Consider the following 72,089-nt stretch of genomic DNA (forward strand, 5'->3'; position numbering starts at 1 on the left):
AATGTACCTTTATTTTTTTTTCTAGGGAGCCAATGGAGGCAGGAGGCATCAGTATCTGATAAGAATAACACCCCTCTACATAAACGTACGTATACACAAGTACACATGATATCATCTGTATGTTATAAACACAGAATCAGAGTCAAAAGTGTGAAAGACCCAAATACACGAAAAAATAATATCCTGAGATTCTTTGTGGCCTCACAGGCAAATGGAGACAAAAATACCACTGTTACACATCATCCTGATATGTAAATTACTTTATATAAATGAGAAATATATCAAAACAATGACTGATTTAAAATTGAAATGATCGAATAAAAGCTACTGATCATCTCTTCTGTAACTTAATCAGTAGCTTACTGTAAAACCATTCATTCTGGTGGAAGACTTATTTTTCATTGATTTTGTGGGTATTCTAAATCTATAAATTTATGTCAAAGAACTTTTAAATCAGAAGACATGTAAGTAAATTCATCAAGCTCTATCAATTCACGAAAATTGAGTGTCCAGGAAAAAGTAATTTTTTGAAAACACATGATTGTACAGTAATCCAAGAGGAGATATGAAAGAGTTTGTTAGAAGCTTCTAATGCATTTGACTCCCATGACCTCAAAATGCTTCAAAATAATTTATTTGGATAAATATGGTTGTTCATAATCCCAGCCTGCATGATTATATCAGAGCCTGCAGCTCCTTGATTAAGACAGAGAACATAGAAGTCATTTAAAAGGAAGCTTGGGACAGAAGGACAACAGATAGAAACTGCACTGTGGCAGAAACTGACTTGTTTTGTTTCCTGACCAAATAACTTCTAGGAACAACAGTATGTATTTATATTTTGGTTTGAAGTGTATCGAAATTAAAGGATCATCGAATACATCCTTTAAGTTACCCTCCGAACAAAAATATATATGCAGTATACTCTTATTTTTCCCAGGGTCCCCACCAGCCCCCATGCAGTTCTGGGTTAGAGTTATTATCATATGGAGGATAAACACAAGGTACAGATGTCACATTCAGCTGCTGCAGCTTTGTCAGCATCTTCATCACTAGGTCTGGATAGTATGGTGACAGGTCATTTCTTTCCACAGGGTCCTTAGCAATATTGAACAGCCAAAGGTTCTTCGTTGGATCATCAGTGTCAACGTCAATGTTGAAGTTATTGCTTGCAGTAGGTACAGGGACCCAGCTCCCATTGCCTAGAGTGTATAACAGTTTATTCACCTCTAATGACATCTTTTTATATTCTTTTTGTTTCAGTTATCAACTCAAATTGTAAACAGTATATGGGTGGTCGGGTGGCACAGTGGTAACACACTCGCCTTTCACCTACTCGTTGTGAAATAAATGAAGTTTATAGTTTATAATTACATATTTACAGACCTCTACAAAATATATATAATGTACATATATATACTGACCTCTACAAAATATAGTATACAATGTACATATACTCTGACCTCTACAAAATATACAGTATACAATGTACATATACTGTAGTCTGAACTCTGAACTCTACAAAATATACAGTATACAATGTACATATACTGTAGTCTGAACTCTGACCTCTACAAAATATACAGTATACAATGTACATATACTGTAGTCTAAACTCTGAACTCTACAAAATATACAGTATACAACATACATATTACTAAATTTGAGAAAATGAAAGTGTGTTGTGAGAGAAACTCAACATTCAGGAAAAAATATTGATGCTGCTGTTTATACTTTGAAAAATCCCATCAAATTGAGTAACAACTTAATGAATATATACCTACCATATGAAAAAAATGATTAAATATGTGTTTCACAAGAAAATGCAGCATACAGGAGTACCCTGGACATGTAGCTTTCATGAGATTTGAGAAAAACCCTGAGAGAAACTTATCTATAAATGACATACCTGGACTACCTGTAACCACCTTCCAGTCTCTCCATCTGAGAGCAGCCCTGTAACGATTGTCAAAGGGGCTATTCTCCAATCTGTTCCCCACAGGCTTTGTTAAGGGATCAATATTGTGCAGCAGTGTTTCTCTGGGGCTCTTAGCTCCTTCACTGTCAAGAGAAATAAAGGTTTAAATAAGGTTCACTCAAAAAGGACCCTTTGAGGTATGCAAGTGCAAGATTTTCATATATGCTGCCCTTTGCAACTAATATAGATGTCTTTTCTTAAACTCAACGCTGCACACTCAGTATCATGTATCAATCATGGTCTCTCTGTATACTCATTCAATGGAAAATTTGCTTTTTTCATCTTCAAAGAAAACTGCTATTTATGCCTTAGCTCTGTTCACTATTTAGGTATATACATAAAGTACGTTGTACATAAAAGCATATATCATTCATCTCCGGGCCACCTTTCACATTAATCGTATTGGCAAAAGGGTCAAAGTCACAGTAGTTACAGAAAAAGGAAAACATTTCAATTATCTAACAATAGGATAACTCGAAACTCAATCACTATTCATTCTACAATAAGCTCAAGGAGCCAAAATAGTACATTTCTGGGTGGGCTTATTGCAGGACAATAATTTTATTCAACATACAGCAATATAAATATATGGATTAACTAAAAGTTGTAACAATCAAACATAAAAGATAAATACAGAACTTACACAAATGTAGCTATTTGACTTGAAAATACTTTTGATTAAGATTTGTTTTAAAAGAAGCTTCTTACAAGTGAAATTCCTTGTGAGGATCTACTGATGTGGTAGACATATGTTCGCATGTGTCGTGTAGATTTCTATTAGCAGTAGATTTGATTCTGTCCCTGTTAATTTGTACCACCTGTGTTATTCAATTATACTTTTTCTGCACACCTGATTGTTTTCCATTGATCAAACCCATCGAGAGGTTTGGTACCGTTTAGGGAGCCCCCTGCCAGTCCTACCAATGTTGGGTACCAGTCTGTCACATGTATGAGTTCAGAGGAAACTTTTCCTTTTTTCTGTAGAGCTTTCCCGTGTACAAATCCTACACCATGCATTCCTCCCTCCCAAAGGGATCTCTTCCAGCCTCTAAGGGGCCAGTTGTTGCCCCCATCTAATATCTCTCCACCATTGTCTAAAATTACAGTTTGATTTTCATAATAACTGTGGTAAAATACAGAGTAATATGAACGTGGCATATGACAACTGAATTTTTTGACAAAACTATCTTCTGCAATGTTTGCAACTGAAGGTGAAATGAGTTTAGTTTAGCTATGATATGCAAACATTACATTACCCATTACACAAAATCAATATTTTTCTAATGGATATGTGTTTCAAACTAGAAGATTGTCATTCATGATTGCAAAGCTTCTGAATCAGTGTGATCTGTACCTGTGGAGAAGACCATAATGGTATCATCCCACATCCCTTTGGCCTGAAAAGCTGCTGTGATGTTTCCAATGGCTTCATCCATGGCTGACACCATTCCTGTAAAATGTATTGAAAGCTATTACAGTGAACAACATGTTACAGTGAACAAAGTATTACAGTGAACAAAATGTTACAGTGAATAAAGTATTACAGTGAACAACATGTTACAGTGAACAAAGTATTACAGTGAACAACATATTACAGTGAACAAAGTATTACAGTGAACAAAATGTTACAGTGAACAAAGTATTACAGTGAAAAAAGTACTATAGTAAAAAATGTGTTACAGTAAACAGAGTCCTACAGTAAACACTGTGTTACAGAGAACAAAGAATTATTGGAAACAAAGTTTTTAGTAAAAATATCTTCAACAAAAATTTTAATCAATATCACATCTTACAAAATGTACTTTAATAAAGTTCATACAGCTGTAGATTAATACATCAAAAATGTATATTGTTATCACCTGTTCTGTCAACAGCAATGTCAAATCTATAAATCTTGCTTTCATAACAGTATTTGTAATAGGCCAAGGTAAATCACCCCTGAGTCAATGTACTGGGGTGGGCTTATTACAGGACAATGATGTACTACACATGTTTGCCTTTCTACTGACATTACTTCCAACTTAAATTTGAACTTATCACCAAACTTACAAATGAGCTTATTGATGAATGTATATCACTGTCATCATTAATCATAAGATTTACTACCTGAAGAGAATCAGTGTTTGAATAAGCAGAGAAATGCATCTACAGATTTATGGGCACCAAAATATTCATACCTAGAAAGTAAAGACGTTTGTGCGGGAAATACAGAACACTTTGGGTTTAGTGTTAAAATGCTTCCAGCAGTCATAGTAGAGACAAAGATGAAAGGTACACTATTGGACTGACAGAGAAAAAAGGTACACTATTGGAGAAATAGAGAAGAAAGGTAAAGTATTGGAGAAATAGAGAAGAAAGGAACACTATTGGAGAAATAGAGAAGAAAGGAACACTATTGGAGAAATAGAGAAGAAAGGTACACTATTGGAGAAATAGAGAAGAAAGGTACACTATTGGATCGACAGAGAAGAAAGGTACACTGTTGGAGAAATAAAGAAGAAAGGTACACTATTGGATCGGCAGAGAAGAAAGGTACACTATTGGATCGACAGAGAAGAAAGGTACACTATTGGAGAGACAAAGAAGAAAGGTACACAATTGGAGAAATAGAGAAGAAAGGAACACTATTGGGGAGACAAAGAAGAAAAGTACACAAGAGATCTTATTTGCTATAGGTTAGGAGGCATATATCAACCAAATATATAATCATTTGTCTGAAAGATTATGGGAGCCAGCTGAATATCTTAGAAAGAGTTTCAAGTAAACTCATGATTACAGTAAGGCAAAATAGAGACGTTATGACCTCAGTGAGAAAAAAAGGTGCAATTAAACATATTTATATAAGGTTTATGCTTGGCACTGTAATGATAAAACTGATATACTTGTTTTGTAATAAACCCAGCTACCTGGGTATATTAACGTTCAGTTCATTGTGACAATATGTACATAACATGAATTCAATTATACTCAAAGACTGCACAATCATGTCTATTTGATATGTATAATAAGATATATGTCTGAATGTTCCAAGTTGAAGCGAACTCAAGTAACCAGTCGAAACCCGAAGATAATGACCAAATTCTTTAAATGGACAAAATCACTTTTAAGATATAAAGATTGCTTTTAGTATTATGATAACTTCAGATGATCTCACCTGCATATATCCGCCTGTTGTGGTTTTTGATATGAGCATATTGTTCTGTATACCTGGATGGTACTTGTAATGGGGAGTGGACAGCTTGAAGTGCCAGGTAAAGAAACATGGGCTAAAAATAAAAAGTTGAGAATTCTCAAAAAGGGCTACATAGTATAGTCACATTTAGAACAGTGTAATACTTTTATGGAGCAATGAATATTGAGAAAAAAAAAACTCATCTTGTAGGAATAAAATAGCATGAAAAGGAAAGTTGTATGTAATTTATACTTGATCAATTTGGCTGCATCACCTATAATGACAAAATCCTACATTAAAATATAAAAAAATACATATATATATATATATACTTAACACTGTTGATCTACAGAAACTAAAGGTAACATTCCTGTATATACATCCTGATAATTTGATGTAATTGGTCTTATCTATATTGGTGACATCAAATGTATTGCTGACAATGTATTTATTCTTCGTATGAAAGCATATAAGGTAATCCAGTGGCAGATAAGCAAAAACTAAATTATGTTTTACTGTACAAGTAGTAACCTTGTCCTTCAATATGTGATGACAAATACTAGTAACCTTGACCTTCAATATGTTGTGACAAAGATTTTCCTTTCAGAGTGTTTATGAAGTGATTGTTAGTAGTTAGTAATTGAATGTCAGAAAACATTAAAAATGTACACCACTAAGTGTCCAAGACATAAACATCTAAACAGAAGGTAGAACTACATGTACAGATCGAATTAGAGCCAGGCCCAAGTTTTCTAAATCTTCTTCAACTTTATATTAAGCATTACATAAGTTAAGGAAATGTCCTTTAATTCAAGTTTTTCCTTAACTGAAGTAATGCTTTTCTTCCATTGTTAAGATTTCCTTCAGTTAAGGAACATACATGAAAGTGGGGCCTTTTGTTTAGCAGTATAAACGTTGAACTTACCTTGGAGGAGTTATACTGATTGATCATGTCTATCACATGATTATTATACATCTCAGTTGAATATTCATCTGGAGTTGGTTCAACAATTTTGAAGTTGTCTCGTAAGTCTTTTCCACAAAAATTTTTTCCATAACATAATGTTTTAGTGTAATAGTCTTCACTACCTGCCAGATAACCTGTTTAAGAAATCACACACTATATATAAATTGAATGAAGGCTAAATAATCACATCAGATTATTGTGTCTGGTGATAAAGATTTTTGGTTTAATGAGGTAACAAAAACTGCATGAATTAAAGCAACTCTGAGCCAATCTCTTTTGGTAAAATTTTGGTATAAATTTAAAGGATTGAAAAAAGTTGGTCTATCTTTATACAAAAAACCTCATTCATTATAAATCAAGATCATCAATGACCTCATTTCGTTAAAGGTGAGACAATCAAGATCATCGATGACTTCCTTTCATCATTACAGGTACATGTAAAAGTTGTCAGTACACTGTCTGTTGATAGTGACCTAATTACACTGTAGTTGTCTACACACTGTCTGTTGGTGGTGACCTAATTATACTGTAGCTGTCTACACACTGTCTGTTGGTGGTGACCTCATTACATTATACTTGTCAGTACACTGTGTGTTGGTGGTGACCTAATTACACTGTAGTTGTCTACACACTGTCTGTTGGTGGTGACCTAATTACATTGTAGTTGTCTACATACTGTCTGTTGGTGGTGACCTAATTACACTGTAGTTGTCTACATACTGTCTGTTGATGGTGACCTTATTACATTATAGTTGTCTACACATTGTCTGTTGGTGGTGACCTAATTACATTGTAGATGAGACAATCAAGACCATTGATGACCTCATTATATCATATATGAAGATATCTACCCTGACATATCCATTGATGCCTCTTTAAAATTCAAAACTTTTGGATTAAAGGAAAATTTCAATCTCATCAATCTTCGAAATTGTAAAGAAGCATTTGGGACTTTTTCATTATTATATTGCAAAAGTATCTTATAACAAAAAAATAGAAATAGTTGAATTAATTTTTTAGAAGACATGTATTTTTTCCATTTGCTTATGGTTAAAAAAATCAAATATATAAAATCTAAGTATACCATAGAATGTGTCAAAGCCTCTGTTATTTGGGAGGTACTCCTCCTTGTAGAAGCCAAGGTGCCATTTTCCTACAGCATGTGTAGAGTATCCAGCCTCTTTCAATTTGTCTGAGAGGATGGGACTGTCCCTCGGCAATGCATTGGGCTGGGGAGCCCAGATTAAGCTATGTTGCAGTCCAGTGTGGATCTGTGAAGCAAATTCAACAAATCTGATTTATTGATAGGTTTCTGACAAATTATGCTGAAATTTTCATGCATTTGTTTTGTTAAACTATGTGAAATATCTGAAGACTGATATTGTACTTATAAAACTCTGTTCCGTGAATTATGATAAAGCATTTACAAGAGATAAATGAAATAAAAAGTTTGTTCCCTTGGAAATGCTTTGTGCAATATCAGAGACGTATATAACACAGAGATTCGCAGTGTTATATACGTCTCTGCCAAAATGCAGTATATTCTACGATTTGTTACATACATCTATGATGCATGTAAAAATAGCTGAATTTCAAAAATTTTAAAAGCAGGAGACATATCTATAGATAATCTGGCATACAAATGAACATATAAGATTGAGATTAAAGCTAAATGGACATGTAAGTTCGGTACCTGTAAAATGTACATTATCAGTGTACATTTACATGCCCATTAATATTGTTTTTTACCTGGTACCTCCCAGACATAAGTTGACTCCTTGTAGGTGTACAGATCGGCTGTACATAGTAATTCTCCAGTCTGACACCTTCTGCTGACAACTTGTCCAGGTTTGGTGTTTTGATTTCCGATCCATGATACCCGATGTCATTGTATCCGTAATCGTCGGCAAGTACAAATAAAATGTGTGGCTGTTTTGCATTAACAATTTTTACTGAACATAACAGAAGAAACGCTGTTAACGACAAGAAAGACGGTTTCGTCATCGTTAATGGTATTACACCGTGATACCTTATTCATAAGATTCACCACAGTCAGATTTAGCGCTAGCAATATTAATGTAAACAAACCAAATCGAAACCTCGTGATCAAGCCGGAAGTTCTGGTGGTAATTGAAAAGTTACTTTTATGACATCGACTAGAAAACAACACATTGTTCTGAAAATAAATATTTATTTATTCTGACACTAAAATTTGAGTATGTTGAGTTAAGATAATGAATGAGCATATGTAATTTATTTTTCTGGGTTTTAAAACTGTGCTTGAAATGAGAAAATATACCATATTCCGGATAAGAATTTGGGTGATACTAATTACAGCCCAGTGCCTCACGGTACCCAGTGTCGCACGGTACTGCAGCACCGCCCGGGAATTATATTAATCGCGTGGGCTTTTGATTTCAGATTCGAAACGTTCAAACTGTCTCATATGTAAATATATTGCCTATACGGTATTTCATTCAAAAAAGGTGAAAACCTATTTTCCCGATTTACAGCTATTTGAAACAAGGTGATATCCCAACAACGAGCTATGATTGTGTTATTTGCGATATCAGCTGCGCTCGCGATTTATTTTTAATTTTGTATCGTTAAATCTGTATTATATGCAATGAAATGAATGTCGTTATTAAGAAATAATGCAAAACATATTAAAAGATGATTAAAAAATGATTACCGTTGCAACACTGCGCTCGCATCCTGTTAGTTTGTAAAACCGGGACTTCCCGGGATTTTATTTATATCCACATATAGTTAGTTCTGTATCATTTTTTATTTATGTGAATAAAATGAATATCATAAACCAAAAATAATTAACATAATTATAAAAATAAAACGAATTATTACCATTTGAAATAATCGATATCGCGACAAAGCGCTTGCGTCTTGTTATTCGCAATATCGGGACCGCCAGGGCTTTTATTTTTATTCACGTACATTCGCAGGAGGGTAAATAAAGACAATACAGATTTAGTAATAGATGAATAAAGATAAAAGCCCGATGGTCCTAGTATTGCAAAATAACAAGATGCGAGCGAATTGTTGCGATATCGATGATTTACAATCATTGTTGGGTATTTTCTCATCATTTCTGGATAAAGATATCAATTTTATTCATATATGCGTATTCAAGGTGGATTTATTTATATATGAGAATAGAAATAAAAGCCGTGGTGGTCTCGGTATTGCAAATAACAAGATTTATAGCAAATTGTTTCGACTGCCTATTCTTGTACCCATATCTCGGACAATTTCCCATAGTTTTGCACTATACGTTGACTATTGTGTTGACGTCGTTAATATTTTGCGTATAAGACAATCTCGACTTTACAGAGGTGCAAATAACAGCCTAGCAGTCAATATATGGTTCACGAACGGGTTCGGACAGCCAGAGAATTCCAGGCAGTGCTGGACTGTAATTAGTACAACAAAATTTTTCCGCTTTAAATATTAGACAACGACTTTGGACTTCCGGCTAGATAATCTGCACCGAAAACCAGAAAATGAAGGGTAATTTTTTTTAAAATCAGGTGTTTACACAGAGTAGACCACCCGATATTAACGTGTAATGTTTTCGTTATATATTCAATATATTGTTATTCTTTTAAAAGTCCCATGCAAATGTCGTTACTAACAGAATGGGATTTGCTGTTGTTTGGTGATAATCCTTTTTGGGACTCCCCTTTTGGGATCCCTCCTTGCAATTGGGACTCATTTATATCAGATGTTTGACAGTGTCTGTTGGAGGGGCATTTTGACAGTTCTCCAGGATTATACGAAAAACGTGAATAATCCTTTAATACAAATTTAGAGTTAGATACAGTAGAGTCAAACAATGAATTAAACTAATATATAAAACAAATTTAGAACAACGTATTGTACATGATTATAATATCAACTGTGCTACAGATCGAATAAATTGATATGTAGCATGCAGATCACGGCAAATCTCGAGCTCGGAGGACTAAATGTCCACCAGCAGTGTCGTTAACCATCTACTGTACATGTACATGTTCTCCAGCACAGTTCTAACACACTGAGTATCATGACAATATAGTACATATAAAAGACCAGTGTTTGCATGTAAAGAAGGAGATATAATTGTGAATTATTTGGAAAGAGTTGTGCTTGTTCAACATTTTACTTCATCAGTGCATTTTAGCCCGTCAGTCAGAACAATTTTGTGCAAGTTGTCGGACATTGTTGTAAAGTGTGTAATGCAAAAAGATTTGTTAATAACACTGCTGGTGCTGAAAGAGTCCCATTACACTCCTTCCTCCCTGGACACTCATTAGGTACTCCTGTCTGCTTTAGTTCTATGGACGAAGGGTCTTAAGTCAGTTTCACAGAGCAGTACTTTAAAAGAGGTGATGTGTATGTCTGGTCTATATTGTCAGATAAAGATTTTTATTGATTTGTGTTTTGTTGTGAATTATTTTGAACATCATGACCAGAAAGACATCCTTTAATCTGTCAAGAGACGGGCAGCCAGTGGAGATCAAGCATCAAATTATTTATATATTAGTCGAAATTATTCTTATGTTACATCAACTTATATGTATCGGCTTGGAGTTGATGGACTCCAAGCCCATGTAGAAAAGTCAAAGGAATGTAAGAATGATTCAGATTATATATGACTAACACTGGAGGTATGATGTTTCCTGTTGGATACAAACCAGACTGTCGTACATTTAACCATGTTGAACTTATATATGTTTTCACGTAGGTTTTGTCTTATGCCCAAAGTCATTTATTTTCCACCTGTTCCTGTAATGTATTCTTAGTCAGCCTCTTAAGATCATGTAAAGTGAGAATGTGATTCCAAGGCAAACTCAGGCTAGGGATGCCAATTCAAAGTACCTGGTATCTTGTAACATACATAATTGTAACACATGAGACACAGACATAAAGATATAAATGGATTATATGTATGTGAGAGGATGAATGTGCACATTAAATTTACCATACTATTTATATTGTTCTGTCTTGTTTGAAATTGCCGACTTATATGCTTACAATCTATTTTCAAATAAATATTTTACTATGATTTCAGATCAAACGAGACGAGGTGATTGAAGATTGCTTCTGTACATATTTGTATGTTCTGAAAACTTAGTGTGGAAGATTGATTTAACACTTAAAACCAATCAGAATGGCAATGATGGACGATGCTGGCTTCCTTATTACTCACATTAGGAATTGCTTCATCACCAGTGATGACACAGGGATGTGTGAAATTGTCTTAGAGACAGATGAAAATGACAACAACGAAAGAAAACAGACCAGCAAGTAGGTTGCATTGCCATGGTTTCAAGATATAAAAATCAACATTTTACTGTAGATATGTCTGCATAGCATCAGCTGGCATTTACTATCTTGATAAAGATCTAGATACGCCTTGGAACTAGGATGATTCATGATATTGATGTACTTGAAAATAAAGGTCAAGTTTGGAACACAATTTATAAGACAAAAGAACATTTTATCCAGCTTGTTTCATGATGTTGATATATGTTACTAGATCTGACCCATCAAGTGCTGACGATAGTGGGATGGAATCCTCAGATATGGAACTGTCTTCTGGGTCGTATGACATCATGCCTGACATGGGTTATCCTGGTATGTACTGGTAATTTGACCTCTCCTCTACTACTTTGACTGATCATATATATGTAGTGTCTCGCGGTATATATGTATTTACTCATTGACAATTAGTCTGGTTGTAGATGTATGCATTCCTGTCAGACTGCATTAACAGCAGTAACTAATAGATGGTATGAAGAGATGGATAAATGCCATCTAGTTGGTGTAATGTACACTGATTTTAGAAAGGCTTTTGACCTTGTTGACCACAATATTCTACTACATTGTTCAATGAGATTTTTCACGTCCTATCTAACACTTTGATTATTATTATGTTCACTTGTTTTACAACATCTACCCTACTTAGATAAGTTCTGTAATATGACTGATGACATACCAATGTTTAGCGTTCCATGGTATGTTACAACCTTCTATGATTTGGCTGACTTTAATGTTTTTTTTTGTATGATTTTTTTTTCTCATAAGCATCATTTCCAAAATTTTGATAGGTCCTGTTACAAAGAGATAAGGTGGGTTCTCAAAGGAAAAGCATGAGTCCAGAACTCAAATGTTTAAGTTACTAAAATCACTGATAATTTATACAGTATCACCTACAAATGTATATCCAGGCATGCTTATGTCATCAATGCCTTACTTCTATGGTGCACCCATAATAACATACACTACTATGTGATGGAGACATATGACTACAGCAGTTCTGTCAACCTCCACATTTGAGGAGAATCACTTGGTATTGATGTCATCAAAAGAAATGGATTGTCTTTAGAATGATGATTTTGTTTTCTTTTTTCAATTAAATTAGAGGATTTTATTTGAATTTAGGTCACAGATTAAGATCCAACACAGCTCAGAGACTGGAACGCATGAAGAAAGAAAAACGGAGCCAACGTAAAGTAAAGAACATTCCCTGGAGAGATGCAGCTCTCAACTATAATGGTATGTAATTGATGTATTTTTTCCTAATTGTCTGGTCAGAAAATCATATTCCACCTGAACCTAAATGTCCTTTTAACTCATTCTAATTAATGTGGTTTATCCTCAGTGGAAGATCGTGGTCATCTGTTTGAGAAGAAGTCCTTGTCTGAGAATGCTGAGTCTCCAATGTCTGTACCAAAACAATCCAAACTCACAGAGCAGTTAGGAATGTCGTCCAGTGACTTGGACAACCCCTTTCTAGATTACCTCAAGTTTGATGGACGAGTAAGCCTTATTCAGCATTGCTGAGTTTTATTTCATATTCCATTATCAAAATATCAGATATAAAGTTGTTTTTTTGTAAAGTTCAGTGATGACATTAACTTTTATCATGGAATAAGACTGAGTTCTGATGTCATATTTCTTAATTCTACTTAATCTAACTATATTTGAAAAGGCTAGTGCAGGTGTCCACTCCAGAAAGATAGATATTTTTTTGACGATGGCCGGCCCTGCTGACCGTCCCTACCCAATGCCTGTAGTGTGTGTGGTCATGACCAAGATACAGGAGCTAATAGGTCTCATATGCTGGCAGTATACAAATGAAGGCAAAGAACCAAAGCTCAAGTAAGTCTCTCACACCATACAAATTAATCATTTATCATTTTCTAGTTTTGTTAGTTCCCTTCCCCTCTTCTTACAGGTATGTATACTTCAATTCTTTATTTTCCATGGCCAAAAAAAATTAAGCTGTTTTTAGTTTGTACCAAGAGTTGGATGTCACCAGTATGTTAGCTGGGAGATAGCTTCTTGTAATTTATGAACTAAATTGATAAACGTCATCAAAATTTGGAGCTGGAGAGGGATTGAAATAAGTTTTTATTTTCTAATTTATTAGTAGTTTTTCGTTAAGTAAGGAGATTGATTATAATTTTCTTTGTCATTGGAATATAAAATGAAGAATGATAGTGAATACAAACTTTCTACCACCAAAAGGTAATCCCTTGACATTTTCAATTACATTTAGAATTTTTTCAATCACTTCATTTATACTGGGTAAGTATTCCATGACGTGCACTTAAATACTTTAAATACTGTTGACATAACACTTTACTGTTGTTGTTCTTAGCTTTTCAACAACTGATTTAATTCAATTTCCATTGTAACTGCATGAAACTGTTAGGTTATTCTCTATAGATTTCCGGCCTCTGCTATAACATGTGAATTGATTGACTTTTGTACAGTGAGAACATTGAGATGTATTCCCTCCATATAGCTGAGGATGATGGGGAGGTCGACATGGACTTTCCTAGTCTTGATCCAAGAGAGCCTGTATCAAAATTTGGTTTTGCAAAGCTGGCATTAGTGGAAAAAAACATACCTACTCAGACTTTGTCCAAGGCTTCTCTAGTAGTCACAGTGTAAGTTAAACATCGATATTAGGTTAACCATTTAAAATCAGTTGTAACAAAATATATCTCATATTAACAAAATTTTAACTCCCGTCACAATCATATAATTATGTATACATTTCAAACTTGGAAGAAAAAGTTTGGTTTTATTTCTAGAGGAACCTTAAACTGATACATGTATATGCTTCAGAAACGATCTTTTAAGGATATTCAAATCTTACAGTGTACATGTATTTTAACAATTCTAACTCCATGTCATAATTTTTGTTATACGTGTGTTGATATCATCAGTTTCAGTCTTATAAAATGTTTTCTGTTAAACTTGGTTTATACTGAAATAACTTGTTTGATCTTCAGAACAATTTTATCAGAGTTCCTACTTCTACGATTCTTTACTGATTGTAAACTCAATGGTACATATTATCGTTTTGTTAAATAGTGTTATAATTTGTCACCTTGCTTTTTCTATCGTCAAAAATAGTTATAAGAATAGAGAAGTTGCATTTGTAATGTTTTTTTGTCACTCTGATGCCATAAACTACCTTACTATTTGAGAATTTTGATTGGTTTTATTGCATGAATTAAATGTATATCTTACTTTGTATAGTAAGTCATTTTTTTGAAAATGTGTAGCTATGTGCCACATCGAGGATTCAACAAGTTCCAGATGGAAGGCATGGATATTCCAATGAAAGATATCCTTCAGAGAGTCCTGAAGAGGAGGAAGGTGAAAATCAGGCCAGGTACTGTGTCAACTTGCACTGTAATGTACTGTAATATAATTGTCTATGTAACTCCTAAATAGTCTGCAAAACAATAATGGCTGATGTGATCAGCATGATTTGCTTAACTTAACAAGTAATTAACAGGTTAAACAGATTTTCCTTGATCATTTTAAAAGACTGTAAATCTGTGCAAACATTTCTGGCTGAAATTGCTTGTGCCGGGATGTACATGCTTTAATTTGTAACGTGACTATTCCTAGAGATTGTTTCATTGTCAGTAATGTTTTACTTTACAATATAGGCCAGAGTTACAACCTAGAGAAACAGACAGAGCCAGGAGTAGCTGTGGATTTAGACGCGACATTGGCAAATATGGACACCATGGAATTTTGTCTAGTTAGAAAACACAGTAGGTTGATGTTTTGTAAAAAAAATCTTGAACAATCCATTCCTTTCAGAAATTTCAAGAATCTGTCATTATATATCAATAGCTGCTTAGAATAAAATCTTTCTGAGCATATCTATCTCTCCTTACACAGTACTATTTGGTATATTTATTTCCCTGATTCAGTATTTATGTTGATTGATCTCCCCTGACACAGTATCTATGTGTATATTGATCTCCCCTGACACAGTATCTATGTGTATATTGATCTCCCCTGACACAGTATCTATGTGTATATTGATCTCCCCTAACACAGTATCTATGTGTATATTGATCTCCCCTAACACAGTATCTATGTGTATATTGATCTCCCCTAACACAGTATTTATGTGTATATTGATCTCCCCTAACAGTATTTATGTGTATATTGATTTCCCCTAACACAGCATTTCTTTGTATAATTATCTCCCCTTATACAATATATTTGGATATATCTATCCTCCCTAACACATTATTTCTGGATAGAGTTATTTCCTCTTGCACAATATTTGTATGTATATTGATATCCCTATAACACAGTATTTCAGATGGAATAAAACTTCAAACAAACAATACTTTTAAAATAAAAAAATAGTAATAGTCCATTTTATGATTTCCACCATTGATAAATCCATTATGTATCAAGCATTTGGTAAAAACTTAGCCATTAGAAAAAAGCCTTTTCAGTATGTACAGTTATGTTGTTAAAATTGTTAGTTACAATCTTAGAATTATCTACATAGGTACTCGGGGTGAGGAGGTACACGAGGAGGAAGGAGACATGTCTGCTATGGCTGAATCACTCACTAGTCATCAGTACAAAAGTTACATTGTTAATCTGGTACATAAACTCAGAGCCAACACAGAGGTACAGCTGGGTAAGTATTCACTGTCTCCTAGATCACAAACTCATTACAAGCACACAGGTTCAGCTCAGTAAGAGTTCACATTATTTTGGTTGATAATTACTCGGAGTCATTGCACAAGTATAACTCTGTAAATAATCACTGTTTCCTTTTTCATTACTTCCGAGTCAAACAAGAGGTTTAGCTTGATAATAAGTATTCACTGTTGATGAACTCTGTGTCAACACTGAGGTTTAGCTTTGTATGTATTCACGCTCTCTTGGTTCATAAACTATGGGCCAAAGTAGAGGCCAGTACTCACTCTGGCTTGGTTAAATAACTTTAAACCAACACAGAGGTTTAGCTTGGTGAATATTAACTCATTTCTGGTTCATAAACTCCAAGCCAGCCCATAAGTTCAGTTTGGTTAATAACCACTGTCTGGTTCAAAAACTCTGGACCAAGAGATGTTTAGTTTGTTTAGAAGTCATTGTCTTCAGCGGGGTCGTAAAATCAGAAAATAGAAAATAAGTAATAATATTCCTCTTGCCTTTATATCTTTCGATTCTTAAATTTCATGAAAAAAAGGGGGAGGGAAACACTTTATGTAAAGTCAAATGAAGTATTGAATGAGCTGTAATGATCTTGATAAGTCATATATTGCAGTCTAAATGTTGTAATTTTCTTCATCTATGTGTCCATTAACGCCAATGTAATGGTGGTATTTGACATTGTAGGAGTAAGCGGGGAAAAGGTGGAGATTGATCCTGTTGCCAGTAAAGGTACAGGGCGCATATTCCGACAGAAGGCTGTCACTTACGATGCTGATAGCATTGCCTCCTGTGATATAATAGAAGAAAAAATTACAGGTAAAGTTTTAGTAGCATTTTAAGTGCTTAAATAAAATCCGTTTTTTTGTGAGGATAGTATTTACAACAGATACTACCGACAGTATTGAAACATTTGCTGCAGATTTTTAATTCCTGCATGAAGATTTTGGATTGGTTATACGAATGAAGCTCTTTGAAGCATGGTTTCTTATGTATACAAAATGAATACATGATTTGATAACTAATGATCAGAAAACTAGTAACAATTTTTTTCACATATTTCTGTTATTCAGGAAAGTGTATATTCCGATTGACACATTTGAGTAACCATGACTACAAGCACCATGATTTTGAGGCTGATGCAGAGGTTGCCATGGAAATAGTGTCAAAACTTAAGAACATTTTAGAGCTGCGAATAAGCCCTGCCAGAAAGGAATATGTAGCGGCACAGACACGCAAACTCCTCAAGAAAAGGGATTCTCTCAAATTCACATCATTATCTTAGCAGGGAAACACTAACAGGAAGTGTGAAATCTTCCTGTACAAAGGTTGATAAGGGCAAGTGCAAGTGGTGAACACTTTTTCCTGAATTTTGTCAGTGAAATTTTGTGTTCAAGTGTGCCATACATTATATCTAAAGGATAAAAATGTATTTTGGAATAATTCAATATCTCTGTTACTAGGTATTTCTATGTATTATGAGTGAGGTGATTTCCTGAGAAATGTCCTTAAATGTATTCTCTAAGCGAGATTTTCCATTGCTTTTCAACACCTGATGCAAATACTATTTGACATTTTCACTCAACCAATCAATGATGGTCCTTGGAGTTATCTACAAACTGATCACTAGGTGGCGCTTTGAGTTGACTCTCAGCTGATCACTAGATGCTCCTTGGGTTGTTGCAATTGGATTTCTTTGGAGATGTATTGTAACAGATCACTTCAGAAGTAGCTCAACCTTCTCAGTAAATGAGATATTTGGTCTGTCAATATAAGATGCCTCATTTTAAAGTGATCTCTTAATGAGTGGTGTCTAAACATGTGCAATAATAAACAATACAAAAATGATGTAGTATGTTTCACATTCCAGGGGTCTGTCTGCTAAAAAATATAGTGAATTCCACTTTCAAGTTGACTCTCAAAATGAACTTTGTCTATAAGTTTATCAAGCTATCCAAAGATCTGCTCATATTAGTGCAAGTGGTAGTGGTCTGCCATTTGGTGTTACTACAGTATACAAGGTCTGTCATTTGGTGTTACTACAGTATACAAGGTCTGTCATCAGGTGTTACTATAGTACACAAGGTCTGTCATTAGGTGTTACTATAGTATACAAGGTCTGTCATTAGGTGTTACTATAGTATACAAAGTCTGTCATTAGGTGTTACTTTATTATACAAGGTCTGTCATTAGGTGTTACTACAGTATACAATGTCTGTCATTAGGTGTTACTATAGTATACAAAGTCTGTCATTAGGTGTTACTATAGTATACAAGGACTGTCATTAGGTGTTACTATAGTATACAATGTCTGTCATTAGGTGTTACTATAGTATACAAGGTCTGTCATAAGGTGTTACTATAGTATACAAAGTCTGTCATTAGGTGTTACTATAGTATACAAGGTCTGTCATTAGGTTTTACTATAGTATACAAAGTCTGTCATTAGGTGTTACTATAGTATACAAGGTCTGTCATTGAGTGTTACTATAGTATACAAAGTCTGTCATTGAGTGTTACTATAGTATACAAAGTCTGCCATTAGGTGTTACTACAGTATACAAAGTCTGTCATTAGGTGTTACTACAGTATACAAAGTCTGTCATTAGGTGTTACTATAGTATGCAAGGTCTGTCATTAGGTGTTACTATAATTTACAAAGTCTGCCATTAGGTGTTACTATAGTATACAAGGTCTGTCATTAGGTGTTACTATAGTATACAAAGTCTGTCATTAGGTGTTACTATAGTATACAAGGTCTGTCATTGAGTGTTACTATAGTATACAAAGTCTGTCATTGAGTGTTACTATAGTATACAAAGTCTGCCATTAGGTGTTACTACAGTATACAAGGTCTGTCATTAGGTGTTACTACAGCATACAAAGTCTGTCATTAGGTGTTACTATAGTATGCAAGGTCTGTTATTAGGTGTTACTATAATTTACAAAGTCTGCCATTAGGTGTTACTATAGTATACAAGGTCTGTCATTAGGTGTTACTATAGTATACAAAGTCTGTCATTAGGTGTTACTATAGTATACAAGGTCTGTCATTAAGTGTTACTATAGTATACAAAGTCTGTCATTAGGTGTTACTATAGTATACAAGGTCTGTCATTAGGTGTTACTATAGTATACAAGGTCTGTCATTAAGTGTTACTATAGTATACAAGGTCTGTCATTAAGTGTTACTATAGTATACAAGGTCTGTCATTAGGTGTTACTATAATATACAAAGTCTGTCATTAGGTGTTACTATAGTATACAAGGTCTGTCATTAGGTGTTACTATAGTATACAAGGTCTGTCATTAAGTGTTACTATAGTATACAAAGTCTGTCATTAAGTGTTACTATAGTATACAAGGTCTGTCATTAGGTGTTACTATAATATACAAAGTCTGCCATTAGGTGTTACTATAGTATACAAGGTCAGTCATTAGGTGTTACTGTCGATACAAAGTCTGTCATTAGTTGTTACAATAGTTCACATAGTCTGTCATTGAGTGTTACTATGGATACAAAGTCTGCCATTAGCTGTTACTATAATATAGAAAGTGTAGTATATCTCTGTATACAAAAGTCTGTTAGTATAAATCATTTATCAGCAGACTGATCAACTAATTCATATTTGCCTTTTGAATGACACGCCAAAACATGTTCATTAAGGTGCTATGTATTCTTAAATAATCTGTTTTCATTGTCTGTCAGTGCAGTGTTGCTGGACAACAAAAATCTAGATGTTTCAGTAAGTGCTTTTGTTGATTTGTCAACAGTTGAAATAAATATCTATACAGTTTATGGGATTTGTATGTTTATTAAGTTGTTTCTGAAATATCACTGAGATTAAAGATGAAGTTAAAAAGCAATAGATGTTGTTTTATATATGATGACAGTATCAGCACAAGAATGTCCGGACCTTGCCAGGTTGGTGGTCTCGGGTATGCTGGTAACATTACTTGCTCAGTCCAGGAAGGGAAACTAGAAATGTATCCCCATGGTGTTGTAGCCGTTTTGTTTCAGCTTAACAATATCAGTATTAGAAGGCATCAGATGTTGTCATTCGTTGGAGAATGTAAGAATAAAATGACCCATTAAAGCTGATATGAAGGAGCGTCATTCTATAGCTGTGTGTCATGTATAGTTAATACACAAAGCCTCAAAGGTAATACCAGGTAATTTTCCAATGCATAACATTTGTAGAGCTGTTTTTTCACTGCCAGTACCTAAACAGAACTTCTGTTAAATTCTACCATCATCACATAATATTATGTCAAATCTTCCTAGGTATGTCGGATTTATCAGTATGTCGAAGTTTGCTAGTATTTCTTGACCAGTACTTGATAGCTCGTCATCAAATGTCTTTTGTAATGGTAGAGTCACTTTAATGGTTCCCTAGTTGTTCATCAAAATTGATACCGAAATTTGACTTGATACCGGGCAGCCATCTTGAATTTCACATATATTGTGTCAGAGGCCTATATATAAAAGTTGACGGTAGATAAAACGAGGTAGATCATTCTTCAAATTGACTGATTCACGGGTTAACATAACCAATATAAACAAATCCAAGAAAAATAAAAGAGCATGCTCCTAAATGTAAGAACATGAGCCCCCATAGACTGGATTTTGAACGAAATTGGACGCCCATATACTTAACACAGACTACGAATTTTGTAGGAAGGTGGGTGCCAAGATATCTCTAAAATTTTTTGTTTGTTTATCAATGCGTCATTTACATGTGGAGTGATGAGTAAGGAACAAGCAAAAACATACAAGCTGTTTTTTATATGTATATCCTAAGGCAGGAAACAACTTCACACTAATAACGACACTACAAATAAGACTAGACATTAATTTGGCCTGTATCCATGACATCAACGCATTATAAACCGATTCACTTCATGCATGCTTCGGATAGGCGGTGGATGCTAATCAGGTTTAATTAGGTTAGCAATTTCTGAATAACTGGGTCACTGAGCTGTCTCGCTGAAATCCAGTCCTGTCTAATGACAATGACTTTTTACATGCATCGCTATGATGACATTTCCCTATGGGTTGGTTCCGCTGTGTGAAAAGTTAATGCACGGACTATATGTAAGTCAGTGTAGCAATGAAGTTTTACAATATTTCTGTTTCCTCTATATTATGAGGCATTCAAATATCACAAAGAGTCCTCATGTATTAAATTTCTTAACACGTACAGTATGTATTGGTAAAATCTATAAAGGAGGAATGCCAGGTATTCCGCTAATTAAGTACATGACAAATGATTTGGATTTGTGTGGATGATTTTCCAGTGCTGGTTTAGTCCAAATTTAAAGCGGTTGATAACTTCCTCTGGCAGTGAGTTCCAGGGTTCTATTACTTTGTAACTGAAGTAAGTTTTCAGTTAATACCTTTTGACTGGTCTTTTGAATAATTTCTATAATTGACTTCCTGTTGTTTGAGTAAACGTTTTTAACAGGTTTTCTTGTTCCAATCTGTCAATACATATAAAAAAATGTGTAGATTTCAGCCATATCATTTCTTTCTCTTCCGTACTGTGTTAAATTTCAAGGCATAAGCTGTTCGAAATTCAAAATAGTCGCTTTTGACATTTACAAGTACAACTAGTCTACCGTTGCTGTCGAGGTACATGTGCTAGTCACAATTCATTTCCTGAAGTGTTGCTACACGTGATAGTAGATGTATCGGTACATAATACACATAGTACATATAGTGCAACAAGGCCCATATATATTCCCGGTGATTGTCTGGAATATGCCATAGCAAAAAAACAAGAAAGTATCTACATGTCAACATAATCAGAATATGTATTAAAATTAATAAAAGTAGGGCAAATTACGAACAAAAGAAAGATTTACAAAAAGACATTGAAAAAGTACATTAAGAATAAGACCAGATGTTCCGGAAGAGTAAGTGTCTTTTGCTTCTGGTCAGTCCAAGTAACTAATGTCAAGTTCTCAAATGAGAGCAAGGTACATGTATTTAACAGCGGAATAGGCAGAGTTACGATCATCAAACACGTCCAGCTTCATGTTCGTACAAAGAAATAGAATATTTGTCAATTAGGTCACTGTGACGAACGTATAACTTCCCCTTAACTTTTAACAGCCTGCATCTTTTGAAATCCAGTGTGACGAGTTTTTTCGTCAGTCCACGATTCTTTGCACGGAAATCGTCATAATGAGAGCAGGCCATTGAAAATGGGACCAAGCTGCGACAAGTAAACACCATAGGCTGGGATGCAGGGATGTTGCTATCGAGAAATGGACAATTTACAATAGGGCTATTGAAATTGTTACGCTTATCACACAGCTTAGTGGAAAGCTGTTCATGCTTGTTACGTCTGTATCAAAAGGTCGAGAAATGTAATTATGCGCACGCCTATCCATTTGCTTGGTTTCAGCCAAAAATGTAAATGAAACCGATCAATCGCTTGGCTGATACCCATTTTTATAGAATTACAAAAAAAAAAAAAAAAAAAAATACAAATATATATATATTTATATATACAAATACAAACCTACCACCTTACCAAAGTTATTAATTTGATATTCGTCATAATGCTTGAAACAATTGTATGGTGGGTATCGTCTATGAAGCAGAAGACCCTAACACTTCCGAAACACTGTCTTGTTCTCTGTGTAGTTTTCCATGGATTTCCGTGTAATTTTTTCTTTTGCTGATATTTTCGAAAAGTTTGCCGTTATTTCCTTAATTGGTTTAAATATCACTGTGCTTACGTATGTGCTTTTTGTACAATACTTGAATATGGCGGCGATGGAAAACCTGGCCGCTATGGCTCGATGCTTTTTTAGAATTAACCAGTGAGGTTATGTTTATTAATTTTTTGAAACACCAATATTTCACTGCTGAATAAGATTTGTTGAGAAAAGTCAGATTGATATATTTGCCAATATTACTTTGAAAGTCTTTATTTTTTCAGTAACAACAGTTAAATTTTGTCATGGCCTACTGGTTACAACTATAAATCCATGTAACTTTGAACAACTGTGGCCTGTACTTTCAAGCACACCTGTTTTCTGGGTCAGTAAATCTACATCCTCGACCATTTCAGATACCTCATTTGTCTCGTGTGACACATGCAGGATGTTTTTCGTCTTACGCCAACCATATCAGTACCGGCTGAGTAAAGACATATTGCTACCTCCGGTCTATCTCTGTACCAGGTACTTTGTCTAAGATGTATAATATTTACTGAGCTTTTTTCCGTGTAATTAGATATTAAGAATACAAAGAAACGAAATAAATGTCAGTTATATTTTCTGAATCAGTCTTTATATTTGATCTTATAAGAGTAAATAGTTCGTGAAATGTGAATTCAAAGCAAAATTTAAAGATAAAATTCCGTTGAAACAAGAGCACATTTGTTTATAATGAAGTGTAATGATTTCACTCCTGTGTTGGCGTTAAAAACGATGGACGTCATTTATTTTGCAGACTTCCGAGAGATAACTCCTGTGTAATACTGAGAAGGAGGAAGTTGTATAAATAATTAGTATAGATAATGTAAAACTATTAATTCTCGTCTTGGTTTTAGGTTTGCTCATTCCATCTTGTTGTGTAATTTCTAATTCATTACGTAACGTCATTGTCCATTTTATGACATCATAATCGATTTCTGACTCGCGCAGCCAATGATAAATGCTCCAGGGTACATTAGTGACGTAGACAAAACATTATATGGGCGACATTGCATTAAATAAATGTACAGAGTTACTTGATGACACATTTTCTATAACATGGATATGCAATCACATAGAAATAACTGAACTGATAAGATAATTAAGTTATTTTTATATGTGTGTATGTGTAAGACAGAAAAGACATAGCGCGTTCCGAAAAGTTAGTTATTTGAAAAAAAAAAAAATACAAAAATTGAAACAAACGTATGTAGACAAACAATATACATAATTTTTTATCACAATTGACAATGGTGACCAATACCACCGACCTCTGACCTCGTGCCCTAACACATCAAGGTGGTGGTGGTGTCCCCGCGAGCAGCTCGACCGCACAAATGAGAGTCACAGCCGAGCCTCACACGATGAAATACTTTGTTTACAGAGACAAACATTAATAAACATACATCCTTATATAACGTTTTGATCCACGCCCAGGCTACAAAGGTCCCCATAACCACTGAATTTATCATTGTATATGTATCTATATAAGCTGGGACAACTGAAAACATCTTTCACTTTTTTAGGTCGTGCAAGCTTCAGATCTTTAACATCGTCTAAAGCATGTCGGTGACTTGGATGTTTTTCCTAATTGGGCTCCTGCCGCTTGTCAAGGGATACTGCTTCACTCGTAATGGGCGTATCGATGAGACAGGTAGGATATAGCAAACACATTTTAGAATATTTCTTTATTTGTGGGACAGGAATAAGACAATTCTTTTAAAAGTCGTTAATAACATATGTTTCATTTAAAGAGTTGTAATACATTGTATTGTGGTACAGGACAGGACTGTATTAAATGTTTATCAAGAAAACAATATAAACTGATAAAAAGTAAACAAACTCAGGATAATTTATCGTTATTAAGAGGAAATCACTTGAAATTGTTTAAGTCACAATGTTCAGTAATTGAAAGGCATATAAATGATACTAAGCTCTCAATGTACTTAAATTTGTATCTCGAGTTAATTGCATGTCTGATTTCTGTAACTGATTGCATTTATTGTTTATATCAAATAAATAAATAAATAAATAAATAAATAAATAAAATAGTTTCAAAATAATGTCGGTAATTATTTCACATGGACATTTCTTATTGTTGATGATAAGTTTTTATTTCAGTTTTTTGTTTAATGGAGGTGACAAATGAATATCTATGAATTACTGACACACTGCTATTTGCCGTCTTGTAACTGAATTTTATACGTTAAAAAGGCTATTACAGAAAGCAGGAAGTATAGGCTAGTGTGTCAGATCCATACAAATGTCTCTATCATGAATTTTCGATGAGCACACTTTCGACAAAAGTATTCCATTTCAATTACATCTTACAGAGAATTTTAGTGGAAATCAAGGCCAGCATTAGAAGTCCGAGTAGGTGAAAATATAAGATAAATGTAAGATTTTTCTCGAAGAATATTCACTGTCAATTCTACATTTTCTGAAATTTAATCAAATTGTGAGAGTTATATGACAGGAATCTCAATCTACCGCTCTCCTTATCAACGCAGAAAAAGTGTGATAATTACATGATCGATATCATCGATATCGATATAAATTTTAAAAAATGTATATATGAAAGCGTTTTCAGATTCATGCTCGAGTACATTCTGTTACAATCTGAGGTTTATTTTGTAACAATTGTCATCATACGGAGACGATAATGCCATTCTTCAACATTAACAATATCATGCTCTTGAATACATGTTAGCGTCATGTAAGAGTTATAATCTGTATTCAATGTTCTAAAACACTCATGGGATATTAAGTCAGTCTATGATATACGTAATATTTGTTGGATAATAATGTACCATATATCGAGTAAGAGTAATCAAAACACAAAATTTCAACAAAAAAGATACAAAAATAAAAAAACTAACAAATAATCTAAACATTAATAGTGTTTCCAAGTCAACAATATCTTGACATGTATATATCATACACATTTTAAGTGGTGCTAACTTTTCTGTATCAATTTCACTTTTTATGCCTTTTGGAAAGAATCAAGATTTTCGATTCAAGCTTATGATTAAAATGCCTCATAAGTTTCAAAATTTAAGCCGTTAATTATTATCACTAACGAGTCCTAGAAGGACGAAACAGCTGTAGGATGTAGCATCACTAACGAGTCCTAGAAGGACGAAACAGCTGTAGGATGTAGCACCACTAACGAGTCCTAGAAGGACGAAACAGCTGTAGGATGTAGCACCACTAACGAGTCCTAGAAGGACGAAACAGCTGTAGGATGCAGTTAAGCTCATTGTTTGACTCTAATTTATCTAATTCTGATATTTATAAAATGAAGAAGGTATTATTTTTTTTGTATTTTTTGTACGACTACCGAGATTAAAGGCGGTAGACACTGATGGTGGGCATGTAGCACCCGAGGTTTTCTGTAACCTGCACGCAACTTTTTAAAGCATACACATGTACTTGTCGTTCTTTTAAAATCATCAGGTATACAAAAATAAAGAAAGTTATTGAATTATGGGGCTAGCACACCTTCCCATGTAATTTTTTTTACATTTCTGTCGATCACTTCAGATTTTCCTCAGTCCTTTCCAACATATAGGTCGAAATAAAGTCCACAGTAATCACTGATGAATTTTAGAATAACGAAACAGCCGTGTTTACAAAACTAACTCTTCGTTTGATTCTGCATTCTAATTCTAAATTTGTATTTTAATGTGCCATTCCTCTGTGTGTATTTTGTACAATCACCAGAATAATGAAAGAAGCCCGATGGTACCAAATATATAAACGAGTAAAGGTGATGGTCGTCGTGGGTAAAAGGATGTGTCCCTATAGGGAAAATATAGGATTATTTCACTACGAATGAAGAAAAGTTCTCAACATAGTAGTGGCATATTTGACAAAAAAAAAAGATTCAAAAACAGGTAAAATATCGACATGGTAATAGAATCCCGATTCACAGATCTGTAAAACTAGGGTAAAGTATGGACAAAATTATTTACACAGGCACTAACGCAAAAGAACACGGATAATAAAACCAGTTGGGTAATCGTCAACTGGTTCATCGACGACGCCCACTAAATGAAAATCTAGATCAATCTAAGTAAGTAGTGTCATGTTCCAAAATGAGAACAAGGTAAACAATAACGGAACGATCTAACCTTCATGTCATACAAAGAAGTAGAATAGTTCTCAACGAGTTCACTTAAAAACCATAAAACATCCCCATAATTTTTATCAACATGCATCTTTTGAGCCCTTGTGTTACGAGTTTGTCAGTCAGTTGACGATTTCTCGCACGAAAATCCTGCTAATGGGAAGAGGCCCTTGAATATCGAATCGACTGTGATATGTAAATACCATAGGTTGGAGATGCAGACAAATTGAACCATACGGAAACATACACTCAAACCTATGTAATCTAACACATGGAAGAAAAACAAAATCACAAGACAGATAAAAAAAAAGAAAAAAAAAGCGTTAAATTACAGAAAAAATACCAACATAGTATACTTGCTCTACCGAAAATTCAAACTATACCTTAAAATGTGACTACCTAGGTCACGTAACATGTAACGTCATCTTTCTCATATGTTACCTGAGGACCTGCTGATTCACACTAAATACGTTATACTATTGTAGACTGTTGTACATGTCGACGTAATACGCTCGTGTCACAGTAACTGACGTGAAAATAACAAGCACATCGCGTGGGTGACGAATAGATTGTGTCATCTGAGGCTACGTCAAAGTGGAAGATACTGTGAACATAAATGAAAAAGAATTTACTAAGGCTATTTGAATTTAAGAAAAAAAACCCATAAAAACAGTTTTGTAGTTTAAGCATTTGCACACCTGCTGTTTCTCATTAACGCACAACAGATTTTTTTGCTTTGAAATATGTATGTTCTTGAAAAACTTGAAAGTGCTGTATTTTTCTATCGTCGCTTTAGTAAACTGCATTTTTTTATTATCATCTCAACATTACTTTAATAGTACGAAATTTAACACATTGTTTTAAGGTAAGATAGTATTTTGACCAAACATAAACATTTCATAACCACTTTTAAATATGATATAATGCTATAAGGGTATCAGTATGAATATAATTATGATAATTATCAACTAAGCTGCAGGTGGTCTAAGATTTTTTGTACTTTGTCATCAGATGGCTTTAGTTTTGTTTTAAGATCCACTATATATATATATAGATAGATTAACAACCAAAGTATTTACTATTAGGCAATCGAGAAGGTCCATTTGGTAATCTAGCTCTAGAAATCTCTATGTTATTTACACAAACATATTGTACTAGATGATTGGTTGGCTCCTGACTTTATGACGCTTTTTTAAGATTAATTAATTATGTGTCTCTACACTTTCCAGTGTCCGGGCGACAAATTCCTATTTGTGAGTACAATGGACTAGACATCCTCGATGGCTCCTCGTTCAGGACAGCTGCATGTATGGACTGCAAGTGTACCAATGGTCTCATACAGTGTTGCGGGTATGTTCTCGTAGATTTTATGGCAGAAAATCTAATACCAAAATCCCAATCCTTGTAAATTCCCTTAGGGATGGTTACATTAAAATTGCGTCGCGATTTTGATGACTTTAACGGTGTGAATGGTATATATAGAATTATTTCTCGGTTTCCATTAGCAACATGCATGACAAATTCCATTCATTTCACTTGAAACGGAGGCTATTGTAAGATATTTTTTTTATCTTCGCACAAACAAACGTACTCCTGATGAATTCTTTCACATTGGCAGTTTGACGTCAAAACGTTTTATTACTTGGAACGTCAAAAATTATTTGGAATCATCGAATCATTATGATTCTGCAGACACAATTCCTCCATATGATATTGGAAAGAGTTCTTTATAGTACATATTTAATAGTACTTATACTGTAATATTTGTAATAGGAATGATATTCGAAATACATTTACTCTCAACATTGTATAACCTGTTCTATAGTTTGTTAATATGTCATTATTTTATGTTTACGCACTAAGTAGTATGTATACAAATAACTGACACTGACAGAGTGATAACTTTTGTCTATGTTTCTGCGTTATTAAAGGTTTGGTGTTCAAAACGAGACTACATACGCTCCGCCATTATGCACTGTCATATCTGACGGATGTGAACCACTCTTGGTTCTGAAAAGTAACAACACACTTGACTGCTACACCGGACGTCCTATCAAAGAAATTCAGCGCCCGACCGTTGGCCCTGGCACAACCAATCCACAGTTCCCTGGTTTTAATTATCTGATTCCAAACATATTTCCTCAAGTATTCTACCAAAGGAACCAGCCACAACAGGACAATACTTTAGGTAATCTGTTGCTGTTGGGACGGCTTGCTGATGGTTTGTGATGAAGGTGAGGTTATGATGCACAGATACCTCTTGCAGCGATGCTACTAACCTCAAACAGCGAACGTTTAAGACAAAATTTTATATACGTGTGATATATAATCGATTCATGTATTATGTTTTCCTATTAAAATTGAATGAATATCGATAATATATATCATTGTTGAAATATTTCACAAGACTAATTTGTAGAATGATAAAGATATATATATATCCAATGGAAGTTCTTTATCATAATCAATTTTCGAACTTGTTGTGATATTAGAACAGCTGTTTCCCAACATTTTGGTTTCTCATACCATGATAAAAAGATTATACTACCCCATTCCAACCCCATCGCCAAAAAGTTTAAAACGTCTAGTTATAAATCGTGAGTGAAATTTTACAGATGGTAAGATATCAAAGCCTTGCTTGAATAAGGTACCTCCCTTCCAGGAGAAAAGTGATACCGAGAGAGAGAAAATATACTAGCTTATCTTAATAGGAATCTTTATTCTTAATAAGAATACAAGTTATATTCCATATATATGACAAAATCAGAATAGTTGTTTCGAACTAGCGTATCTTAAAAAGAATACATATTCCATACTAGACTATTGTTATAAGAATACCATAGAAACTTATTCTGCAAAAACAACCGTCAAGAAAATACAAATATTAAAATCATATTCCAAACCCAAATTTAAAAAGATCTAAGGTAAAATTTGAACAAAAGAAGAAAAATTTGCACAGAGACTCATGATAAAAGTACAAGCATACCAAGACCAGGCCTTTCGCTTCACCGACAACACCCGCCATGTAAACCTTTGCCGATCTAAGTAAGTATCATCAAGTTCTCAAATAAGAACAAGGTATTCAACAACGGAATAAGCAGACTAATGAGCATCAAACACGACCAGTTTCATATCGCACCAACAGAATATTTCTCAATGAAATTATTATGACGGCCGTAAAACTTCCATTTGTCATTTTCATCAACCTGCATCTTTTAAAACCGAAAGGTAATAAACTCTTTAGAATTTGTTAAAATCCACATAGGTCCTACTTTTAATTTCACTTCTTAAGTAAATAATGCTACAACTTGACTGTGACCCAAATCTGATACTGCTAAGCAAGGTGGTTGGTAGTTTTGACAAAGGTTTGTTAATAGTGATGTTAATATGAATTCTTATAAAGATTAGGAATCCAGTATAAACGGGGGTGGTACGCATCCTTATCACTTACGGGCAATTTGCAATATAAAAGTTTGTAATACATAATTAATTAGTATTTTTTCTTTTGAAAGGTTCCATAATATATAGGTGGGATTTCCTTGGTTATCAAGCATGCCTATTTGTTTTAGTATACAAGAAATGTAATAATGTTTACAAACAGTGATATTGGATGCACTGTCTTCAGGCACAATAACACATCTGTCATGTGAATATTGCAGATGGATTTAACACCAAGATTGCGAAAAGCCGACTTGTTATGCTTTTAATTTAGATTTCAAGCTGAAAATTCTGATAAGAATGATGGACAGTAAATCCAATGCAGCATGTTCTCGTACCATACATCCTGTGCTGTAGTTTTCAATGTAATCCATAAGTATCTTGAAAATAATATTCCAATTAACGGACGGGGTTTCACGATATTTAGCATTTTTCATAAAAAGCTCTCGTTATTTATTATTTTAGATAATTCTTAATCCTTTATCATGACACTTTTAATAGAATCTTTTCTTACCAAGACATATTCAGTAAGAATTTTTCCTTACCAAAACATACTTAATAACAATCTTTCCTCACCACAGCATACTCAATATGAATCTTTCCTTACTAAGATATACTTAATTAAGTTTTTTCATGGAGGGTCTGCATTTCAGCATTTGCAAGGATTGAACACAGTGAAATTAGTACAGGAAGTCTATTTCACGACTTCACTGAAAAATTCATTATTTCTGCTTCAAGCTTTTTGAAAAAACGCTAAAATTTGAACTACCGAAAAATCTCTTTTACCGTATTTATTATACCTACATTTCCTTTGGAGATCCTTCCCACGAATGATGTTTCTGATTATGTACATGTACTGTAACCGTGAGGCACGAGTGATCAATACGTACACTATTTTGTTGGTGTCATTTGACCATTATATCAATTTATACCTCCTACGTTTAACGTTCACTTTCATAAAGCACAAGTAATACATATTACTTTACACTATAACGTGACATCAAATATAGCAGTAAGTTGCACTTTATACGAGAAACTATGGTTATCTTCACAAGATTATCATTATCAAATTGTAAATTAGAAAATGTAAAGGATAATTCACAAAAAAAGTGTTCATGTATGAGCCTATTATTAATGACTATTTCGTTTACCACAAGGAAGTACCTTTAGTAAACAACAAAAGGAAATCCTAATATTTATTTCACATACAACTCACGAATATGTTTTATTATTTATCACTTTGTCACATTGACAATTGAGTGATGTTATTTCTTTCTTACAAACATGATGATGTTGGTACATGAAACAATTCTTACCGACAATAACAGAGTAAAAATAAAAGGGGCCACAGTTAAAGTTAAACATATTACCAGGGAATTTTTTCTGTGTGAGAGGATTGCTTAGGCACATATCTTCCTATTACGTCTCTGAAATCATTGGCTATATTTAGAAAGATGATCAGGTGTCTCGCGCTGTATTATGCCACATTTTCATGTCCTCCTCCTTTCTTGTACAATGTAAATGACAGGTGTTCGATTCTCCGATCGAATGTGATCACGATCGGGGTCACCTGAATGACCTCGTGGATTTTCTAAGGACTTTTTTCCAAGATTTACGTCACTATCGTGCTTCATTTATGAAGTTTTATTTTTTAACTCTGTCAGGTATATGTCACATCTCGAACTATTGGGCACTTTTCGTTCTATAAGTCAGCGTCGTGGATGATGTAAGAAATATCTATAAATAAATTTAGGTTTACAACATCTTTGGACCCTAAGTATCACTGACGAGTTCTTGACGGATGAAACTGCTCTATGATGCATTTGAGATCATTATTCGGCTCTAATGTATCCATTTCTAAATTGTATTGAAAGGCATTTTCTTGTGGGAAGAAATAATAACAAAAATGGTGAAATAAATTCAAGGCTTTATTCATTAAGAAGTACACAAACAAAGTATATAGAGAAAGTAGAAGTAAGTTCTCACTTATCTATCTTCATATCAGAAAGAACTTGGTTACTTAAAAGCTCATCAATCATGCATAACAGCAAATGGCTTTTCGTAATGTTCATATGGATATGTCCAGTTCATTCAGGACTAAAACCACGGCATGGTATTACATTACTGTTTAACAGTCTACATCCTAAATTAATTTTGTCACAGTTATATTGCATGACCTTGTCTTTGTTAAACCTGTGCAAAATAGTAAACGTTGATTTCTAAAGTTATTTAAATAATCATATTCACATCTCGACACCTCTTTCTATCCTATTCTTTGTACAAGCTATACATTTGAGGTGGTTTTCTAAGCCAGTCCCAGAAGTTTCAATGCTAGTAGTCGATTGAGTTCCATGTCTGTGGACGGTTGTTCAGATTGTTGCTTTTGTTTCGAAACAACTTCTTCTTTAGGATTTGGAAAAGGTTCGTTGGTTCTCCTCATCGTTACTGATCTAGCAAAGGTTTTTTGCGGATCCTGAGAAATCGGCCAAGCCATTGGTGAACCAGAGGACACATGAACTGACCTAGACGATTGCTCTAAAGGAACATTATCGGATTCAGTTGAAATTCGAACTGTCCTTGAGCTTGATGACCGCATTGGGTTTTGTGCGGGCCAAATAGTAGGCAGTCTAGTAACCATGTTTTCGATGATATTTTCCGGCCAGTGACTATTTAGTCTGTTTGCAACCATCATTGGTTGGGTCCTGATTTTTGGTTTTTCGGAATCACTGCTAGATGAATGGAAGACACGACGAACGACCTGGTCCATTCCTTGTGGTCCAATGTTACTTACATGTACCATTCCATACTGGTTAGGCCGTATGGGCTTTTTAGTGAAGCAGTTCAGTTTGTGATCTGCCGCTAGAACAATAATCGGCTCACATCCGTCTGGTACAACATCACATTTCTTTGGTACCTGGAATGTTCCGGCGTAAAATCCAGTTCTGTAAATATATTTCGAACAAAATGGTTGATTGAAGCTGTTACTCAATCTTTCACAACTTTAAATGTGAATTATTTGATCAGATAGTAAAATACCTGATAGTAACAGGTAATCTAACCATTGATAGAAGCATGTAGTCTACCTAGTGACAGTAATGGACATCCTGACATGTATTGCTTCTTTTCAATTATTGATCTATTTGATTTAAAGGAATGCAACTTTCAAACTTGTCGGTCTTGGGACATTAATTCTAAAATTTAAGTTGACAAAAGTAATGTCTCTTTTATATACATATTCAATTGCAGAGTCTCTTTAATAATTCTACGTTTACAATGCAACATACAAAATACCAACACAAAATACAAATAAGCGAAAGACTTTTACAAGGTATACAATAACGAGCATCAAACAAATCTAGCTTCATATCGCATAACCTGTAATTCTCGAAACATTGTATGGTGAGTATTCGTCAGCCGCCGACATTAACTCATAAGGAGTTAATGCGTTTAAAACACTCTACCAGATAACAACAGCAAATAGAAGAACTATAAAGAGATGAAGGTGTAATAAATAATATTTGTCTCCTTTCTTTATGCAGGCGAAACTTAAATTGTGTCGATTATGTTTTGTTCGACTACAGAAATTCATTAATCCTAAGAATGACGTATACACACTTATTTGATGGATAGGCCATGGTACGTTTATTTGATTTAAATAAATAAATAAATACTTAAGTAAATATGTCACAAAGCCATGATATAACACGATTATCGTGCAAGGAAATTAATAGTTGAATTTAATTTTCTTATGGATAAGAGAAAATGTATAAGGTTGATATACTTTCATTGAATTGCCGCAAACAATTGCTTTAAGCAGAAGACGAGGCGTTCAGATAATGATACCGTCACTTGTTAAAATTTAAAATAAAAAAGAACCCAATCAAATCAAATTATTTCATTTATGAATAGAAAGACATGAATATTTCTTATAAAACAAATGTAAAATGATGATAAAAGTAATGCAATTTTTAATTTTTATTCTATGTTTTCTCATTTACCGATATCTCAGATTCAGATGTCTTTTCTGCAAAACGAACTTAACTGTTTAGTGCTTCAAACCTTGAAAGGAATACGATGTACCTAATAAAACACATCGTGATGATTGTCTCTAATATAACATCCACTGGAGATTAAAGCGCACTACACTGTCCCATCAAACGGTACTTACCCACAACAGTGAAGCCCATCCTGCCGACACTGGCAGTGTTCACAGTCTAGAGTGTCAAATGTGGAGCCAACTGTCACGTTCATGCGAACACGTGTTTCATTGTTCATGGACGGATGGTGGTCTGTAATTTCAGCATGGCTGGTGTACTCACAGTAATACCTCTTGGAACCGAAAACTGAAAAAAAAAAAGAATTACCTCGAACAAATCTGTGTCATTAAAGCAAATGAGGTTATATGAAAATCTGTATAAAAGACACGAAAGTGAATTATTATCTATCAACACACGTTTAGAATTTGCTGAGTGATATTTCACTACACTTAGAGTCGCTGTGTGTTCAAAATTTATTCGCAAAGTCCAAAATAATGGAGTCAGCTCCATGCATGCGCGCTGTTAATTCACCTTCAGTCCCCAGGGTTTACCGTAACCTGTAAGTTATGTTTAAGTTCATTCGAATAGGGCACAGTTCAATATATCTACATGTAGTTCTACTTCACTTTTTTAATCAACTATTCTTATTATGAAATTAGGATATTAAGACCCCTCTCACTTAATTATTGCATTTGTTTTTTTTAACTTTTATTCTGAATTCGTGTTAAAAGGAACTTCTCTCTTATTTCTATTTGGTACAATATCCACATTATCTTTGATACGGTATGTGATAGAATGAAAGAGAATAAAAATGATATTCTTTTCGACATGCGTAGTTGTATATTTTTGGGATTTGAACGACCAGGTATATCATTTTAAATTTATATTAGATTATGAAATTAACCACATATCAATATTATTTGCAAATGGGCATTGGTAACACTCAATATATGGACATATGGATACAACCTTCAAACTGCATGTATTGGTACTTCATCCAGACGAATGCAGTTGGTTCTAAATGATATACTCACATGTCGTTTCGTTTTTGATAGGACTAAACCAACAGGATGCTTCTGCAGCTGCCAAAACTGATGCTAACAGGATCACAACTCCTTGGAAGGAGGCCATTGTCAATAATGCTTTCAACTTGCTAGATTTGTTCTCTTAAAATTAACCTCCCACACTTAGCGCGATGTCTTATGTACTGTGGGTAAGGGAGCACGATTCGGTCAGTCATCACTCATGATGTCAAGTCATTTGTTAACACTCCGCTTATGGCTAATAATAACTGCTCATTGGATGGCTTTGAGCAGCATTTGGGCGTCATTAGTTTTCTGTGATGCACTGTTGCTATCGGGAGTGTTCAACATCACAAGAAATTGAGGAAAACATACGCATTTGATTCGTGGTACACACACCAGTTATGTAGAATTTCCTACAAAAACAGACACGATCACGGCATTGACATTCAGGTTGATGTACAACTTTGTTTTGAAACAGAATGTTTGACGCGCTTCTGGTTGTGGATAAAAAAAAACTCAAATCAAAGGTGCTTGGGATGTGTATCGTGTGTTTATACTGAAATCAGAGGGCTGAGGAGTGGAAGTGTTCTAAGCAAGTCTGCATTTCGTGTGTGTCATATGGAATGCAAAAAAGCGGGTACAGAGAGGAGGATGGGGATGATTCAAGGGGTCCTGACATTTCCTCCTTTTCAAATCGCACACACGCAATAAAAATAAAGTAGATAAATAAAATAGAATAAAATAAAGATACCCTCCGAAATGAATGTACCGAGGAAAAGCCATGTTAATACATGCATAGAAAATGCACCGGAATGCATTAATGGTGCACCCCGGACTCCCTTAATAATGGAGAAAGGACGAAGGGGAGGGAGGAGGGGGTATATCTGTCCTAAACACAACCTATATCTCCTTATATGTCGCCCGAGACAACCCTCTTCCAGAAGCACAAAATATAGTATATGTGACAATTATGAGTATTATAATTGTTTGAAGTATGTCAATTTTCCTTACAAATTGATCAGAATGTCTTGATAGCAAGTACCTTACCGGTAGCAAGGGGGGAAGGAATCTATTATCTGGTAAGTAGTAAGCAAGATATTTAAATGATCATAGATATTAGAGAGAATGTTTTATATCGTAACAAATATTATATCAATACTAAGTAAAATACAATCTGACATAACTTCCTAACAGCAGTGCCTACAAGCATACATTATATTCAAGTGGGTTTATATTCATTCTAATAACACGCCAAAAAACCTCGTATGTCTAAATATGTGATGTATAACGTGCGCATGTATGTTGGTATGTTAGAATATACAAGTATGCGAAAGTGACGATGGAAAGATTAAATAGATATAACACTAAATGAGAATGGGATGAAACTGATACACGAGAGTGTAAACAAAGGAGAGAGTGTGTTTTGAGTGATATTCCTCCTGAATGAGGAATTCACATTGTATAATAACACAAGGAATAGAATTCTGAATAAAATTTTAATTAGAAAATAAAATCCTGTACAAATCAGTATATACGCTAATATCTGCACAACAATGACTCCATGATATGTTTATTATTATATCTATTTGCATCTACTGACATTGTCTACCAAATATATTATATACGTAGTATTGTTTAGGACCACGAATTAATCTGTCAGTTGATAAAAACAAGAAAATACCGACGTATTTACAGAATAGCTCAAATCAGTAGAAAGAGATGAATGTATTACTTCTTTAAACATTGCTCAATACTCAATAATGCCAAATACTGGTGAAATGATTTTATCGTTGTGGAAAAATGAAAAGATAAAATGAAAAAAAACATGCACTGTAACATCATGCTTTTTTGCTATTTTACAAAAAAAAAAAAGAACTCTCGCTGGCGTTTAATTTCACGGGTCTTATCTAATTCACTTGTGCTCAACTTCATTTCTTTTTTCTCTGGATATCATTTCATGGACATATTAATTCGTAGTTAAAGAGTAATCACGAATTTAACCAAACTTAAATTCCTGCGAATAGTGATGTGGCCTGCTGAATTTTAAATATTTTCCATCTTAATCATTATTTATTTTTAAATAAAACACATGCTAGTTTCAACCCGACATAGGAGCAATTACTTAGGCGTAGACGTTGCTATTTATTACACAAAGTTCTAACCAGACGTCTCTAAATCACAGTTGGTATTATATATAGATTTTCTCATTAACAAAGATGTCAGCTCGTAATAGAAATGTCTTCATTACTTGGCTTGAATAAATTAACTCTACTAGATAAAAACCCGAATTCTAAAAACAACATAATAATCAAAATATTTCATCGTGGCAGAAATAATTCAAAAACAAAAACGGGTTGTTCATTATAATGTTCCACTGCTTTCATTAATAGTCTTCTACCCCTGTAACCTTACGATTCTGGGTGAGGGGAAAGCTGTATGTTTTCCACCCATGTCATTGATACAGGTTTCTATAGTAGCCCTGTAACCTTACGGTTCTGGTTGAAGGGAAAGCTGTATTATTCCACTCCTGTCATTGATACAAGTTTCTATAGTAGCCCTGTAACATCCAGGATCTGGTTGAGGGGAAAGCTGTATGTTTTCCATCCATGTCATTGATACAGGTTTCTATAGTAACCATGTAACATCCAGGATCTGATTGAGGGGAAAGCTGTATTATTCCACTCCTGTCATTTATACAGGTTTCTTTAGTAGCTCTGTAACATCCAGGATCTGGTTGAGAGGAAAGCGGTATTATTCCACTCCTGTCATTGATACAGGTTTCTATAGTAGCCTTGTTACCTTAAGGTTCTGGTTGAGGGGGAAAACTCTATTATTCCTTGTCTGTCCTTGATACAGGTTTCTATAGTAGCCCTGTAATCTCAAGGTTCTGATTGAGGAGGATAGCCATGGTCGAGTTGAAGATTCGATCAAAATTTTCTGTGTCTATGGCTTTGGTAAGGTGACAGTACACGTCATCCGTTCGACGGCCTGCCGTGATAAACTGATTGCAGATATATTGGGACGAATCGCTGAAAGAATTGTCACCTGCAGAAAGAAAAAATCGAAATTAGTTTCAAAATCACCAATTTGTGCACTCAGAACTATTTGTATTTAAATGTACGCTATTTATTAATTATTTATTTTTAGAACACCTTTTCCAACCTTAAACTGCTGATATATAAAGTATCAACCGATTATTTATAGCAGCCTTTTGATTAGGGTATTGTCCATATGTGTTTAGTATTTTATGTAGCTTTCATTAAACGTATTATAAAGAAGAACAAAATTCAAGATTTACCAGATATTTGCTCATCAAAGGACGAGACATATAAATAACACAATGGAAATTTTCGTGTGAAACACCATGTTATGTTTCGCCTTGTTTCATGTGTATACTATTTACCTTTATATTCTGGAAAGCAGCACTGGAGAGTTTTCCTTTTTATTAGGATTTGGAACACATCTATTTTATTTAAGAAAAGAACAAACGCTGATTTCGAAAGATATTTGTTTCTACATAAGGACCTAAACAGCGCTAACGACTGGAGAAGTTTGCTCTGAAAGAAAAAAACAAATTTTCATAGAGTGCATTGAAATCATGCATAAAGTTTAGTGTTTTGATAAAGAATATAGATGAATGAAAAACACGTATGGACATATTATTGATTTCAACACCAATCAAAGCTGAGGATTCTTTATATGTTCTATATCGAAATGAAAGTCTGATAACATGATAACTTGTTTATATTAAATAAAAATCTAACGCTTAGATATTGACCTATTTACAAACTAATCTACCACACAGACATATGCAAAAAAACTTGTCAAGGGGAAAAGGTCTCCAAATGTGTTTTGTATGTAATTTTAGTATGTGGAACAGAAACATGTTTCAAAATGTTTTCTTATTATGAAGTTCGGCAGTTACCTTTCTAGTTAAGTCGTCTATCTGAAAGTAGAAATTCATGGCTGTCACAAATATAACGGCTGTGACGTTGTCAAAACAATGAATCCACTTCCTTCGTTCTGACGTCTGTCCTCCAACATCTACCATACTGCAAAAATGTTGACGTTTGTATGAATGCTAAGCTAATGTTGATGTGAATAACATATAAAGGTGGTATCTGATATTATTATTTGAAAAATAACTTGTGAAGGTGAAATTGGTGTTTGATCTTGTCATGTGAATAACAAGTGGTGATGAATGGTGGTGTCTGAACTTATGTGAATAACACGTGAAGGTGAAGATGGTGCATGATCTTATTATGTGAATAACACGTAAATGTGGTGTCTGACATTATTTTGTGAATATCATGTGAAGGTGGTAGCGGATCGAACAACTCCATCCACTAACCATGCCTAGTTGAATGGATCCGTTAACTTTATATGGTTAACGCGATCCGCTAACATCCGCTCATCATGTTTAGTTGAATGGATCCGTTAACCATACATGTTTAACTCGATCAACTAACCATGCCTAGTTAAATGGATCCGCTAACCATGTACGATCAATTCAATTTGCTAACAACTTTTTGTACGAAATCATTTCAATTTCTGACAAAGAGAAAAGGGTCATGGTAAAGATGCAATCAGTATTTACCATAAAATTTTTCCTTTGAAGTCAAAGTTGAGTTCTGTGACACCTGAAGTAGTAACCCGAGCGCAGAGGATATCCTGGTCAGTTGGGACGTAATCAGGGGAAGCTATCCGGTCAAACGACCTGAAAAGGCTACAATATTTTGAAATTTTCAAAGTATCAGCAAAGTATTGTCTTAAATCGTTATCTTGATGTGTATATACGAATAAGTAACACGCCCATTATTTAAGAAACAAAAAACATATACTGATAAATAATGGTAATACATTGGTGGTTATTTTATGTTTTGAAGGTCTAACTCACTACTGCGCTCCATCTCCAAGACAATATTCCTGGCCCCTTTTCATGCAGGCTTGAAATCCTCCTGAGTTGTATAAACATTTCAACTCCAACCGGAAATCCAGTATGTTTTGGAATGCATTGGCGTTCGTTAGATACTTATCTGCATATTCCTGCAATTCAGTTAATGTATTTAATGTATAAAGCATTGTTTGGTTAGTAATAAGTAGCAAATTCATCATCGTCATGTTTCTTAATTGCTTAGAAATAATTGACATTGTACTGTTAATATATAAGCGTATAATTATTATATATAAAATTGTTTTGTAAATGGCTTATGCGCTGTCAGGAAACTGAATCTAATGACCTATATTCTTTGCCGTTTCAATGCAAATAACAAATAAACTCTTTTGACATATTTCTGATAATTTGATAATCAACTATCCAAGTTTTGTCTATCTAAATTATGTTTATTGCTACTCTTTATCACATAGATATTAACATTCAACAATTGTATAGCACATTTATGCTTTCATTTATGAATGTCAATGAATACTTATTTAACATGCAGACAACAATAAGTGAGTTTTAACTTTGTTCTTGTATTTGGCTTGGATTTAATACTTCAGACACAAAGGAGTCATTTTTCTAGACAGTGATAGTACAACTATGGAAACCGAACGCAGCGCACAGGTATTCAATTGTGAGTTTTTGGTTATTTTGAATAACGATGGCCTCAGTGCCAGGAGAACAGAACTACGATTTCCCCTAATTTATAACTATTAGTACATTTAAATATCCTTGCCTATAACTAATTGTCTTCGTTTCTAATACAATATTACGTATCAACAGAAACCAAAACCAAGCAATGCAAGTGATCAGCTTACAAAACAACGAAATATAAGGTAATCACACGAGAAGAAATAACTGGCTTTCATATACAGTGCTGCAGATAAGTGACCGAAACGATAAAATGACAATCTCGTCTATTATTGAACTTTGCTTTTTTAACATTACATTGTATCTGGCGTGACAGTAAAAAATGAGTTCAGAACTCATCGGTAATTGTCTGATAATACCAAACTATAACCTGTCATGACTTTGTGTTATATGTGGTATCATCTATTACAACTAAGCTATAGTCTATGATTTTTTTCTCAAGTAGTTTTGTCTCATAATAACCCTCTTGCTTTGTGTAATATGTGATGTCTTCTGATAATGTAAGGCTATAACCCGTTCTTGTTTTGTGGCACATGTGGTGTCGTCTGATAATGCAAAGTTATAACCCGTTCCTGCTTTGTGTTATATATGATTTGGTCTGATAATGCAAAGCTATAATCCGTTCTTGCTTTGTGTTATATATGATTTGGTCTGATAATGCAAAGCTATAACCCGTTCTTGCTTTGTGTTATATATGATTTGGTCTGATAATGCAAAGCTATAACCCGTTCTTGCTTTGTGTTATAGATAATATCGTATGATAATGCATAGCTATAACCCGTTCTTGCTTTGTGATATACATGATATGGTCTGATAATGCAAAGCTATAACCCGTTCTTGCTTTGTGTTATATATGATATGGTCTGATAATGCAAAGCTATAACCCGTTCTTGTTTTGTGTTATATGTGTTACATGGTGTTGGCGCTTTACCTTTGTTGTCTGGTCGTCAAATGCGATATTGAGCACAGCCATATTCTGCAGAATGATTTCAGTGTATTGAAGGAGATTCTCTATTATTACTGCCTTGAAATCCATTCGTTCTGACAGACAAAAACCATCTTTGTGCAAAATCCTACAACATAAAATCGACAACAGCTAGCAAGAAGTGATGAGGTCCGACTGAACTGAAAAAGCATTTTTTATTCATTTTGAATTGTCATATCAATGTTTTATGATAATGTTTTGACACTAGTTTTTTCACAGTTTAATTGCTAATGAAAGATTAAGCGTATAAGGGGAACAAGGCCCAATGGATGTATTGAGTTTATAATGCGCCTGTCTAACTGGTACAATGAGTCTTGTCAGTTACAACTGTTGCTCTGTCCTCCAGTAGACAAAACAACAATACAGATTATATACAATGACATTGATGCTATGTAATGGTCATCCAAACTCTTTATTATTCGTATTGTATTTGATTAATGATATATTTGTTTGTGAGGATGATGCTTACAAAATTAATCTTAAAACATTGCAAATATGAATTATGACCAGTGTAGACACTTCAAATGTGCATACATAAGAACAATTTAGCCATCATGATCAACTGATTGTCGTTAGTCTCACTCAATAACGTCAATATAGAGAACGTTCCTTTCAAAAAATATTTCTTTCTTTGTAAGACGAAGAAGAAGGAGAAGATGAAGAGGAAGAAGTAGAAGAAAATTAAATCATTAGTAATATTTTCTTGACTGACTATAGAAATCATGGATATGAAGATTTTCATTGATATACTAAATACGTAGGAGATTCTACAGTAATTGATATGGTTAAGAATAAACTTCAGCTGATGCTCCATGTTGTGACAATTATTACGTACCTCATTTGCTTAAAAAGTGTAGTTTTTCCAGACCCGGAATCACCTGTAAAGATCAGTTGTATGTAGACATTGATGTATTGTTGTACATGTATTTGTGAAACAATCCTCAATTACACGGGTACGTGTTTTCATTCATTCAGCCGCCATGTAAATCTTGGTCAATCCAAGTAAGTAATATCTCGTTCTCAATGAGAACAAGGTGAATGACAACGGAACAAACAAGCAAACTAACCATCATCAAAGACGTCCAGCTTCATAATTCACAAAGAAAAAGATTATTTCTCAATTGAATCACTGTGACGATCTAAAATCCTCTCGACTATTTTCATCAACCTGCATCTTCTTAAACATTGTGTTACTAGTTTGACAGTATGTGGAATGTTGATTTGAACAGACTTCTGATGTAAAATATTTCAGATGTTCATATCATCCACTACTAATTAATTCTTAATAAAATGCTATACGTCCTTGTATGATTATTTATTTGGATACACAATCCATCTGATCAATGCAAGACTGTTGAATATTTTATACATTAATATAATGTAGAAGAGAGTTCTTAATATCATTTACATTTTCGTTTCATGTTCGATTGCTGTTCATTAAAAACACATTAATATTATCAATTGTTCCCATCATTTTTAATTTTCACATCGATTGATTTACTTACCTAACAGCAAAAATTTTAACTTTTTAATTTTTCGTTCTTTTGCGATACTGATGTCTATTTGTCTAGAATGTTCTTGTTGAACTGTGAGCAGAATATTCCGACTTCCTCCACAACCCATGATGATGTCGGTTCAGAAGGTGTATTATACCAGGGAACAAGTGGAAATATACTCCATTGATGTCACAACACTTCCTAAAATTAATCCAATATATGCAGTTACTCACAACTATGGTTAAAGTTTTTGAAACATAGCTTTTTTATGGCTCATGTCTTGGTTTGAAAAACAAATATTAAACTTAATTGCTATAAGAGAATCGTATACTAAGACGAGGAAGATGATTGATAATTTTCAACTGTGTGTATTTGGATTTTTATGACTAATCATTTGTATATCTGATACACGCGCCCTGAATTTTTTTCTTTATATATAAGATTGATACTTTTTACTTCTACTGCGAATACATGCATTGACAATATTGTTTTATTCCATTTACATTCAAGACGTAGATAGGAAAAATAACCCGAAAAACGAAAAAAAAAAAAAAATAATGAAATAAATAATAAAATTGATAAATACACGAAAAGAATCAAAGAACACATGCGGAATATTGATACAAGCCCAACTCATAACGTAAGTATTGGCCAGCGCAATGACAACAGACCAAACCAGATCAACCCAGACTCAACCAGACCAAACCGAACCAGAACATGCCATGTTTTAGAGTATGCCTTTACAGAAATATTAAACTCCATTGTAGCTCTTATATTAGTCCATAACGTTGTCGTAATTAACTGACTTAACATGAATTGAATTTAAATTAAAGATAGACATTTTAACTGAAAAGACTTACCTTAAACAGGTCGATGTCGGAATGTCGCCATGATGAAGATGAATGAACTAGCACTGTGATTGTCTGACACAAAGTGTCTTTTTGTAAACAACGTATGCATCAATTTTACATGGGTTTTGGAAAAAATGTCCTGTTGTATTAAAATGCTAAAGATAAAAGAGCATTACAGTACATCAGCTCTGCGATCTCGAAAAGTAATCGGCTTTTCTCCTCTTTCCTTTTATGGTCATTAGCATACAGACTAGAGCAGATTGTGGTGGTATTATTTGATATAAGGATAAACCTATTTTCTCACCTATCCGGTATCACTGTTAATCACATGTTGACGTGTACTTTTAACGCTAGATAAGCATGGGGAAATTACGAAAATACATAGCTTTCTCAATAACAACCTCTTTGTGATTGATTTTACATAGTTTTAATTTGGTGGCATGTGTAACATTTTATTTCATTTATATATGCTGTGAAAACATACATGTTTTGATTACGTTTGTATTGATTAATGAAATTGAGACATGTGTCAAGTAATGGTTAGCATTTTTACCGCGAACAGCATGAGCGTTTTTGCGGGCGGATTTTGATCTATTACGTCAGTACGCCATTAGCATGTAAGCCAGGTTCAAGGTCTGATCTTGAATAAAATACTCTCATGTGTTTCGTTGATTCTGTTTTGTTCATATGGCAGTGTGGTATGATATACATGTGTATGCATTGAACTACAAAATTAATAATACTAATAATGTGAGTAGAATGAAATACTAACGTAAGTATTTTGTGTACATATGTAAACACTTTTTTGTCAGCCATACCATAATTAGTTAATTATTTACATCTGTAAAACAGAAGGGTGTATTTCTGCACGAAATATCGAGTGTGGGTAATTTGATTTCCCTCCCACGACTTATTGCTATATAGAAAGGTAATTTGGATTAAATCTAGAAGTTCTACATATTATCATTATTAAGATGACCTCTTTCTGCTACAATATGAGATACAATTATTTGATATGTTTTATTTTGGTTATGTGACACGATGGTGATGTTTCTATTTTACATCCACGAAGCATCATTTAAACAAGACAACTTTGATAAAAGGATAACTTCTATTACACACACAACAAACACATGTACCGTTCTCTTTTGCTTTCGATATATCGATTTGATTATATTTATAATTTTCAAATGATCCATAACTACTTGTCCATGTTCTACATATCCAGCGAGAGTTATTGTTCTGAATTTCGTTATCGCGATTTCGCTATCAGAAGAAAATGTTTTTGGCTTTAAATGAGAAAAGCATACTTCTAGCGTTGTCCTGTGATTGGAATACCTGATCAATTGTTATAATCTATAGATATAGGATAAAGAATGTTAACGGTGTAAACCGCATCCATTCCCTTATTGATTAGCTGTACGTTGATGAAGCTTTCGGACTTGTGTCACCTAGAGGTGAAAGCTGCACACCACAGGTATTGATATTTAAAATTGAGGAACAGACGTGAATGGTCAAGGGGGTTGAATTAATTTGAATATTTCCGTGATTCAGAGCAGAACGATGCTTATTTGTATGTTTCATTACTACGTAACTTTTTCTTCTTTTTATGTCTTATATATTTATAACTATTCCGGAAAGGAGGAGTGCCAATTTGGGCCTTCTGGCGGCCATGACCGATATTTTTTATTTCTTGTGTAGGAATTCCTTGGGGTTAGGCGGTCATGATATGACATAAAATTAAGGTCAGATCTGAGCCATTCATTAGTTATGGGGGGTAAAGTGGGCGGTAAAATTCATAAACAGCTCCATTATGACAAACCTACATTATATTTTTGGATTTTTTCTTCATGTAATAATGCATATCAAAACATTCATTAGTAAAATTGATTGAAAAAAATATTCCATTGTTGAAAAGTAGGTCATGGTAATTAAGCTCATTAATTGCGAATTATATTAAAGATGAACTTAATTTTCTGCCTTAATGTACATAAAAACAATACCTTTATCATGTACCATGTTTTAATAAGAAATATTTTTGCATACTTTAAAGAAAACAAAGAAGAGGCGGTGCTTTGAATTTTAGTTCGACAACTTTGACCATATGTCTGTATCTAGTGGTTTTACCGAAGTATTAACACAGAAATGGCTAATGAAAGATATCAATTTTAACCTCTAGTGTTGCATTTCACTCCACTATACATACAATGGTCGTACACATAGTTAGTTACTCATTGTCACTGTCAGACTCAGACCAGTCCTCAATCATCATTGCGTCATCAGCACAGCTGAGGTAGCTTGATGAGGCAGTTGGGTGTGCTATCCTAGGCTGGTGTCGCTCATAAGAAAGGTACCAGAGAACAGATGCAATATGGGCACAGCAGCCCACTACCCTGGCACCAACCTTACACTGGCAATACCAACCAGATATAGGAGTCAAACCAGGGGAATACTCAATCCACAGGTTGTACAGTTTCGAAGCAACATGTCTGGAACGAATCTGAACTTTAATTAAGCCAGGCTTTTCCCTGCATGCCATTAATTCATACTGGCCATCTTCAGACAAGTGCTCCATGGTATATGACTTTGCCTGCTTCAACTGATATACTCCCATGGTAAGATCTCTCAACTCCGGTTCTGTCAGCTGAGGAAAGTCAGGCAAACTGGCCTCATCAAGCTTGACCCATATGGCTCTTTTCCTAGCCAAACCTTCTTTTTCAACTTGAATTTGCAATTTATTGGGACATTTTGACAGAGCCAACATTCGCTCAGCAATGATGAGGTCATTGGGTTAATCAGAGGCAAGTGGGGGGCGAAAAGCATTACAAATTGCACACACAATTCTCACAAAATCACCTACAACTGGAATGAGAGTGTTGGGCAAAACATGTCCCAAGGTCTTCCACTGCTTAATCCGCCCATTTGCCGACTCCACAACCCACCTTACCTTTGTTACAAGACGAGATTCGTTTGCCTCAGTATGTGTGTGTTGTTTCTGCCCCTTTGGCAAGAAAAATGGCATTTCTGTTTTGATGCCAGCATCATTCAACAGTTCTGTCACATCTCTGAAGCCTCTGTCAACGACAAGAACATCATCATCTTGAAACCAATCCTTGATGTTCTCAGTGTTAGTTTTCAACATGTGTTTTGTAATGTTGGCGTCCTTATTTCGACCGTCTACTAAATATGGGCCTAGGACAGACAGTATATAGCCATCTGAGGCCACAAGAAGCATTGGTTTCAGGAGAGGGCGTCCTTTGTGCATCGAAAAAGAGCGTCGTTGGAAAGTATAGTTGCTGGACTTTTCAACATAAATATATGTGCCATCAGCAACAGCTATAGCGACATCTTCACCAGAGGCAAACATCTTCCTTGCAAATACCGTTGTATGGTTTTGAATTACTTGTTCTCTAGTGATGTGTTGCAGGCCAAGGTGTGAAGGAACGAAGTGGGTCATCAATGCTTGGCGAGCTGAATGAATACATTTTCCACATATTCTCTTTGTCATGTTGAACAGAGAAGCTAATATTGATAAAGACATGCCAGTCCTCAACTTTACAAGCAGGATGGCTAATGCAGTCCTTGTGCTTCTGTTCAGTGTAGAGTAAAGAGAGGGATTAACTGATCGTAAAAGGTCAGAAAATTGATTTTTATACAGACCTGTGAGACGGTAGTAATCTTGATCAGTTAATCCATCTGAGGAATCAAAGTCTAAACAACTTTTCTTTGAAGCAGCTGCCCTAAGTGTCAAAAGGATCTCTGATATTTCAGAAGAATCCAGTTCAGTGTCTTTGCTGGAATATGCGAGTGAAGATAGACTATCAGATGGGAAATCACCATTCACTATGTGGGAAGAACAACATCTGCAGGTGTTTGGGACAAGGATACCTGTCTTAATAAAAATCTTTACTCGCATTTCTGTTGAGAGCATTACCATTTTACTTTTACATTCCTCTCTTAACATTTTACAAATGAAACATCGAGATTCACCTAATGTAGCCCGTGGAATGTCAAGTTTGATTTTTTTTGTTTTCAGGTGACTCAAGCTGGTGCTCTACATCGCTACTAGGATGTTCAGTAGATGAATGGTGATTGTAGTATCTTCCCCTGCATTTTTTACATACGGGGTCACCAAACCTTAAGGCATCATTAATATTTGCTTACAAGTAAGACAGAATGTCTGTTTTATTCAGACAACAGAGCCTTACTTTATATTGTGCTTTACAACAAGCGCACTGCCTGTGCACTGGCATATTGATAAAAGAAAAGAAAACAGGGCATAAACTTAGAAAACACTCCTCATTAAAACCTTAATTTGGATGAACAAAATTATGAACAACAGTTGAATTACAATTATATGTCTAAATTATATGTACAATATCAGTGACAGTCAAACCAAGAAAGTATACTAAAATCGCTGAGGTTGTGAAGTGTAGTTGCCACGTATTAATTGTATATATAAGGGTATATGAACTGTCTGAGACAAGGTGCACATGTATACTCACCGGTAGACACAAAGATCCTTAACAAGGTATATGTCAGGGGATGGCATTATATCCCGCCATTTTAGCTTAAAGCTCAACCAGCCGTACCAAACTGGTTTAAATATCTCTACATTTATCAAGCAATTTATTTTAAACAGTTCTTAATGCAGTACAATTTAACATTTATTTATTAGATATTTATTATCTAATATAATTACATAAGACAACTCTGATATCAACCAAAAGTTGTCAAAAGTGTGAACCCGCCCCCTCTCATTAATTAATTCTCCATTTTCTATAAAGTATTCAAAAATAAATCTTACTAAAGCATGACACATGATAAAGGTATTGTTTTTATGTACATTAAGGCAGAAAATTAAGTTCATCTTTAATATAATTAGCAATTAATGAGCTTAATTACCATGACCTACTTTTCAACAATGGAATATTTTTTTCAATCAATTTTACTAATGAATGTTTTGATATGGATTATTACATGAAAATTAAGAAGAAAAAATCCAAAAATATAATGTAGGTTTGTCATAATGGAGCTGTTTATGAATTTTACCGCCCACTTTACCCCCCATAACTAATGAATGGCTCAGATCTGACCTTAATTTTATGTCATATCATGACCGCCTAACCCCAAGGAATTCCTACACAAGAAATAAAAAATATCGGTCATGGCCGCCAGAAGGCCCAAATTGGCACTCCTCCTTTATCGCAATATGTTGTTTAATCCATTGGTTTTTTAACATAGTCTTCCCATTTCCAATTAAAACTCGTGTGTTTTATCTCGTGCGTTAGCAAAGTCGTTTGATACTCGTTACTATGTCTTGGTTGTATCATTGTTATTAGAATTGTTCTCATTTGATAATTTGACATTCATACTTGTAATGGTCAAAGCCTAGGCTTGTGTAGTCACTGAAGCAGAAACTGTTCAATGTTCGTTCCGAAACACGTGGTCTTATTCTCCTTATAATTTTTCAAATCATCTAATTAAATTAATATTTTATTAATTTTCCTCCTCGTTGCAATTAGTGTTTGAATGAGTAACCTATCAATATGAAAACAATTACATGAATGTAACATATCTCTAATAAGATTTCCAAATGCATTTCGCCCTTCATGTGCCTTTTATTACTAGTCAGTGTTTCAAGAATATCTATTTATACGTGTATATGTACAAGCTATGTTCCTGAAGCGTTGTTTAGATATTGCGAGTAAAACGTTCCTAATTTCTATTTCTGCAAGATTATATTTATACATATTAGGCATCACAAGGCGGTGTTTATATTTTAAATTACTTGTATCAGCAAAATGTGTCGTTTCAAAGTACCCAATGGGCTAATAATAGATTGGTGACTCATAAACAACATCGTTCCGAACTATATAATTACATATTTCAATTAAACACATTTCTGCTGTTTTTTGTTCTTTATTTTATTCTTTATAACACAATACAAAAATACAAAATACCTTTATCTTCGAAATATAGATAAAACAATGTTTAGTCTTCACATTTACAGAACTAACTGTAATTTCAGTAAGTTGTCGTTTAGTCATCATCATCATCAGATCCAGCATCAGTTGCTGGGACGTCAGTCAGTTGAGTAGCAAAAAGGGGATGAGGAGGAGAAGTGGCCCTAAAACAGGCAAACAATGAATTCTTAATCATATGTACTTTGGAATCATCTGATCAATATCAAAAGTACAACACATATACATTTACATGATTAGTATAACATTGAAAAAATCGGAATTACTTAACAATATTCGACATAAAGGTTTGGATATGTCATAACAAAATAACGTGTGTTTTTATTTGAGATTTGATGTTTTTGCTCTTTGTTTTAACAACTAGATGTGATATTGGAAATGCAATCGCAACTACAATATATTGTTGAATGCCACCAATGAAAGATGTATAATGCAATACGAATTTACAACACATTACCTCTCGATAACAAATTGATACTTACACCAATTGCCGAGGAGTCCTCCCGGTTGTGGTCCGTAATAAAATGGAGTTTGTGGGTTATTGTAACCGTGTGGTGTGTGTATAGGGTGTGTCATCCAGTAACGTTGGTAACTAGGCCCGCCGTATGGAACACCATGATATCTATATCCATACACAGGGAAGCTGTAAATGTTTGGTACGACAGCCATATGACGAATAGACTTCCCATGGTTGCCATGGTTACCATACCCTTGGTTACTGTACCAGGGTAACTGTTGACCATAAAATCCGTGTGGGTAGGTGGGAACTGGCGCCCATCCGTATGGATATCCATAGAAACCATTCCAGTTGTAATTATTTGGTAAGTAGTTCGTGCCATAAAAATTGGCTGGATTATAACTATTTCCGTAAAAGGAAGGATTGTAGCCCATTCCGTAGTTGGTATTAGGACCATTGTATGAATTTGGACTATTGTATGAATTTGGACTAATGTATGAATTAGGACTATTGTATGAATTTGGACTATTGTATGAATTAGGACTATTGTATGAATTAGGACTATTGTATGAATTTGGAGTGTTGTATGAATTTGGATTATTATATGAATTTGGAGTGTTGTATGAATTTGGAGTGTTGTGTGAGTTCGAAGTTTGAAGTGAACTAGGGGTGTGGTATGAATTTGGATTATGGTATGAATTTTGCGTGTTGTATGAATTTGGATTGTTTTTATAATTGTTGTTAACATTTTGGTTATAATTGGAATTGTAGTAACTGTTTTGTTGATTGGTACTCTGTGCAGATGTGAATGCAGCATATACAAAAACTGCACACAGGATACATCTGACGAATTTGGCGTTCCATGGCAACCCCAGCATCCTTAAGCTGTGCTACAAATGAAAATGAAATGGAATCATGAAAATGATATACGAACATGAATGTCATTTCGAAAATAAAAGCATATTAATATTTTAAAAACCAGTATTATCCAATACGACATTGCTTAACTGTGAAAACAAAGCCAGACAAAATGTCGAAAGGTTGGAAAATTGTCAATAATTGAAATATTATTTACTTAAAAGATATAACTTACGTGATACAGTAGAAGTGTTGATTTGAATGCTTCGAAATGTTCGGGTCACCACCAATGGGTTGAAATGAAATTGGACATTATTTATATGTAAAAGTGTCCGGAAGTTTGACCTATACATCGCTAAAACACCCACGATATGAACATTGGTCATCGTATACCTAATGTAAACATGACGCATTAAAACCAGGAAAACCGCATCATTTCGGGTCGTGTATTCGTTAATACTCATGGCATATCGTCATTAAGGTGTACATCGTCTGACAGTAGATGGGGTGGATGTGTATCATACCCCCAATAGGTGACCCGTATTAATCATCGTTTTTCCTGTATGGTTATTTATAGAAACGTTTATACATGTTAGTGTGTCGGTCACATAGAGGCGTTTATCCTGAGATTGGCGATTCTGTTACTGGGATTTAGCTGACATACAGAGGTGCTGTATTTGGCAGCGGCAGAATACGGCTGTATGGGGCATTACTGAAAGTCATCGCCATTACTTAATTACTTAGATATCATATTTTAGATTTGGAAAGATTTAAACGTTTCTTGTTTAGCTACATATTCGCAATTATTTGGACGTATGTCCATAATCAGTGTAGTATCAGCGCTTGTTTAACCTCTATCAGGAATAGAAGTACGATGTATAGTACGGGGGATTCAGTTCGGGGTTCTTTAATGTCGCACAATAAGAGTTTAAATGTTTGAATATTTTTTGTGATTTGTCACGATCGATACAAATTTTTGTGTTCTTAGGAAGTGTATTCCATCCGAAAATTGCTCAAATTATGTCATCTTTAGGACGCGCATGTCATGCACGTTTTAGCAATTTATTAAAGCAACCAGATTTCATACACAGCACAATGTTTGTAAAATCATTAGTCGAATGTAAAATACAAGAAAAATATGCTGGGTCATATGAATGTGGTTAACTATCAATAAAATTCTTATCATGTAGTTTCCCGAAAAGATCACAACAAGAAGGAGGAACGGAAGGAACATCCTAGAGATACACAGCACTGTCTTGGTAATGCAATGCCCATGTGACAAATAATTCTGTTATCCTATTGTTTTTGGTCAATAATTTTACCTGGTTTTTGCCGGATCATGTTGTTATTTTGTTTAATTCGACATCTGCAATTTCATTAAATGTCTACCATTACAATATATACACAGGATCTGATATCTTCGTTAATGTACATGAACATCACTTCCGCCTTGTTGATAACTTCGCATCACCAGCGCAAATCTCTAACGCCTGTTCCGGGTTGGTGGGGTTTTACCATCAGCTCGAGGTTATCACTGTCTACATATCTAGTGTCCTCACAAGTCTAATCAGGCAGCCGATGCAACGAAGTCCATGTTATGTCTATATGCAATAAGGTATATAGTTAATAATGGAGTCAAGTTTTAGAAATCAATCAATAAGGTCATTACATCCAATACAGAAAGCAACCAACCTTTGTTTTCAATCTATACACTTCCTCGTCCATAGAGATATCTCAGCGCTATCATACCATATATCTATTTTATTAATTCCTTCTATATAAATATTTATTGTTTCGTGTTTGTGTCAAAGGAAAGACAGAAGAGAACTGCCTCGAAAACTCCATATATTTAATTATTTGCAGTAAAATTCTAGTATCAAAAGCATTGTCAGCAGTGCTGTGTATATGATACTAACACTGTGCTTACACAATTTATCTGCCCCCAGGACTGAGTAGTACTGTGTGGACATATACTGTTCTTTTGGATGTGATATAGACACACACTGATTGTCTTGCTATATATATCTGATACCTACAAATTAATATGTACTTAATTCCGTAACACATAGGAAGTAAATATTCGAAAAGATAAAATCGTGATATTAATGCTGATTTTTTTACAAGAAAAATATTACCTGCATAGACTCAAAACGGCTCTTTGTATATAATACAAGTATCAAAATAAATAATATGTGACGGTATAATAAGATATCAGATTTCCGGCCCTTTTACGTTGGCTAATTTGATTTTGAATTTGTCTTATAATCAGTATAGACAGTTTTCGCTTAAACGTCAGCCAAATTCAACGCCAGCAGTGAGAATAGGGGAACAAGATATGGCGCTTTCATTCACAAAGATCACCATAGTAAGGCGGTAAATAGGTATTAACACAATTAACATACAAATGTATGATTACTGAAATACAAAAAATAATTATCAGAAAGGTAGGGAATACATAGGTCTATTGTGAATTCTACAAAATTGTATCCAAACAAACATTTTGTAACCTTAAACTGGTTTTTGGGTGTGTAGTTACATACAGTTAGAGAGCATTAAAACATTAAGCCAATCAAAAATATGAAGATAAAAATCGAATACGTGGTCCTATGTAATATATTATCTACATAACTCTCTATAGTTGGTTGTAATTCGCTCTATTCGCGGTCAACAATGACATCTCAAACTTAAATATCTAGTATTCATATCTACACTGAGTGAAAATCACGGAAAATATCTGTTATTTTATATACCTGGACGCCAGTTCATAGATGTAAGTGAGAATTAACCTCGTGAAAGTTCGCAACTACATAGAAAAAATTGATGTACTAAATAATTTTTCGGAGTCCATATGTAATTTGCTTTAACGAAATTGTTCAAAGGTACTCTCCGAATTATTCAAGAAATGTTTTATCGAAATTATTTGGAAACATTTGATCTCTGGTCCCGAACAATACGTTGAGCTGAAATGATATATGTTTGAATTTATGCTATGTTTTATCGACATTATTTACACAACACCATGAAAATAATCCTTCTGGTGGATACTTATCTATAAATCATTTGCAGGCCATGGACTTCTGTTTGATGCAGAGCATAAAGCTACTTTCAAGCTTGAAACATATCACTTTAAGAACAACAAAGAAAATATCTACATGATAACAGAATCTTTATTCAAACCCAAAGTCGATGACAACAATACAAGATATGCACAAAAGAAAAAGTTATACGGAAACTCGTTAAAAGGTAAAAGGCCGGAAATTCTTGAAGGGTATCCTGCTTCATAGACAACACTCGTGATTAAAGACTAAAGATCTTCAAATGCATCGAACATCGTATCACACAAAGGATTTTAATACTTCATTATCATTAAGGCAAATGTTAACTTCCCTATAGTCTTCATCAGCCTGTATCTCCCAAAACACTGTTTTAGGAGTTAATTTGCCATTTGTTGAAATCATGCATCAAAGTTATTATTTTGAAGACAAATACTTGAATATCGAATTAACTAAGACCTGCAAACACTATAGGTAGGAGAAGTAAAACTGTTGCTATCCAGAAATGAGAAAATTCACAACAGGAAAATAGAAATCAATATACCGCTTGGTAGCTCTCCCTGTTAGCTTCGGTGTTTAAAAAGAGCATATTTTGATAAGCTCTTCGGTAAAATCCTTGTATGAAAACAAAACACAAAACACAAATCGGCAATGAACGGAACGCAGTTTTCCACCATAGATATACCAATAGTTTGTTTTAAAGATCCTCTCAACAAAGTCGATGAAGACATTTTCTCTCTTAACCACAACAAAATAAAATAGTTATTTATCGTATACGATATAACTTGCGATGAATGGCTGTTTTAACAGTTTGGACAATATCAACAAAGATATGTATCAGCATTACCAGGATCAACTGAAATACAAACCTGTATCTCTCACTGATACTTTTAATATCGTCTATTGAACAACGTTAATTAACGTCAGTTGGTAACAAGGATTATACTTAATGACCCCTTCGAATTCTTTTCAAACCTTGCCAGTTATTTTCATTCCGAATGGGAGTACCTTCTTCTCAAATTGTATATGCGGCGTTTACAAAAAACAACAGAAGAGATGTGGATGTTCGTGCGTTTCGTTTTAATTTTTGAACTCAAGTTAACAATTCCAAATCAAGTTATAACATACGATAAAATAATAACCATAATATCTAAATAACCATGGTAATGTTTCTCTAATTCATACTTTGCCACAGTTTTATTGAATCTGAGTTCGGGTTTTGATTCTATGGTAATAATGGTGTTTCTTTGATGTTATTGTTCAGTTGAAAAATTACTGTGATATTAGTACCCGCCTTCCTACCATCAGTCAACCAAAATATGTTATAACACAAATATCAGCAATATTGGAAAACAATGATTAATGTAATGATACTATTGTTGTGTTACAGTAAATGACCGTGATGACTATATAACGGGTAATCTGAGTACATCTTGACTATGATCTGACCACTTGGGGATATTGTACAAGGTTTACTTGCCAAAATATAGGCTATTTAACTTACAATTAATGCTGTCTGGAGTTAGGTCCCTTAATTAACGTTTCATATCTATTGAATACTATTAAATCACAGATGATGGATTCAGTATGACCAGAATATTCTTTTAATCACTTTAATACATATTTACATCAATTCTTTCTATATATGTAGTAAAATGCTTCTTGTTCAATGAATAGATAGCCCAAATATTAACAGTATCCAATTGATTCAGTAAAATAAATATCGGGTAAAACTCCTTGGGGTTAGACATTTAAGTTACAAAGATAACTAAATTCTTATCAGCTTCTAATAATACTACTTGTAATAGATAAAGACCTAGAAACCTTTCATGGATTTTCTAATTTACTCTTCTCTGCTGAAACCGGAATTCTGTACTTACAGGTACTGGGACATTGAGATGAATAGAATTGAGGTTTGATGTTTGCTGTGTTAACTGTCTTTTCCCTTCCTAGGGAAAGGGCATATCTATATTTCCCTCCCCAATCCGGAATGCTAGTTTGAAGTATGGGAGAAAGCATGGCCTTTGTTGTCCGTTGCTTGTAATAAGTAAGTCATTTTAGGTTAAAAGACTCGATGGCCTGCAATCATGCCTTTCATCCAGTCAATGTCCAAAATAAACACACGAAATCAAAGTTTTGATTATTTTTATTTTTACAAATTGATTTTATATGAAATTATCACATTTGTCTGAACAGTGATTTTAATCGAAATTACTGACAAATCAAATGCTATCGCCATCTGTTTTTTAATTTGACAATGCATTTTTTTATTGTGAAACATTGCTGTTGAAATATAATACGTTAATTTTATTCAAAATGGATTAAAAATGAAAAAAATCGAACTTGCCGACATAGCGTGAAAAGAAGTGATATTAAATATGTGTACGTAAACAATGTCTACTTCAAAATTCATTTTCAATAAAAATACAGATTTGTTTAAAATTTCCCTACCATAAGTGTTTATCGTATTTCATTTATCCTGTTTGATTACGTACTGGTATCTTATGTTGAAGAATGCGAACTCCTCCAAGATAATTTTTCTATTTATGTGTTTATTTTTTTTTCATGTTTTTTTTTTGTTTTTTTTGGTTTTTTTTTAATTGTTTTTGTTTATTTGTTATTTTGCTTTTTTTTGTTTTGTTTTTTTTTCTATGCGATATTTTGTTTTTCGTATGGTTTTGCTTAAAATTTTATCAGAAAAATATAGTTTGATTTGTCTGAAGATAACAGGAAATTCTGTAATGTAAAATCATTTAATTTTGTTCATTTTAGACAAAATGTTGTAACACTTTTGACTTCCCCAATAGATAAAACATCACAATATTTCATGATGATCATATTTTTAATTGAAATTAACACACACATACATACACATACGCACACATATATATACATATTCATTTTATTTTGCTAAACCATTCCACCTTTCTACGTTTTATCGGCTACCGGTGTTACACTAATTAGAGATATAATGTTGATTCAATCCATATACATTTTTTGTGGTTAAAATATTACTTAAACTACGTTTACGCATTTTTTCTCAAGGAAAATCTCTTATATATCTTCCACCTGTATTAATTTCATTTCAACACAGTTTATTGACATAAGATGAAAAAGGTAGTTCATTGGATTAGTTTCCATGAGTGGCTGGAGTAGAAGAACATGATGATAGAAAGTGGATATATTTTACCGACAGTTATACATAAACAATGGAAGGGGGACAACTCCCACTTGCCTACATGATAGGATTTACACTAACTTTACATGAATACATACGCACACATTCTAACAAATAATACATACATACAAGTTAACCATTAATTATCATCGTGCCTTTAAGTAGTTGAGCACAAGCATTATATATGGAATACAGTTGTTCGGCAATTTTACTTAAAGTCCATGATGTACAAATGATGTACAAGTCATAATGTTAAATAGTCACCTGGTTAATGAGAATGAAGGATAACTGGATAAGGATACAGGACGATAGAGAGGATAAAGAAAACAAAAAAACAAAAACAACAAAAAACAAACAAAAAACAACTATGCTTGCAATGGAACCGATTGCGGCAGCCCCACCCCCCTTCCCAACACACACACAACCCGTTCTGAATGCCGTCCCACTTACATACATAACTACACAACCCGTCCCGAATACCGCTCACGCCCTCTTACACCCACGCCTACACAACCCGTCCCGAACAACCACCCCACCTTACACACACACACGCCTACACAACCCGTCCCGAACGACCACCCCACCTTACACACACACACGCCTACACAACCCGTCCCGAACGACCACCCCACCTTACACACACACACGCCTACACAACCCGTCCCGAACGACCACCCCACCTTACACACACACACGCCTACACAACCCGTCCCGAACGACCACCCCACCTTACACACACACACACACACACACACACACACACACACACACACACACCTACACAACCCGTCCCAAACGCCCACATGAACCTCATCAAAAAAAAGTCATAAAACTAAATTTCATTGAAATCACACATTTATAAAATTCGACTTATCAGAGGCCAGGAAATCTCGAACAGTCAGTAGCCTACATTTTGCGGATAATTTGTATGAAATGTAGACTCTATCTAAACACTTGCATTGTTACATTATCATCCCTTCTTCCTGATGTATCCCAATGTTTATGACATAGAACAAAAACTGTAAATAGATATATTAAGCAATTGCCATCTTGGCTAAACAGACTTAATCTTACTCCTCGCAAGAGATGACGTCATCGAAGTATACAAGATAACGAGTTGTGTCTATGATAAAAAAAACATTTGATTTTCTTAAATTGTGGCAGGGCTTTATAGAAATACACGATACTATGGGGCATTCTGAAACACTTCACCAACAACATTGAATCAATGGAGGGGAAATCTTCGGAATGGTGATATCAACACCACAATCAAACATCAGATTGGACAAATATTGGATGGATCAAGAAATGTATAGAATCACAGAAATATGTAATTACAGAAATGATAAATAATTATAGAGGTACATATGGGAATGACTGAGCCGAGCATTCAATACATGTTTGAGTCCGCTGGAGAGGATCATGTAGATCCCTATCAGACAATATTCCTATCAGACAATATTCCTATCAGACAATATCCTTTCAGACAATATCCTTTCCAGACAATATCCCTTCCAGACAATATACCTTTCAGACAATAAACTAAACTAAGCTACACTAAATTATCAATGACATAACCTTCACGTGTTGTCGGTTACGACGACGTTATCCTGTCAATCTAATACAAATATTTCTCATGGCATGAAATGGATGATTCTATTCCCTGGCTATTTCGAGTTTGTCGAAGATCTGGTCTGTATAAGGGGAGATAAACGGCTGGAGAATGTCATATAGTTCTGAAACAATAGAAAAGTAATATTAATATTTTAATCTTTTTATCAAAATGTAATCTTAACATGTATGCTTTTCAAGCAAGTGCTCTGTAATTACGCTTAAACATTGTTGATTATAGTAACTGCATATATTGGTTTTGTGACTCGCGTTGTGATTAAGTTATTTAACTAATAACTAAATTAAAAATATTATGGGAACAATACATTAATCCGATTGAAATGCTTTCATGTATTGCTTTAAAGAAACATTTGCCGTTTTTTTTATGAAGAGTTCAATAGTTAGGTACCAGGCGAGTTGAACCACTCCTGTATATTAAAACAGATATATGTTAATCTTCTCAACTTTGTTTTGTTTAAATCCACTTTACGAGTAGATGAAAAAGTGCGGTTAGTATCTGATCAGTCCTGCGTGTTGTTTTTCGTTCACACAATGAGACAGCCTGTTGATGTACAATACGATAACTACAGACTTTTAATATAGAACAAAACGTCATGGGAGAAGAAACGTTACAGTCGATTCGTTAGGGTAAAGTAAATCTAACATTCGGGATATTTCTCTCAGAGAATGATAAACAATTTATTATTTCTTTTTATCTAAAATCAAATTAATGCATTCTCTAAAAAATAAAATCACTTATTCACACTAAAATACCGGAATGCATGTTATCTGTTTTTTTTTTTTTTTCAAATCGAATAATTTTCATTTTTATGACCTTCAACGGGTTTAACTATACCAGCTGTAAATTCCTACTGTTTGGTTTTTGTTTTGTCCTTGTCCGTTGATGCTGTTGTATATTTCTGATTTTGGGACTGATATGTAGACACACATAACAATACACAATAAACATTTAATAGAAGATCATATGTGTGCTGGATTTCATGTCAACGTTATAAATCCCAACCGAATGAACTACCAGGTTGTTTTTTTAAATTCAAATGGCTTGAATTACAAGAAGCACCAAGTCATATTAAGTATATGAAGAAACATTTCTACCTTGCACATACGTGAGGTTCATTTAAACGCTGTTCGAAAATAAAGTAGACAAAATACTTACTGTTTCCACAAAAATTTTCAATCGCTTCATTAATGAAGGCATTTGAAAAGTCGGATGTTGGGTTGAACACTCTATCAATGATGTTTAGCAAGAACGATGAGCAAGCTTCCCACGGCATGTAGTACTGAACTACAAAATAGCGTATCGGTATTACAGAGAGATATACAAGGTAAATAATGATTAAAAATGTTCACCCGGTATTCTGCATTTTATGAATAACAGGAAAATACCGTCATATCGACAACAAACAACATGGATATTGATACCTCAACAGAACCAAAAGAATTTCAATTCATACTAAAAAAAAGCTTCTGAAACGTTTCAACATGATAACAATACAGACAATATTACAACTGAGAATACATCTACAACATACAAATATATTATGTCCCGTATTTTAAATGAGAAATGTTCTCAACAACAAAGCGTCCATGCCATAATGATGAGCAGGGATCACATCTAACTTAAAATGTCAAATAATAATGGTGGTGACCATAATCATTGTACATTTCTTTAAGCTCTGTTTTGTGAGTTCATTTCACAGCTGTCGACATCTTTCACGGGAATCTTGATCGGGGGAGTACGATAAAAATATCGAACCACTGAGAACACACGTAGTAAATAGATATTTCTTAACAAAAAATCTAAATAATCACATTGTTTCTTACATCTAAAGGTTTTTTACTCGTGGTTTCAATTCAAGTTTTTGTACCTCACCGGAAATATAGATGCACGCATACATGTGAAATGCTATCAAATGAAATTACAATACTTTTGAGGGATAGTACAACTTTACACGATATGTGATGCGTGAACGAAGTCTGTACAATTCGCGAACGATTAATGAACGGTGTGTGGCCAGTTTTTGACCAAATATGCACGATGGATTGCCTGACAATTGAAACGAACTGCGATGACCTTTGTGTAGGATATATATTTAAGAATTTCTGATCAATAACCTCGAAATTTGTGGAACGAAATTTGTTCTATAAACAATGGACGATCATTTATAACTGCAAAGGGAAATGTTATGAAATGAAAATTTAAATCACAAAATAAAAAGAGGAAAAGACTGAATAATGAATTCAAATAATTAATTACACTTATTTATCTTCAGTATAACACTGTAACAAACAAATTTTGTAACTTATTTATCTTCAGGTTAACACTGTAACAAACAAATTTTGTAACTTATTTATCTTCAGGTTAACACTGTAACAAACAAATTTTGTAACTTTCATTAGAATAGACTTATTTATCTTGTTCGATGTAGCCAGTCAAATGGTATATTAGAATAAATAATGATGTTTTATCATTATAGATAGTAAATAAGTAAAAGTAAATCTATATTATCGATACCACTCAGCATTAATAATAATTTAGATAATAATGCTCTTTCTAATTCAACATGATGACTTAGGAATACAGTATGTTAAAAATATCATAAATGTCTGCAGCTGCTCCTAACAAAATCGTAAATCTTTGTTACAACATCTTTTATTGTCTTGATTTATAGGTTGTATCTTAATGTGAAGAAAACGTTTAAGTGACTTTGATTAATCATGTAACTCAGAACTTAGGCGTATTCCTAATCTTGAGATATTTTAGGATGTCCTTAGCTTCAGTTTAGGAAACCATTTGATTATAAAATATCTGAGACAAATTATCATGAAACGCTTAACATAAATCATCATAATCTTGAAAAATCTATGTTCTCACATTCTGAAAAAATGGCTTTTAATTTGAAAGTAGTTTAGTTGAAATCATTTATCATTTTGATAATCTAAATATATACAAGATTTCTTTATTTGAATAAATGCGTGTTTAGAGATGGGGTGCCTCAATTCCACTAAATACAATCCGTCTTTTTTTTTTGTTGATTTTGGAATAACAATCAACCGTCCAATCAGATTCAAGCTGATGTAATCAAATCTCACATGAAGATGTATGACGTGTGCATGATGCACGAGCGATGTGCGAATGATTGCGCGGTGCGTTTTGCTATTCCACAACTGTACGATATATTAAAATAATTCTTAAAAGACGACAAATTCTTTAACGTGTTATATTTCTTCAAATCTTAATATTTTTTCAAGCTTTTAATTTTTATGATAAAACTTGAGCTTGCGGAATGGTCGACTTATAAATATCTAATGTTAAACACTTACGAGTTTGGTCGACCAGCGTTCTGCTGATAGACCTCACTTTGTAGTTGTCTGGCTTTGTCTTCGGCTTCTTTGCTTTATATTGAGCCTGAGATTGCATGTATTCTTGGTATTTTCTCACTTGATTCCTGTAATAAGGTGTTAAATATGATGTTCGAGAGTTCTTCATATAACTTTTATTATTGTATTGATTCCGATTTGGCACAGCACCGTAATTGTTCCAGTTATTCGGTTTGCCGTATTGCTGAAAATTTTGTGTCGCTCTCATTCTGTTCGAAACTTGAGTTTTTGATTTTCCGTTAGAAAAGACAGCAGGCTGTTGGCATGAACACAAACCGAAGAGAACGACGAAGATAAGTTTTAGGAGAACCATTTTGTCGTGCTGAAAAGAGTAAATAGTAAAGATAAAAACTGGAACACTAAACAACGAAACCAAACGTAATTTTATATCACATTATCGGTTAGTTCATATGTCAATACATTTTATATAGGGAATTATTTTAGTCGATGTTTTGCGAACACTGACAAAAACACATTCAGAACTCTGTCGGAAAGCACATTGTTTTATTGTTTTACGGAATAATTCTGTATTTAAAACTGCTATTCACTCGTTTCTTACGTGGTATACTCCACTTAATTTCATATTCAAAGTTATTATAAATGTTTTAATTACAAGTTTTGCACCAAGTTCTGTACGTATACCAAAGTACTTCCTTCGCATCACTTAAGTATATTATCTTTCCATTAAAAACGTCTTATTCAGAAGTCGTTCTTTTATTTGTACAACAGGAGCAAGGCAAGGAATCACCTCAGAAATGTTTTTACATTATATCACACATCGAGTGCAACTAGGATGATATTAACTTTGTTATAGACAATTTATAATTTAACATTGGACAAGTCTATGTGAATAACACAATTACACGTTATGTATGAATAAATAGATAAATGAATATACCTGATTAGTCTCTCTCTCCTCGTTCGTGTCTCTTCATTAATTCTTGAAACAAAAAGACATAATATGAATATTCAAATCAATTGTACCAGGCAGATAAAAAGATAAACTTCATGCGGTATTTAATCAATTTGATAATTTCATTTCCTGTAAAGATTGATTAGTGTTCTCGAAGAGTGCTAGTATTTACAATACTGGTATATACAGATGTGGCATGAAGAACCATTTCAAGCATCGAGAACAAATACATAGAGCTTACCGTGCAATAAAGGTTCAACGAACAGATACGTCTGATTCCTTAGGGCATTTACAAAGACACAAATGAATAACATATTTTCATGCATTTTTGGAACTAGATTGCAGCCAAAAAACTATACTGCATCACACAGCTGTTTCGTCCTTCTAGGAAACGTCACTGATGCTACATTATGCAGCTGTTTCGTCCTTCTAGGACACGTCAGTTATACTACATTATACAGCTGTTTTTCGTCCTTCTAGGAAACGTCAGTGATGCCACAACATACTGCTGTGTCGTCTTTCTAAACACGTCACTGATGCTTCATCATACAGCTGTTTGGTCCTTCTAGGAAACGTAACTCATGCTACATTATACAGCTGTTTTGTCCTTCTAGGACACGTCACTGATGCTTCATCACACAGCTGTTTCGTCCTTCTAGGAAACGTAACTCATGCTACATTATACAGCTGTGTCGTCTTTCTAAATATGTCACTGATGCTTCATCATACAGCTGTTTTGTCCTTCTAGGACACGTCACTGATGCTAAGGTCCTATAATGTTAAAACCCATAAGGCGACAGAGGAAAATCGCGGTCTAAATTAACGTGATTTTAGTATATGATAATGTCAAATGAACATCAAGTACGTGGATACACTTAACCGTGTCATTATTTAATGAATTAAAACGTAGCATGAAGCTCGCGCCAGACCTCGGGAACAAAAGTCCACATGCAGAGTGTACTGATAGCTGTTGGAATTTGAAGATGTGAAAATGTGAAAAAATTTAAGGTGCAACTATATTTCTGTGTTCTAACATATATAGTTTAACAAAACGAATACCTTTTACAAGTGTTCGATTAACGGTTGCTCGAAACTAATTGAACAAATGATATTCTAAAAAATTTAAACAGAATATTGAAATACATGTATGTTTAACAACATTTCTCTAAGGGTGACGACAAACGAGAACCGGGGTTCAAAGTGTTATCAATACTTATCAGTAATTGTAGAATTGTTCCAAATCAAGGGGAAAACATTCACCTAAGTCGGCCTTAATTGTCAAAATGATAAAACAGATACGTTTTTTTTTATTGGGGTGAATGCAGAGGGTTAATGTCATCGGATATGTATACGGTATGGGACCAAAAAACGGCAACAATACATTTACTTCATGTCCACGATAAGTTCCTTAAGGAAAACTTATAATTTTATAAGGAAACAAAGAAAAGAGACTTTCTCAATAGGACAGTTCAGTAGGTCTGTGTATAACAGGAGAGTACACATAACCCAGATCTATAAGCGGTATTCCCCCGAGCGTACCCGGGGTTGTCATCTATTACCCTTGACACAGAAAGGTTAGGGCCTTCGCTGTGCGGATAATGCAATGTAAAATCGTACAGTTTTATTAGTTAAGTAATTCCACTTCTAATCTTATCTAAATCTCCATTTATAAATATGTTGTGGTATCAGAATAAAAGTAATTGTGGCTTATTCGTAACAGTTTGAAACTTATATACCAACAGATAACATGAGAGTCAGACTTAAATATCTAAATTAGCGTTGTCACTGTAATGGTGGACATCATCCACTTTGGCTTGGTAATAAAAATGTTCTTTTTTTAACCTGGTTGGTTTATAATCAAAAGTCAACGCTAATGATGACAATGAATTAATACGTATGCATATGTTTAATCCCAACATTGAAAACTTGGTATGACCTAAATCAACATTCCCAATGTTTTCGTTTATTTTATTGAAATTGAAAAAAAAAACAGGACATCACGGAACCTCCCTCCCCCCTCCCACACACACACACCACCCCACGCCCTCCTCCTCCTCTTTTTCTCTCTCTTCATAAAGGATGTAAGACTATAGCAAAAGAACATGGGAATTGGTTTGGGGGAGAGTGGGGGTGGAGGGATCTTTACTTACGCATATACACCTGAGCGATCTGTATTTGCATTTATTAAAGAACTGCGTAACTAAGCAGTATAGTGTTCCGTACGATGCATGGCGAATAAAACAGTCGCTACATCAGGTGAACAAAGTGAAAAGTTTGCAGGTAGATAGTCCAAGGTTAGGATAGAACGTCAGTATGACAGATGGAAAGATTTCAACGTGGAAGAATTGCCGTAGGAATGAGGAAACACTTCGTGCTAGAGTTAACCGAAGTTGACAAGCGTGCATTGTAAAGGGGAACCCAGAGGGGGAAATGAGGAATGTTTAAAAATATGTACACTGAATAACATTTCAGTTGTTATAAACCATATGTAACGTTCTTTTGAAATTACATACATGTTTGTAGTGTATTCAACTGATGCAAATTATCTCTGTCAACGTAAATAAAAACCAAATGTAAGTGCCTCGTTTTCAATTCTTTATGTACATTCAAAGGAGTCTCCCGAAAAAAGTTCCTAAATCCCAATGCATGAAATATCATTAAGAATTTTTTTTTTTCTTTTTATGATGCTTTCTAGTATGTTAACTATATTTGTTTCATAGAAATGTTTAATGACGCGCGTTAGCGCAAGATGTTGAAGTATCTGTTAAAAAGCAGTTTACACACCAGTAAATAATACAAAGAAAAATTAGTTCCTATATTTGTATTTTGAAAGTTTTTTTTTATTTATGCTACTTTTTAAAAAGTAATTTCTGGACGTTATACGCAGTAACGGAATGGCCCGACAGCTGATTGTTTATTCCAATATGGCGGGAAAAGTTGTCGGACTTACATTTACCTAAGAGGAAACATTAAAATGAATTGTTCGAAATTCTAAAATATTTGTTTTTAAATGGCAGATTTTTAGACAGAGGTAGTGTCCACTTATATTAATGATAACAAAGATTTACAGGAGTTCGCCTTTCAAATAAATAAGAGTTTAAATACTTTTCCGATAAGCAATTCGTTCGACATGTAGAGAAATCATTGGATTGGATATCAGTCTAAACGTACATTAAAAAAACATAACCATTTAAAGTTTTCTGACAGTTAATCATCACAAGAAGTAAGTCAGCTGTAGAGCATCATCGAATGCTGCAATAAATCCTTGTTATTCTTTGATATTTATAGATTGTAAACACTTTTTTAAAGATACCAAAGGTCTGTAAAATAAATAGAACTTCTCTAACAACTGCAATAACTATTGCTTATAAGAACATACATGTTACTTACCATCGCAACTTTAGCCTGGTAACGAGACCCTCATCACTACGCGGCGTTTGGAAGACGACCTCTCGAGAGAATGAAAATCGGGGCGAGAAACATCACACCTGGCCCAGACATGGTCAGGTGTTCTTGTCCCTTCAGGGACTCAGTCTACTGAAATCCCGCTGATTGACAGGTCTCGCTGTCCATTACATCAATACCAGCTACCCTGTATAACCCGTTCAGGTTCATGAACCCAACATTCGCAAAGGAATGACTGGAACTCCGATAATTATTACATTCGGTTTAATTTCTTCCGATCGAGTCTCACGTCAGACATTTTTACATGAATATTTGTAACTGCAGTAAGGTTATACTTCAGCAATGTATAGTATTCATTAAGCAACGACAACCTAATTTACAACAAAAACATTCACATCATCAGATATACATGCGATGTACAGTACCTTTTTGGAAACAACGTGAAAAAAACAAAAAATTAAAAATAAAAATTATGAAGTATGTCTTCACAAAAAACAAAAACAAAAAAAAAAAAAAATTTTTGGGGGTTTGCTATTTTTTGGGGGGGGGGGGGGGGGGGGTGGGGGGGGGGGGGGTTGATAGAAATCCATGTTTCAATGATGATTTGTGTTGCATTTGGATTTAAAATCATGTTAAAGTCATTGTATTCAGAGCTACTGTGGTGATGACTAAAATAAATAAACGTATAATTTCGAATTAGTTAACAGTAGAATCTAGGCGACATCAATGAAAGCAATGCTTTCTATAATATTTTTCTATCTCCTTCGAAATTTGATTATAAGGCTAGAGAATAACCAATATATGCCTGTATAGTACACACATTAACTCATGTTAGATTCACCACTCCTGTCGGTAAAATTATCTTGCTTCTGTAACTTAACCATGACTCCAACTTTCCAAATCTGCATGATCACTATACTGCTTACATTTTAACTACATGCTCTAAGTTTCGATGATCAATTAATCAGTCCTTGAGATATATTAGCACGAACCATCTAATTTGTGTTTACTATTAAGATTTGTCGTTACTGAGCAGGTTCAATGAGATTTAATCTTCCGTTCAACTTTGAAAACGCTGTCAAATATTGGAAACCTTCATGATCTAGTCTTTGTGTAAAACACCAGTTCCTATTTTAGAACTTCTATTTATTCTCAAAAAAGTAGAATCTCGAGGATGCTGTTCACATACAATATGTATGTATAAAATATATCAGCTGTTTAACTGGTCTTAACTTGTAACCTGAGCAATATGTAAATGTTACATATAACCCTAAATAGGACTTTAAAGAAATAAAACCATAAAATTACTAGAATTCTAAAATATCGCTACTTTACCTTTTTATTGTTTGCACGTGATATGTTGCACTTTGAAGGTCATACATTTACTCGTGATATAACGAAAATGATATATATTTTGATCGGAATGACATATAACACGTGGTTGTTGAGAATAATAACAATACCAGAATTTCATTGACTGTTCTCACATAAAGGTCATGACCTTACTTAGATCAGTATTAACATTGTAAATGTTATCTATTAACAAACATCTACAGTTCCTTGATATCTGGTATCATTCCCCATGCACCATCATTCATTCTTTATTGACCTCTGATCCAGTATTCCCTTATTTCAGAAGGAGGAACATCTAAACCATCGCCTACAGATAGGGAGAGGTTATGATTACGATAATACTTCTTTATATCATAAAAAACACAGTTTAATATCAGAATCTTTTAAGCTTACTATCTAAAATATTTAAGATAGTACCTATTTTCTCAATATCACAATTTTCGAGCAAGATGTATCGGCAACTGACATACAGACTCACAACATAGGGTTACGAGTGAAGCTGATTGAGGAATATGATGGGAAGGTTAAAGGCATGTCTGATGCTCGTTAACATACCTTTTCGTTCCGTTGCTGTTGACCTTATTCTCATTTGGGAACGTGACATTACTAACTTAGATTGACCATGAATTACAATGTTTTTTATTATACAGAAGTTACGTCTAGTTCCACAGCGCGGATTTATAAGCATTACCATCTGGATATAGGTCAGCTGTTCTTTATCCGTCTACTGCTACCCTCAATAATAACTCGTATTCTCTTCCTTAACATTTAAAATAATTCGTGTATCCTAAACTATATATTTACCCATTATATAGGCTTTATCAAGGGCCTTTATGACAACTGTCCAAAGACAAAATACGCGAGTTGAATGGTACAATATTCATGTCACTTAAACTTGCGAAACTTTCGGAAATATACCTGATCTGTCTAATTAACTGGAAATTGCCAGAGCTTGTCTAAACTGGAGGTCAAAAGGTTGAAAACGGACTAGAGTGTGTGGAAGTATAATAAGTGAGATATTTTTCATGTCATGTGTGTAATATGTTAGCTATTCTACATGTCATAAGTGTTGTCTATTATCGTAATTTACATGTCATAAGTGAAATCTTTTTCCGTATTTTTATGTCATGTGTGTTAAATGTTAGCTATTCTACGTGTCACAAGCATAATCTTTTCTACCTGTTATAAGGGATATTTTTTATTATTTAAATATCATTTTCATAACGTATTAAAGAATCTTCACACAACGACCCTCATACCGCGAAATAAAACAAACGACATGCGTTATCTTGGTAATTTCTTTCATATCTTTTTTATTTTTGCAAGACTTTGCAAACAAAATCAAACTTCGAAGCGAATTTCAAAAATCTCGTATGAAATGCAAATTCAAGACATTTTTTATCACATAGATCAGAAAGGTTACCTTTTGACAGATTTTAAAATGAAAAAAAAAAAAAAAACGTGGAGAAGAAAAGAAGAAAAATTAACGTAGACAGCCATTTTGTTGCACCATTTACAATTTTTACGTACATATAACGTCATTGATAATATTATGACATCACTACCAGTTTCTGACTGACGTAGGGAAAAAAACATAAAACTCCAGGACACGTGACACATTACATTGGCGAATTCAATAGTTAATGGGCTTATTATGTGTCAACATGTTAGAACTGATATTGAAAAGGACAAGGCAAAAGACATACGGCTCTCTTCCTGTATGAGATCATCATAACGATAATAAAATATTCTATGATTTATTGATTGCAAAGTTATCTCTTCTGCATAAAAATATTTATTGTCAAATTTATAACCTCTTAATTCTATTATTGATCGTTGCTAACTGTTTAACTGATAGGAAAATGATATAATTTAGATATTATGGAGTTAATCCATAAGTACTAGGGCATGACATTATCCAGGTATGGAATACATATAGGAATTTCCCTCTGGAAACATAATGTATTCTTGACCGGCCAAAACTTACTGACCTAGTTACATAACATTACATCGGCGCCGACAGCACTAACCTATAACCTTCGTGTCTGTGATGTACACTTTTAAGTGTTTACCGACACTTCATGACTTACCTGGTGTAATATTAAAACAAAATGATTTCGTTTTATCTTTATTGCGTGGCGTCGAGCTTATTCATAACACTGTTTAAAAGACGGAATAAGAAATAAAAAAGATAATTCGTTTAAACGAAATAAAAAGTCGAACGCACCAGGAAAAAAGTTAATCTAAATATCAGATGTACACACTTAGCACTTCTGTATTGCACCGTTAACGCTTATAAATATCTTTTGTCATGTCTATATCAGCAGACTTTGCGAAATAAAGGTGTTAATGTTTTGCTAAATTTGTTTTAAATGACTGCGTTAAGTAATATACTGATCACCTTATAGTTTGTGTGTAAGGTATCATATAATCGATTATCTTTCCATTCTTCTTTATTGAGATGGTTTCATCACAGTATGCGCCGCTCGTTAAACGTTTATTGTATCTGTAAGTGCGTCGACGTCAAGATAATTCGGAGACGAGACGACATACATACATATATCTTTCATGCTTCTCCTAATACTTTCTACCGCACCGGACAGAAATATCCACACTTCCGGTGAGGGTAACATATCTCTATCTTGCCCCAGCAAGACGGTCTGCACACACAGGAAGTGACATTTCGGGTTCGTGTAATTGTTAATGACGTTATTTTCATGACGTGTCGGGGTCAGTTGGGGGTCATTAACGTCATTAAAATTGTCACCCGGGCCTCAAATACAAATGACAAATATATGGTTATAATGTCACATGGATATTTATTTGCTTAATTTTTTCTCAGGGGAAAATGGGGTAGAAAAATTATCATTCCCTACCTAGAGGGTAAGACAGAGACATCTCTACCCTCAGAGGAGATTCCTGACAGTCTAAATAAGATTTCTATCCTATTAAACTCAAACAAGTTATTCTGTCCGCTTCATGTGAATGAAATGAGAATTTTATTTTCGTTATCATTTCCTCGCGAATCTGTAAATTTTGCTATGGACTCCTCATTTCAGCTTACAAAAGATTTTTTTAACGATTTGTATTTATTATACATAGAGTATACATGGTCAGAGTCTTAAAATATAAGTTGTATTTTGACGAGAGGGAAAAAAGACAAAATAGGCGAGTCTTTGAAATCAGACAATCAAAATGTCAACAGTTTAGTTGGTCAATCTTTGTTAACCTGACGTTGACGTTACACTGAATTTTATCGTTTGAATGATATAGAATAAGGACGCAGTCAGCAATCAACTCCGACAAGTAAAAATACAAAAAGATAAACGACAGGTACTCTTTGCGTCGTTAAGGGATATCCCGATGTTAGTAACGTCACTTTTTCTATAGTAGTGGACATTTCTCAAAACTATAAATGTGGAACTAAATTGAGGATCGTTACCTATTCGGAATTCATAATTAGATGGAATAGTCACTACTACAACTGCAGACCTACATTCTATCTC

At 34.2% G+C, this 72,089-nt stretch overlaps 4 protein-coding genes and 1 pseudogene across 5 annotated transcripts; 2 read left to right on the top strand and 3 right to left on the bottom strand.

Annotated features, from left to right (window-relative positions):
- Positions 1-369: 369 nt before the first annotated feature.
- On the bottom strand, positions 370-8,209 carry LOC132544653 (arylsulfatase J-like). The gene is made up of 8 exons (XM_060208277.1): positions 7,867-8,209; positions 7,202-7,388; positions 6,076-6,251; positions 5,133-5,244; positions 3,333-3,428; positions 2,829-3,072; positions 1,910-2,061; positions 370-1,202 (listed from the first exon to the last, which is right to left on the bottom strand). The coding sequence occupies exons 1-8, from the start codon at positions 8,119-8,121 to the stop codon at positions 928-930; spliced, it is 1,497 nt and encodes a 498-aa protein (XP_060064260.1). The 5' UTR covers positions 8,122-8,209; the 3' UTR covers positions 370-927.
- A 1,397-nt stretch (positions 8,210-9,606) lies between these two features.
- Positions 9,607-19,904, top strand: LOC132544652 (target of rapamycin complex 2 subunit MAPKAP1-like). 2 transcript variants are annotated; one of them, XR_009554009.1, is made up of 13 exons: positions 9,607-9,642; positions 11,186-11,421; positions 11,654-11,751; positions 12,559-12,672; positions 12,779-12,936; positions 13,109-13,278; positions 13,896-14,072; positions 14,697-14,806; positions 15,090-15,197; positions 15,956-16,090; positions 16,795-16,926; positions 17,181-18,844; positions 18,941-19,904. XR_009554009.1 is itself a non-coding variant. In XM_060208276.1 (12 exons), the coding sequence occupies exons 2-12, from the start codon at positions 11,285-11,287 to the stop codon at positions 17,390-17,392; spliced, it is 1,551 nt and encodes a 516-aa protein (XP_060064259.1). In that variant the 5' UTR covers positions 9,607-9,642; positions 11,186-11,284; the 3' UTR covers positions 17,393-19,904. The 2 variants fall into 2 exon arrangements, 1 of the variants encoding a protein (XP_060064259.1); XM_060208276.1 differs by having other exon boundaries at positions 17,181-19,904.
- Positions 19,905-24,378: 4,474 nt separating this feature from the next.
- Positions 24,379-29,173, top strand: LOC132544631 (uncharacterized). The gene is made up of 3 exons (XM_060208250.1): positions 24,379-24,469; positions 28,174-28,294; positions 28,876-29,173. Exons 1-3 carry the CDS (start codon positions 24,379-24,381, stop codon positions 29,171-29,173), a joined length of 510 nt encoding a protein of 169 aa, XP_060064233.1.
- Positions 29,174-33,111: 3,938 nt separating this feature from the next.
- On the bottom strand, positions 33,112-35,550 carry LOC132544645 (uncharacterized; annotated as a pseudogene).
- A 2,754-nt stretch (positions 35,551-38,304) lies between these two features.
- On the bottom strand, positions 38,305-43,645 carry LOC132544635 (guanine nucleotide-binding protein G(t) subunit alpha-1-like). The gene is made up of 8 exons (XM_060208254.1): positions 43,528-43,645; positions 42,858-42,900; positions 41,969-42,110; positions 40,342-40,490; positions 40,042-40,170; positions 39,370-39,496; positions 38,848-39,001; positions 38,305-38,489 (listed from the first exon to the last, which is right to left on the bottom strand). Exons 1-8 carry the CDS (start codon positions 43,643-43,645, stop codon positions 38,305-38,307), a joined length of 1,047 nt encoding a protein of 348 aa, XP_060064237.1.
- Between the last annotated feature and the right edge of the window lie 28,444 nt (positions 43,646-72,089).

This window comes from Ylistrum balloti, unplaced genomic scaffold, assembly GCF_031769215.1.
Source record: "Ylistrum balloti isolate Yb309-2 unplaced genomic scaffold, AGI_CSIRO_Ybal_v1 Utg369806, whole genome shotgun sequence".
Classification (NCBI taxonomy): domain Eukaryota; kingdom Metazoa; phylum Mollusca; class Bivalvia; order Pectinida; family Pectinidae; genus Ylistrum; species Ylistrum balloti.

Bases quoted from the DNA above. Each gene is read 5' to 3' on its own strand.
- LOC132544653 (XM_060208277.1), bottom strand. From the start codon at position 8,121: ATGACGAAACCGTCTTTCTTGTCGTTAACAGCGTTTCTTCTGTTATGT. The intron at 3,429-5,132 runs GTGAGATCATCT...TACATTTTACAG, and splicing joins CAACAGGCGGATATATGCAG to GAATGGTGTCAGCCATGGAT. The intron at 3,073-3,332 runs GTACAGATCACA...CTGTAATTTTAG, and splicing joins CATTATGGTCTTCTCCACAG to ACAATGGTGGAGAGATATTA.
- LOC132544635 (XM_060208254.1), bottom strand. From the start codon at position 43,645: ATGGGTTGTGGAGGAAGTCGGAATATTCTGCTCACAGTTCAACAAGAA. The intron at 40,171-40,341 runs GTGAGTTAGACC...AAAATATTGTAG, and splicing joins CTTGGAGATGGAGCGCAGTA to CCTTTTCAGGTCGTTTGACC. The intron at 38,490-38,847 runs GTAAATAGTATA...TTCTTTCTGCAG, and splicing joins CTGCTTTCCAGAATATAAAG to GTGACAATTCTTTCAGCGAT.
- LOC132544631 (XM_060208250.1), top strand. From the start codon at position 24,379: ATGTCGGTGACTTGGATGTTTTTCCTAATTGGGCTCCTGCCGCTTGTC. The intron at 24,470-28,173 runs GTAGGATATAGC...TACACTTTCCAG, and splicing joins TGGGCGTATCGATGAGACAG to TGTCCGGGCGACAAATTCCT. The intron at 28,295-28,875 runs GTATGTTCTCGT...GCGTTATTAAAG, and splicing joins GGTCTCATACAGTGTTGCGG to GTTTGGTGTTCAAAACGAGA.
- LOC132544652 (XM_060208276.1), top strand. From the start codon at position 11,285: ATGGCAATGATGGACGATGCTGGCTTCCTTATTACTCACATTAGGAAT. The intron at 14,073-14,696 runs GTAAGTTAAACA...GAAAATGTGTAG, and splicing joins GCTTCTCTAGTAGTCACAGT to CTATGTGCCACATCGAGGAT. The intron at 15,198-15,955 runs GTAGGTTGATGT...TTATCTACATAG, and splicing joins TTGTCTAGTTAGAAAACACA to GTACTCGGGGTGAGGAGGTA.